The sequence below is a fragment of the Tachysurus fulvidraco genome, chromosome 24 (genome assembly GCF_022655615.1).
Source record: "Tachysurus fulvidraco isolate hzauxx_2018 chromosome 24, HZAU_PFXX_2.0, whole genome shotgun sequence".
In the NCBI taxonomy this organism is placed as follows: domain Eukaryota; kingdom Metazoa; phylum Chordata; class Actinopteri; order Siluriformes; family Bagridae; genus Tachysurus; species Tachysurus fulvidraco.
The window spans coordinates 9,032,179-9,082,763 of record NC_062541.1 but is presented as its reverse complement, the minus strand read 5'-3'; the positions used below and the strand labels follow the sequence as shown (position 1 = coordinate 9,082,763).

The window sequence follows — 50,585 nt, the reverse complement described above, 5'->3', positions numbered from 1 at the left end:
CCCTAGGAGGAGTTACTCTTGATAAAATTTTGTCTAAACTTAAAAAGGAAAACAGAATGTTGGCTTCTACAAAGCCAACATATTTAAACGGGTAAAAGGGGCGGGGCTTCCAGGAGTTGCCTGTTTATTGTGGGTCCAAACACTGGCATTAGTATTGGCATTAATAACAGGCCACTCACACAGAAGAGAAATCCAATTGTCTTACAAATAAATACAGTAACTGCTTAAAAAAAAACCCTGATGTTCGGTAGATGGTACACAAAACCATGAATACATTTCCCCAACTCTGAATAGGTCTGGAACATACATTGATTATCAGGGCTTAGTACCTCATCTCTGAACTGACTGCATGCTGCAGAAAGAATTGTTCCATAGTAGCTGCTTGAGCAGACTGAATTCCCAGTGGCTTCTTGCGTAAAAGTTTTCCAGTTCTCATATAACAACCTAATGTGTTCCTCTCCCTGTGCAGGTGCACTCCTGCAAATCAATAAAACTTACCGTAGCTTGTTCTTGCTATGCTTTGACAAAAAGCCCATAATGGTACACGGCCTGTGTTCCTTGGATCACTGACTGTGTCGAAGAATACTATGATAGCCTAACACTTTGTTCACTAAATATAAATGTACATTCACTAGAAATGTTTTGCACTGAGGCAATTTTTTTTATATCGATTATGTTTTAGTTATAGCTATATTTGCAGGCAGAAATCAATTTTAGGTTAAACGTGTATATTATAAGTTACAGTACTACTATTGTGTGTTAAACTGAGGGTCACATGATTGATTTCTCCTTCAGCGTTTAAAACCCTGGTGTAGGAGTATCCAGCTTCACCCAGCAGCAGGTTCCTTTTGGGCCTGGTTTCATTTCCAGCTTTCTTACACTGTAGATGTTCTTGACACTCAGTAGATTGTTCATTTTTCATTTTTCTGTGAAACTGCTTTGTGAAAATTGAAAGGCACAACATTGTTGGCAGCAGCATTGCTTCCCAGCTCCACAGTTTGAGTTTGAGCTCAGGTTACTGTGTGTTGAGGTTGAATGTTTGTGATTTTCTTTTAGGTTCTCAAAAACATGCGAGTAGGTGTACCGGCTACTCGAAAGTGAGTGTGTGTGTGTGTGTGTTTGTGTGTGTGCATGGCCCACTGGTGTCCCATCCAAGATTTATTTTTCCAGATTCATCAAATGACCCAGATAAAGAGGCTACTGAAGACCAAGTGAATGAATGAATGAATCCTGAACAAATGCCTCACCCAGGCTGTCTGAAACTCAAAAGTTCAGCATGCACCTCATTATGCATTGGGTGCATGTTTTCCATCAACACATAATTTTAATTGAAATCAATGACATCAGATGTTTTTCTGAAAGATAAGAATACATGCTCCTCACACACAACAGCAACACCTTTATCACCAAGTAACCTTTTTAAACTTAGCTCGAAGATGTGCAGTCGGTTTAGATGAGAATTTCAAAACACAAAGAAAGCTCTAGAAGGATTTTCAGGACTGCATAAGGCTGACTAAAGTAAAAATAAGACTGACTAAAGTAAAAAGCCTAAAAATAAGAGATCAGATCTTGTGGGGTATTTTTTTAATGAACTTGGAAAATTATGTACTGGATGAAAGTGTTCAATTCTATCAACAAAAGCCCTGAATGTTGCCAGATAGACTTCCTCCTCCTTATCCATCTCCTCCTGAACGGTTAAGTCTAACCTTTACCCCTAAGCAATAGGGGGCTTCTTAACACACTTCTCCAACCTGAAACATACAAAGCTGTCTTCAGCTTTAGCATTGGGTACTTGGGTGTGACTACTTAGGTAAGACGGACCACCCCTGCTTTAAACTGCTCTGTTTGTTGCATGATGTTGCCATCTACTGGGCTTCATAAATATAAAGTGCACAAATATTAGCACATTCATTTGGGAAGGTGAACAAATCCTGGTTTATTTAGCAAATGATTTTGCTTAAGTAAGCAGACAGAGGACAATTCTGTAAACAACATGCCAAGATTTGATTGATGTTTTTCCTTAGGCAGATTACTGTGTGTAAAAATAGATCATTATCAAAAAAAAAACAAAACAGTAAATCAATATTAATTTAATTAAGGTAGAGGATTTTTTTTTACACACCAGTTCTGTGAATATATACTTGTGAAACCCCTTAAGCATTTCTGAAATATATTACAATAATTAAAATCTATAGTTATCTTAAATCAAAGACCTATAAAAAGTATTTACATGTAATTTAGATGTTAATACCTTATCTAAGCAAAAATTAGGTGACTTTGTCACTTATTTGAAGTCAAACATTCACCATCTTTAGTTAACAAGTAGTAAATATGCTGTGTGTGGTCTGTGCTGTGTCCAGTCCTCATTAAGCCAGCGTCACTCGCTGACCTGGTGTAAACAACACAGCGTTCTGAGACTTGCCTTCTCTCAAAGCCCCAAATGACTCATAGCTGCAGTGACACAGACATGAGAAATGTAAGTGTCAGATTTCTAATATTTTTGGATATACAAACAAACCAACCAAATACTGGTATTACAAAGTTACTTACAGATCAGTATACCTCCTCCAGTCCTGTCTACTGATAGAGGCTCTAGTGTTAGCCAGTGCTGACATGAGGTGAGACTGACATATCAGGACTGCAGGTTTAACAGGTCCTGTCTGTCCCAAACTGGAGTCCTCCTATATACAAACATACACACAACAATCATAGCTTCATATGATAACAAAGAAGGATTTTATCATTATGGAATGTGGGTAGGTCTTTTACTGACTGGGCTCCTGTGATAGCTGCTTTTGATGGTGTTGAGATCAGCTCGGAGACGCTCAGATTGCTCAGAGTTCAGCTCCTGGAAGCCTTGCTGCACAGAGGACATGAGCACTGGGCCCCGGAGGAAAGTCAGGTCTCTCACTGATGCACCGGTCAGCTCGTGTGTGGTGGAGTTGGGGACAGACATGCACTGGGAATTCTGGGGAAGGGAAAATATAAACTGTAACCTAATGCAGACCATATTAGAACCCACATTTTCTTGCCTTAAGCCGGTTTTAGATTGTGTTCTTACAGTCGTCTTTTAAGATTATTATTGGTCACACTGTATGAGATTTGAAACCACTGTATGAATGAAATCTTGGCTGAATTTTATAACAGACTGCATGAGGGAATGTGACTGTGGGTTCTTCATGTCAGGTCCTCTAATGACAACTTCTCCATTGTTCTGCTTTTGTTATCCATCAGCATGATCTGGACTGCTTTAGAAAATAGCGTCTCATAAACAGACATGATCCTTCATAGTTGTAAGATGATAATACTGAAAGCCCATTCTTGGTGAGGGTGAGTTAAGGGTAATAAGGAATCAGATTTTTATTGGTACAGAATTTCTTCTTATTAGTCATAAGCAAATAACTGCCCAACCCTTTTTATAACCACAATTTCAAATACTATTCAAAATATATTCAATATTCCAGTGCCCTAGATTCATAGATTGCAGTTGGTTAGATCGCAGTTCTTTCTAATGCAGACTAAAATGAAAGAATCTGAAGTGTTTTTTTACCAGCTCAGAAGGTGAATGGTGACCGAGCTCCAATTCAAATGAGCTGCCAAAGTAGAGGCGCCATATATTGTGGTTTAAGTCTTCAGTGGGAATCTCACTGTGCTCTAGTGCCATTGCAGAAGTCTCTATACCAGCCTCAGTCTCTCCTGCAGAGTCATCAGAGCCACTGCTTTGGTTCAGGAAGATCAGCGATGATACGCTTACTTCACTGTCTGATCCTGAGCCCAACTCCTGCACCATAATGGAGAAAATAATAATAATATTCTCAACCAGAGGAGTGGTTTAATTATTTCGTGAGTGAAACATATAGGGGGAAATGGGTTCTGAGTCAAGCTTAGATATGCATTGTGCTCATGGACAGTTCCGACTGTGTAAATGCTTTAAAAATGTGTACACACCTCCTGTGTTCACACATTTTTTGAATTAAAAAGTGTATAAATGTCCAACATTACTATGTGAACTAAAGAGATTTTTCGGAATCAATCATACTCTATAATCTTACACATTTTATAGTTTATAGTCACTCTTTAAAGTATAAATAAGTATAAACAAGCCTATGCCATAATGGAGCCAGCATGAAGTTCTGAATGTGTGTGTGTGTGTGTGTGTGTGTGTGTGTGTGACTCACAGCCAACATGCTAGGTCCCAGACTGCTGTGAATGGCCTCCAGCTGAGCATTGTATAACAGGCCTTTCAGGTCAGCTCCTGTGTACAGCTCAGTGGCTACAGCGATCTGCTCCAAGTCCACATCTGCAGCCAGTGGCACATTGTGAGTCAGCGCCTTTAGGATCTCCAGTCTGGCTTCCTAAATTCAGTAACACTCATTCACACATCTGACCACTTCCACAAACACTGACAGCATTACAATCAGTGAGAAAAGTGCAAATGCCAGGCCACATGTTACTCATATTTATGCCCTCAAATAATTTAATGCATTCAGAATAATAGATTTTAAAAAAGGAGCCTGTTCTGTCTGGAGAACACTTAAATGTTACCGGACTACTTGATGAAAGCTTGTGTCTTATGTAGAAAAATGTTTGCACAACTACAGTATATCCCATATCAATAAATAATGAATGTCTCTAGTGGCTAGAGCGTGTAGTAAAATGAGAAGCTTATTCACTCATTTATGCTTTGTGGTTTAATATACCATAGAGTATAATTCCTTTAAGTGGTGTAAGACTGACCCGGTCTGGAGGAGGGCAGTACAGGGTCTTGTCCAGCCGTCCAGGCCTCAGCAGCGCTGGGTCGATCAGGTCCGGGCGACTGGTGGCTGCCAACACGTACACGCCTGAGGATAAGAAAAAATATAGATACAGTGGATACTTACTAGCATTAATAAATATTTCAAGAGGATAAATAGGGTTAGAAAGTCTGCTCATAGCTGAACAATAGTAAAATCATCACTGCTGTTATACACCTCCCTATTATACAACATTTATGCTTTGAATAGTTTAATTGCCTAACTAATCAGAATCTGTCAGTCAGAAACAGGTTTTCCTCCTGATACAATACATATAGAAAAGCTAGAACTCTTTTAATAATTGGCATAATGTGCTGACAGAATGTAAACGTAAGCTCATGTATCCAATAAGACCAGGTCGTACTGATCGTAATGTGTTTCTTTCTGAATCTTCATTTTCATTGCACATGAGAGATGCATCACAAGCTACAAATACACTTGCATGATGTGAATTCATTGTAACAGAAAATCAAGATATGTTGCTCTCCTATTCACCCTGCAGCCCCTCTACTCCATCCAGCTGTGTGAGCAGTTGGTTTACCACTCGGTCAGTGACCCCTGTGCTGTCGTGTCCTCTGCGTGGTGCAAGGGAGTCAAACTCATCAAAAAAAAGAATACAGGGCTTAGCTGCTTGTGCTCTGCAATAAACCAAAAGAAGCAAAACAAAAGAACTTAAGAGAATTTATAGCACTGCATGATCGATGGTGTGCTTCATTTTCTTGTAACAACACGGCTCGGATATTAGTTCAGGCTATCACATGAACGGTAGTTCAAAATCAACGCACTCATTCTAAGACATTGTTTCTATAGTTACAGGTCATACACAGGGCAGGAATCTCACATAATCAAAAAACAATGTTACAAATCCTGTCGATGTTTAACAAAGTAAAACTTAAAATCATTGATGTGAAGTTTTTAGGTTTAACTTTTAAGTAAGGAGACTATTGTTAGCGTTTTCTATGCGATTATGACACAGACCTCTGAAACACATCCCTCACAGCCTGCTCACTGGCACCAATGTACTTGCTGAGCAGCTCCGGTCCCTGGAAAAAGACAAAAAACAGTTTAATCAATCTGTTTTTTAACATCTATTACACACTGAACATCAGAGACCTCCTCACCAAGAAATGAGCTCATACTTCTGTTTTGTAAGAAATTACAGATTGTATGCACCCAGATTCCACTCCATGATACATGTCGGACAGAGCTCATCATTTTATTTTCTTACATTTTATTTCTTACAGTTCTCTGACACTATTTAAAATGGTTTTTACCTTTATACACAATTGCTAGAATATTAGTCATGCATTTCTGTCATTCTTCAATATCCTGTAACATATATGAGGCTTGAGTCACCTTAGTGGATGCTGGGAGTGTAAATAAAAGTGTACATTATCACCTTAATGCTGATGAAGTTCATGCCACTCTCCTTGGCAACAGCTCCAGCCAGTAGGGTTTTCCCTGTGCCAGGCGCTCCATAGAGCAGCACCCCAGAGCGATGGCGAATTGGCAGACTGGAGAAGAGCAGCGGGTACTGCAACATACCACATTAGCACTGAGAGCTAGAAGGTCCAATAATAGAAACTCTGTGAACATGTATCTTTAGATCGATGGCAAAATGTCCAGCCACCTACACAAACTGACTCTTAAAATGCTACAGAAAATGACTCACTGCTTCACCTCCAGCTCAGCTTTACCTTGGCAGGCAGTAGGATGGTGTCCATAAGAAGCTGGCGTGCTTGATGAAGCCCACCCACCTGCTTCATCCCTGCAACGCTGGGCACCTGCAGCTGTACCCCCCACAGGGACGGAGGTGTGAAATCCTGCAGAGCGTGATGCAAGTCTGCACTGCTCAAACACAACCCTGTGGGACATCACAGACCTTCACATAAACATGTCTCTAACATTCACAGTAAAGTGAAACTTGACTCAAGTGCTTGCCTTGAGTGTTGCTGTTGTCTCTATGGTGTACAGCACTGGCGTGGATGGCTCGGTCAAGTAAAAGGTTCAGATCGCGTGGAAGATAGCCCTCGGTTTTCATGGCAACGTCAGTCAGATCAAGAATGTCTGAGTCTCCGGATATGATGTTTTTACAGGACATTAGTGACCTCAAGATGTCCATTCTCTGCATCTGTACAGACAAAGTTCTAATTTATTGCATGTACAAAAAGCAAATAATTCATAAATAAGCCATGTATGTAAGGCTTTGAGGTGTCTATCAGATAATATCGTTCAAATAATATATATCAGATAATATCTATCAGGTAACTCTCTGTAGTTTGGTTGATTCCAACAAATTCTTCCAACATCTGAAAGGAGGACAGCTTCTGATTTTGATTCCTAATCAGTTTAATCACCTTCTGTGGCATTTAAACACAAGCCTCATTGTGATCACTCCACCGATCACACTAACATCGGCAGGGAAATACTTCCTGATTAACTGTATGCCTTTTGTACTATAGATATTGCTATTTTATTGCTACTGTTAACAAAGAAATATTATCTAAAATGAAATACATGCACTCTCACCATAAGTAAATTCTAGCGATAATAAACTATTAAGATCAAAAGCCTATAGTAGGCAAGTGTTTTGTTTTTTCTAACCTGAGTTGGTGTCTCGATCTTACAAAAGCTCTGAAAGAAGTGTGAACCCTGTACTTCAGTCAGCACTGGATGAAGACGGTGTTCATTTTGTGCTGTGACCAGCAGAATCACCAAACTGGAGCGTCCCACCACTTCATCTACTAAATCCTTAAGGCCTGAGCAAAACACAAAGACACACACAGAGTGTCTCCATCAGACCAAACTTTCAAACACATCCCCAAATTCTGTTTAGCTTTATTCTTCAGGTGAAGTATACTCTGTGCGATGTGGTGATGCAGCACTGCCTCCGTGCCCTGCTCCTGCTCAGGTGTGGTGGCTGCTCCGGCCATGTGATCGAGGTCATCCAACAGGATCACTGACGGCTGTCTCCACACAGCCTGCTCAAAAACCTCTTCCAGTCTCTGCCTCACAGTGTCTGCTCTTTTACCTGAGAGATGTATAACAATAGCATGAAGTATTAAACCCATTTTCAATAATAACAGATCTAACAGTATTTCCAGTTCAAAGTCTCCTTATAATATATTATTGTTTCTGTAGTAAGACAACACATGAGAATGTTTAAGGCAGGTTCTCCACAAAACCTGGTGTACCTGCTAACACTGAGATGATTTTTATCTCTAGTATCAGTAATGTGTTCTGTGATGCAGAATGTTGTCTCAGTAAAGTGACAAGCTGCATTTTTGCCTCATAAACAGCTGCTGTTTCTCAAATGTTCCACAAAATTAATTGTGACTATAGTGGATAAAACAGGTAACATGGCACATTTTAAGAAATAAAAAACTCATCACTGGTGATTTGCTGTGGCATTAGAGGAATAAAACTCTTCAGGTAGCGTTAGAGGAAACACAGAAAACATGCTTTACTCCTTAAAGAAATGTTGTATCACTAGCAAATTTCTCACACAGATACACAAACACCTCTGCGTACCTTTAAGTTTCTTGGAGTCCACTACCTCAATGTGGGCATCCAGCTCTTCCACAGCTTTCATGCAGAGAGCCTTAGCTAGAGAAGTCTTACCACTGCCCTTTACAGATGCAGAGAAATATTATAAGTTAATGGACTAAATGGTAAATTAGTAATGATTTGCTGCTCAAACTTCTAAAACTACCTTTTCTCATTTTACATGTATGAAATGGTCACCTTGGCTCCCGTGATGAGCAGAGCTCCACTCTGCAGGCCACAGCCACTGGATACTAGCTCACGTGATAGTGGACCTCCCATCAGACTGTGCGAGATGTGCTCAAAAGCACATATACTGATGTCCCCCATGCCACTGAACAAGCAGGGATCAGATAAGTAGTCAGAGATCACCAAATTTACACTGATCATTAATGAACACATTCAGGTTAAATAAGTTTGTTTTTGCAAAAAAAAAAAAAAAAAGAAGTAAATAAAAAAATTTAATTAAGAAAGAAAGAAAGAAAGAAAGAAAGAAAGAAAGAAATGTTATTTCCAGGAATTACCCAAGTGTGCTGAGGGAAGGAAAGCCAGCGAAAGGTGACCTGTCTGCAGTGTGTGCCACTGTATGGTTCGACACATGAGGCTCCTTGATAATCTAAACAAAAACATGAAATGCCTCATTTAAGATCTCAACAAAAAGCTGAGAATGAAAACTATCCAATTGTAGCTGCAAAGTTAATAATCAATGAATCACACTTTATTCCATTATTTCAGTATTGTTCTGTGATTTAAATAAACATAGACTGTGATATCGGTATGATTAGCATCCAATAGTGTGATTCACAGATGTTCTTGTTCTCTATGTTATTATTATTATTGTTGTTTACTTAATTACTTAATGTGGTGGCAATATTAAAAATGCTTGGTTTATATTTAGAATAAAATCATCTGTGCTTTGTGATTCTTTAAGTGCAGTCTGTAAAGAATAGTCAGGGGGTCTTCTTAGGTTTCAGTGTTGGAAATCAAAACCCATCATTATCAACAATATATTTATTTCAAAGCTCCACAATAGTATTGGATGTGATTGTTCACTTGAATTGAACTGTATCTTGAATAATTATGTTAGCATTTAAGCCACAATTCTTCTGCCCTATATCCATCAATTCCTGCAACAAACTACCTGAATGTCTGCTTTGTATAAAGCTCCAGGAGATAAGAGAAAAATCTCATCCACTTGCTTTGGCTCAGCTTCAGGTTTCAGTACAGTCAAGAGAAACTCAGACTTTCCTTAGAAAACAGCAGGAACCAAATGAGTGTCAATGACAAACCGTTATATAATAGTACAAACCATATGTGTCTTGTGTATACCTTCAGTGCATTGCAGGACGATGAGGTCGGCCCTTGCCGTGAGACAAGCTAAAGGCTGATGGCTCAGAGCATGAAGCCAGCTAAGGAAAGCTGACTGAACATCTTCCTCACTCTCAATCTCACCATCAGCCTGCAAAAACAGAGTTCTCTTCATAACAGAAGCACCATGTTCCGCTGTGTGACTTAGATAAAGTTCAAAGCTAATATTTGAATGATAAACGGTCAGTCAAAACATGGTGGTTAGTAGTGATAAAAAGTAGAGGAGAGACACACACTCACCAATGTACGTACAGGCTGGAGTGAAACGGCTAGTGCTACTTTAGGGGTACATGTCATAGGACAGACTTTCACAGCAGAGTGTGTGTCGATGCTCAACCTGTCTCGTAATCTGCTTGGGATCTGGAGAAAGAACAGGATAACTCTTGAGTATAATATGTTCATCATAAACCTAGCATAAACCTACTGATGTTTTTCTCTTTTCCATTCAATAACATCAGTGTTTCTCAGCCTGCACGCCCTGACACATGGACGTGCAGTGAAAACTGCAATTATTTCTTTTAGTGTTATTTAAATACAAATTTTATACTTTTTTAATACCTTTCAGTTGCAGACTTTGTCTAAAGAAATTAAGACTGCTGTAGTTCATGTTATAAATTATAATATAAACAATATAAATTTTGACCAAAGGGTACACACATTTTTACGGTCAACACTTTTTTCTACAAAACAGTTTCTTTATTTTCTAGAAATTAGTAACTAATAACTACTAAGTTACTACTGTCAGTAAAAGCAAAAATGTGGTGCTGAATAATACCCACCCAAATCCTCCCACTGTAAAGGTCTCCCAGTTTACAGGATCTCTGGTTCAACTGCAGATTCTCTCTATTGTGGCAAATCATCCTAACCACCATAGACTCTTCTGCTTGTTCCTGTGTATCTGTATCTGTCTGAGATCCACTGCTCTTTTTCTTGTCCATCGCTTGTTTGGCTTGCTCCTTCACTTCTTTAGGAGAGGGAATCTTTGAAAGTCTGCCATAGGTTAATACAGGCTGTGCTGTACTCAAACAGTCTGACTGGTGCCATGGGAAAACATGAACACCTCCATGACTTGAACTGAGATGACTGATCACTGCTGGCGGCGATCCACACACCCGAAGAACACAACCTTGGAAGACAGCAGGGATTATAGGAACTTCAGGAATATCCTTGGCAGGCTCATATTTTCCCAAAAACAAGTACTTTAACAGACTCCTCAGATCAGCCATTCCACCCCGATGACTCTGACTGCAAGCTGGCTGATCTGTAAGGGATTGGGGAAGAGAGTCAGCTCCAAGAGAGGAGGATGTGAGGTCAGTGTTCTGCTGCCTTTGCAGAAGTTGGTTCTTTGGTTCCATGTCTGGGGGAACATGAGGAAATTGTGTGCCTCCAGGTCGAAGTTTGGGGGAGACCACCAACTCAGTGAACTGCTCCAATCGGCCAAATGAGACAGAAGGAGAGAAGGATACTATAAAGACAAGAGGAGAAGTGGTTTACAAGGAGCCACTAGTACTACAGAATTATAAAAGCATTGAGATTACCAACCTATCCTAATGTAGATGACAGTGTATTGGTCCACCCACACAGGGAACACTGCATCCCTGAAAACCACTCGGATTTGGTCTAAAAGTTGCTGTTCGAGAGCCAAGCAGTGAAGTTCCTGGAAGCATTCAAATATGTGCTTAGTCATAATTGTTAACTTGAGTTCATGTGGTTAATATCTGTGTATCCTGCAGAAAACATTTTAGGAAAGTGGGTCTCATTTTCTAACTTTGTAAATTTCTTTTTTTTCCATGCAGTGTGTGTGATGGTGACATTATGCTTCAACTACAGTCTAATTCCATAATGAACTACAGTTTGCAGTGAGTGCTGACTTCTCCTCAAAGCGCCAGGGTTTCCGCTTTGATCCTGACTTTGGGTTACTGTCAATGTGAGTTTCTTCTGTATTCTAGGTTTCACTATTTACTACCAAAAACATAGCAGTAGATGCAAATATTGGTAAATGAGTGAGTGAATGTGCGTGCATGGTGTACTGTAACGGGTTGGCATCCTGTCAAAAGGTGCGTTGCACCCAGTATTCCCAGGATTGTCTCTAGATCTACCATGAGCCTTAATAGTATAAAGTGTTCACTTCAGATGAATAAATTAACATATATTAATGGTATTTGGATGGGTTAATATACATCAGTGAATATATATATAGATTTTGGATAATAGCACCAAATATGATTTGAAGGACAGCCAAAAGCTATCTATGTATAAAACTTTCAGTTGTTATATAATGTATTAAGTTAAGTTTAAATCAGGATCGAATACACTCACCAAGATTTCCCAGTCATCAGAAGAGAGAGGCTCAACAAACACCTGCTGCACTGAATGCACCTGAACACATGGCCTAAGGAAGCCCTGAAAAAATGGCAGACTGGACTTTACTCTTACCCTAGACCTTACACTTCTCACAAAACAGGCAGCATGAACATGGTATTAAACTAAGTTACCTGTGTTCCTTCAAGTAATCCGAGCTTCTCTCCCAGCTGTCTGCTGAGCTCCACCCTGTCCTCCTGCCCTGAACATAATGTGTTAGCACCTCTGATCCAGCTTAAGAACAGAGGTTTATCACCATCAGCCCAGGACAACTCCAACACCTGACTCTGTAGGAACAGGCACAACGTTTAAGCACATGCTTACAAAGAAAGAAAGCACAAATTAGAACAGTGTTATTCTTCATACACACCTCTCTGAGGCAGAGTTGAGAGACTAAGTTAGGTGACAGGTGGAGAAAGCAGTTTTTGGAGTTGTTAAATACCAGCGTAACTGGTTGAATCCCATAGCTGAATAACATTGCACGGTAAACTATTTATTCTGGACGACTGTGTCAACTATTCGAAGTCATTTAGCTAACTAGCTAACGTGAAGAGACAAGCTGCCATGCTAACCGTATCAACAGTACAAGGCAGGCATGAATAGTAGAGTTGTCGATAAACTGATTTTTCATTAGACGTCATAAAATGGAGATAACCCAAATGTGTATTTTTTTAGACGAATAGAAATGATTTTAGATGATTTTTTTTAGAAAAATAAATCCACTTTAAAGATCAAGGCAAACCTGCATACCGGTGTTGAGTACATATATGTTTCTATATTTAAAAAAACGTTCCTGTTTCAGAAAATTATATATATGTGATACTTTGTGTTTATATATATATATATATATATATATATATATATATATATATATATATATATATATATATATATATATATATATATATATATAAACACAAAGTATCACAGATTTCATATATATATGAAATCTGTCATACTTTGCGTTTTGTTTTTGTAAATACCAGACGATCAGATCGATAGATTAGTTTGGTCTTGTGCGGTGGGATGTGGATGTGTTGTTTTTTATAGTCCTCCTGAGATAGATGCTAGATAGATAATCTTTATTGCCATCGTATAAGGACAACAAATTGATTAGCTCCCAGTACTATAGAAATGTCCTAGAATATAACAAACTACCACTAAATTATAACATTTAGAATATAAATATGTAGATACACTGGCACAGCAACTTAGGTTTAATTTTGGTCACTTGGAAACTCAGGTAGTCATTTCTGATGCTCTCGCGTGTACTGTATCAGTTTTATATCGAGAACTCGAATTGATAATAATTACAGGAGCTCGTGAAGGTAACATCTTTACGGCTTTTTCGTCGTGCGCATGCGCTGAGCAGTCCGTGAGAAAACATGGCGTCGTCCTGCGGTAGCTCTGTTTGGGACGCACCACGAGTATACAAACATCATGAGCAACAGAAAGTCTGTGACACAAGACCAAAGTACAGGGAGGGAAGAAGACTGAAAGCCGTCAAGGTCAGCTCGGTTTTATTCTTGTACTTTAGAACAGAAGTCGGTTTAATTTATCAGGAGTAACTCAGGGCTTTCGAGCCACATGCAGATATGTCGTAGAATCTGGGCTCGAGTTTGTTGCTATTACTTTTATAAGCGATCCGGGTACCAGTGCTCACGGTGCCGGGTCTCAAGTGGCCGTTTTTTGGCCATAGACGCAACTTCCTCGTAGTATTCGGTATTCAGATGGCGTCACGTGACGTCACATACAGCCCCGACAAGCCAACATTAAAGTTTGCTACTACAGAGTTGAATCTAGTTATTATTACTGTTACTAAACGATATACGACATTGTCATGTCACAACCTACCCGACATTCGGAATCAGTCATGGACACAGCTGCTTCAGTGGGATTCATGATGAGTCTGTGTAATGACACAAGTATAACCAGCTAAATTACTGTTCTGTGTAGAGCAGTGATTTTCAAATGTTTTGTAGCCAGGGACCCCTTTAACTGCAAAACATTTCACACTGCCCTTCAATGCATAATTATTTTCCAATATAATCTATACTAAATAAAACTATATAAAATCTTAGACTCATAATCCAATTGTGTAGTTTAAGTTATATTGTAAAGATTTTTTGAAGAACTAGAGAACTAGTTTTATGTCAAATGGCCTTACCGATGCATTACTGGGGCAAGTCGTGGCCTAATGGTTAGAGAGTCTGACTCGTAATCCTAAGGTTGTGGGTTCGAGTCTCAGGCCGGCCACGACTGAGGTGCCCTTGAGCAAGGCACCGAACCCCCCAACTGCTCCCTGGGCGCCGCAGCATAAATGGCAGCCCACTGTTCCAGGTGTGTGTTCATGATATGTGTGTGTTCACTGCTGTGTGTGTACACTTTGGATGGGTCAAATGCAGAGAACGAATTCTGAGTATGGGTCACCATACTTAGCTGTATGTCACGTCACTTTCACTTCACTTTCACTTCCTATTTTATCCTGGTTTGGGACAAGAACTGAGAGCACACTGACTCATGCACTGGCTTGGTCGGTTCCTTGCCCGCAAATCTCCAGCTAGGGAACTTCAGACACTGAGTGCTCTTTTGTATTATTTATGTTATTTTCTGTTTTTTTAGGTGTACACTATCAATTTGGAGTCTCGGTTTCTCCTGGTTCAAGGAGTACCTGCTATCGGCGTGATGACAGAACTGGTTCAACTTTTTGCACTTTATGGAGCGATAGAGGAATATAGAGTTCTTGATGAATATCCAGCTGAACAATTCACTGAAGTATATCTCATAAAATTTCAAAAACTTACAAGTGCAAGGTGGGAGTTGGTTTGTGGAACCTACTCATGAATACCGGTTCCGTGGGATAGTTTTATTTAAGGGAAATTATATTGTTTCTTTTTTTTTTCAGGGCTGCTAAGCGGAACACTGATGAAAAAAGTTTTTATGGAGGGATACTTCATGTCTGTTATGCTCCTGAATACGAGTCTGTAGAAGACGTGAGAAAGAAGCTGCAAGACAGGAGGTGGTACATAAACAGAGCATGTAATAAATCAGGTAGCATGATGCAATACACACAGACAGCACACGTTCTACATTTCTGGCAAAATGCTAGGCATTATTCTAAATTTATCAATAGTTCATGCATAATATATTGTTACAGAAACAGAATGTAAAAAGAAACACACAGGGTCCAAAAAACCTGCGGACTCGTCAGCACCGGCACCGGCAAACGCACAGGGAGATGGAGACAGTGCTCAAACAGAGACTTCAAATCCCAACACTTATTCAGGGTTTCCACTGTTGCCCTTACCATCACAGGAAGAAGCCCCTCAGCAGTGTTTATCTTCATGGGGATTTAAATCACACAGTCTACAAACAAGTGAATCTACAGAGGATAAGATGGGATCTCTACATCATTTCATCCCAGCTAATGCAGAACTTTCTAAACAGACCTCAAATTTTCCAAACTCAGCATCTGCTAAAAAGGACGAAAGAGACAGGACTCAAAAATCCAAAAATCCTCCATCCATTGTACCAAGGTTTATACCAAGGACAACACATTTGGAAAACAGAAAGAGGAAAATGGAGGATAGTATGGATTTGTTGGGAATGTCAGACAAAAATACTCCCATGTTTGGACCAAAACTACCAGAACAAGAGATAATGGACATGAAAGATGCTTCATTAAACACAACAGCCAACTTAATCAGACAAACAATGACAAAGGTAAGCTGAAAAATAGTGTTGATAAAGTTGCAGTTAGTTGCAGGGTGTGTGATTGACCGTTTTCTCATGGCCGACGTTTTCTAAATATTGACTAAACTGCATTTCTTTGTATTTCGTTTGGGAAAGTGTAGTGATGGTAAATCCAAACAATCTCTGTGATTTTAGTCACATCTGAACTGAATCAGTCATGTGATAAGCATGACAGATTCACACAGATCATGTGCTTTCATGATCTGTGTGTATTGTCTTGACATATTTTATAATTCTATATAATAACCAGTTTTTGAAATGATACGTTCCCAAAGATTTTAATTGGATATATATTTTTAATATAGGTGTGTATAGAAATGTCCCAACCATTTTATTACTGTGTTGCTGTAACCAAGATAATACTCCTTTAAAAATATATACAAGACTTTTAAAATAAAATATGCTTAACTTGCATGGCTACACGTATAACAATCACTTATAATAAAAAAACAGATATGATACTAGCATGCGATGTATGTAGTACACGCAGAATTTTAGTATTATTTGTATGTAAGAGTCATATTGTGTCATTTTTAGCACATTCAGGGATGTGACAGAAGGAAGGTGTGCTATTTATTTCACATCTTTGAAAATATATTTTTTTCTTTTTAGGTTTCTACAGTTCCCACAGAAACAAAAACCACCAGTACCACCTCAAAGCCACGAAGAAGAATTTAACCGCATTCAAACAATTCCTACAGAGTAACACGTGTTACAGGAGCTGCACAACCTTGTTGTGACGTTGTTATTTAAGCAATTCAGGTCCTCGTTGTTTCCTGGAATGCGTGCTGCTCGAAAGCCTGTATACACTGCAAAAAAAAGGATATTTACTAAATAACATTTTGTATATTACTAACAAAATGATGGACACCTTTTAAGTGTGTGTTTTTGTTACTTTTACCTTTGTGTCAGGAAGACAAGATCCAAAAGCCTCTAATAACAGATTTTCATCCCTCACAGCCTTTTCAAAGTCTGAATAGGAAAGTCTGCTGTCGTGGTCATAATCCTGGACATGTACAGAATAAATATTAATTAAACTGTGTTATTACAGATATCTCTCTCTCGTGCGCTCTCTCTCTCTCTCTCTGTGTCTCTCTCTGTCTTTCTTTACCATTTTCTTTAGTATTATTTCCACGAGGTCCTTTATTCCTTCATCGGGGTCTTCCTCAGTCAGCTGTCTGATCAGGCTATTCTTCAGCATATGGAACATTTCCTCTCGGGATATGTAGCCGTCCCCATTCAAGTCGTATACGTCAAAACAGACTGTAGGCAAAAAGAGGACAGTAGGATAATAAGCACTGTAATTATAATTACTTTTACTGAAGAAACCACTGATTTATCTTACATTTTATTTTCTCATTTAGTGTCCCTCGGAGGAAGACCGCTAGTCCTTCTATCCACTCTTTAACAGTGATGTAGCTATCATTGTCCTTGTCAAAGGCACGGAAAACTGGGACAGATGGGGGTATAAGAACAATTTTGGTTTGTTTTCAAAAAAAACTCTTAGATCTCAGAGGCTTAGTTTCCTTGCACAAACTTGACCTTACCTCGGTCCATAATCATATCATCAGTCAGTCCGAAGGTGTTGTGCAGGATGTTGCGGAATGTTCCCCGGTCCAGTCCATGAGGCACTTTCCTCTCTGTTGTCTGTTCTCCCAGCAGTGTGTTAAACAGCCGGATCAGGCACTCTGCTTCAGTTTTATTAACTGCACAGCAAGATGACTGTTTCAGTCCAGTTTGTATAACATTAGTTAACCCTGATCATTCAATATCTCAGATTAATATACTATATGTAGGATAAGATTTATCTATAAAAGGAGTATCTAAGTAACATTATAGATTTTCAAGTCCGACAACCAAAATTTGTCATAATTGTAATACATTATGAGACTACTTTCAAGTGTTACTTGGAAAATTGGGTGAATTACCACACTGTATAACTTATTGTTCATCGTGTAGCTAAGGTATTAAATTTCTGCAGCTGAGACTGTTCATGATATTTACTAAATAAATTTATATATATATATATATATATATGGATATATATATATATATATATATATACACATATATATATATATATATATACACATATATATATATATATATATACATATATATATATATATATATATATATGGATATATATAAACTGGACTGTGATATACACACACTATATATGCTGTGTGTATATGAATATATTCATGTATATGTATATGCATATATTCATGCTTGCTGTATGTTTATCACAAATGTACATGATTATTTTTGTTTTGAAAAAAAAAAAAAAAGCAGTTTAAAATTCAATTGTATTTCACTACATTCAGTAATGGGTTTTTCTCAGACTGGACTGATTGTATAATATGTAAACATGTACACTATAAGGCCCAATGTCTGTGGACCTGTGACCATCACACCCATACTCTGTGTGTGCGATACTAGATACTGCTACTCTTTGTTATTGGGTTCTTGTGATCATAGCAGGACGTTTGTGAATCTAGTGCATGGACGCTTTTCTCCTGGGACTTCTACAGAATGTTGAAGATGGCTGCCTTGGTTTCGTTGTTCCATGGACATAAGAATCCTTAACAGCCAAAACTGTACAATTGTTTTTTCAGGTATCTTCAAACTGTTTTAGAAGCATACAATGGGTTGGAAGGGATGAACTCAAGTGTCCTGATCTCAACCCCACGGCAGGAATTGGACTTCTGACTGCACCCCAGGCCTCCTCACACAACACTTGACCTCACTAAAGTTTTTGTGGTTGAATGGTTACATTTTCACAGTGAAATCCTTCCCAGAAGAATGGAGATTATTATAACACCAAAAGGACCTGGATATTCATATCAGGTGTCCACAAACCTCTAATGCTGATACTCGTGGTGTACCAGAGTCTGTCATATCACGGGCAAACATGCAGTTATCAACATTATTTAGTTGATGAATAATGTAAATAGCTAACTAAGCCAATAATGGCTAAATATTAATTTACGTAGTGCTCACGTGCAGCTTTCGTCTTCGCTGAGTAACCCACGGATAGATATGATACACATTTCTGCCATACTTACAGTGTTTAACTTGTTTAGATAGAGTTTCAGCCAAGTTTTGAATTAACTTCCTACTCAGCGCGGACATCTCGGACATCTCGGCTAACACACACGTTCACCAACTCGAAATGTTGACACTGGGTTACCATGGACACATCAATTCGCCCACTAGGGGGCGATAAACACTTCTAACTACTTTATTTGTCCCCAACAGACCTGCTCCTCGGTGTATTTACCCTAATAATCTGGAAACACAGGGTATATACTGTTTGTGAATATACACTGAATCACAAGTTATTTATTCTGATGTAGTGTAGTTAATAACATGAACAACAAGAATACACATGATAGAAGATAATAATTATATTATTATTTTGATATTATTATTAGATTATTATATATAATTATATATAATTCATCGTATTATTATCTAATTATATACTACTAATAATAATTATTGTTATTATGATTATGTAATTATACAATAATAATTAGTAGTAGTACTGGTGATGGTTTATGTAATGTTATTCTACAGTGTCCTTATATTATTTATGGATTTATTTAATAATTTATGCTTTCATCTATTCAGTTGCTTTATTTGCTTATTTACTAAATTTAAAGCAAGATGTTACAGGTGAATAGAACGATAAAAACTAGATACGCCAATCAATATTTGCCTTCAATAGTGGATTGCTGATATAAATATTTGTGTATAGGAAAATTTTAATTAAAACTGTAATTAGAATAATGTATAACACATCAAGGGGAAAAAATACCATTTTGATTAGTTCTTTTCTTACAATTTCTTAGTTGTTGTTTTTTGTTTGTTTGTTTGTTTGTTTGTTTTTTCAATTTCCAGCATAACATTTATCATAAATCTCATAAACAAAATGAGAAATATTTCTTTAAAAACATAATGAACAGGAAGAATATTTATAAAGATCATTTAGGAAATTAAATTTGTTGCCAAAATTGCAGAAGGAATCAACTGACAGTTACATGTCTTAGGCAATTCAATCTTACAGACCAATATATTCTTGTGACTTGGAGGTGTGTTGGAGGAAAAGAGAACTTGCATCATGTGAGTACAATGCTACGAATAAATCTGGGTCCATATTCATGAAATATCTTACTTCAAAGAGTTCCTCCTATTGACTAAATTCTAAAAAAAATTCTGAGAAATGTGGGTGTTCCTTCTTAAAATGAAAGAGACGATCCTAGAAAAGAAAAGGGGTATTCATAAAGGATCTTAACCCTTAAAAGGGCTCATAAGGTCCAAAAGACTTAGGAGTAGTGAGGAGGACATTTAAGAGGACAATTTTTTAACCAGAGGATAAATTGGCCAAAAAGTGAAGAGGGAGTAGCAATGTATTATATAGAATATTTATTAATAATAGTGAGCTAATAAAATGCTACAGATTAGATCATGTAGGGATTCATTTTGTGACAAATCATATGAGATAACATCTCCGAATCAGACATATAGCTTCAAATATCTTAACACAAAGACACAGTGAAGGCTGTGTAGTCCATATTTTAAAAGCACTCTTTTTTTTTTATTGGACAACTTATCGCAATCTTTAAAAGAATGTTTCATACCTAGTAACAGGGTCAACCCCGACTCTATAAGACAGAAGTTGCTCTGAGATTGGTCCTGAATCACTCCAATGGTAAGATTCCTATTTAGAAATTTTTTTAAGCTAAACTAGGAGCACTTTGACATTATTCTTAGACTCTTTATGCACTGACTACTGATTTATATTTCCATAAACCATTTGTGACCAATAAAGAAATTTAGATTCAACAGTTCATTTAATTAGAGGTTTATGTAAAACCACAGTAAGTCTATTTGCTTTTTGATTATTGATAATTACAACAATAAATATTAATCTTCCACAACTCCAAAATATTTCATTATCCAGACACAGGAGCCTCGGGGATAATCATGAAAAATGTCTTCATTTTAACAGCAGGAATAAATAGAGAAATAAAATATCAAAAATAAAATAAAACTAAACAAAGTACTTTATAAGTAATTAGGAATGCAACCTACAATAAAGAATCATAAACTAAAAATAATGCACGTACATTTTTTGGATTTAAATGATTTTTTTAATATGGTTGGGGATTGATCTGTTTATATTTGTAACATTTCTTATTTCTTCAAAATCAAAAATTATTAATGTGCTGTGTAACTGCTCCTGTTGATTGTGGCTTTACAAAAGTCTAATCATGGACCTGAAGAAAGTTCCCTTGTTGATCAAATACATTTGTAGACTTTTTATTGCCTTTTCCTCTGAATAACCTTCTGCTCAAAGACCAATGTCACTCATGCAGGTTTTGCTCTCTTCATCACACTGAAAGCCGATGGGACAGCAGCCTGTCTCGCTCTGACAGCATGAATCCTGCAAAGATTAAATATGGTTAGTCATGCTACATGCATTATTTGGTTATTACGACCCCCCCCCCCCTTCTTTTCCCACAATATTCCATATTCTCAAAACTACATAATAAGAATTTAACTTTATGTTTTCTTAATAAATTGATATGCAAGATATGTAGCAACAAGAGCTAGGAATTGCAAAACACTACATTATAAAATGTGTTGTAATATTGGACTTCACAATATTGGCGATCACATTTAATTGTCACATGTAAGTCATAAGATTTGATGCAATAACCGATGACTGACCAAAAGCTAGTATAACTAGAAATTTATATGGATTAATTGGTTATTTTATGTTGAAATACTTTGCATCTCTGTGGTGTTCTTGTAAAAAGAGAATGAAATGTACCCATATTTTTTTCTGCAAGAAAATCTATAATTCCAAAATATTACAAATGAAATCGTATTGTATCCTGCAACGAGAAAACAATCTAACAAGCGTAACCTACCTAAGGTCATGAGTCATCTACATTCTACTCATAAGCTCTTTTTATAGCATGTAGTTTGCTAATGTTTATCACCTAGTGTGAAAATATGACCTTTTTATTTGCGTAATACTTTATTGACAAAAGAGCAAAGGTTATTGCTCAGACTTGTACCTGAATGGTGATGCTCTGCATGGCAGCAATCTGTTGGGAAGCAGGAAATCTCAGTGCTCCTCTTAAACACTGGGTGGATGTGCTGTCACAGTGATAACCAAAGGGACAGCAGTGGATGCCATCAAAGCAGCACTGACCCTAAAGGAGCAGACAAAATATTATGATCATACTCATAAACCTATAACAATCATGAATTGCTGAAAAAATACCAACCAAACTGTATGGGCAGCATGACCACTGTCCATAAGGTGTTCTGCAGCACGTAGTACCATCAGGGCAGGTGTGGACATTGTCACAGTAAACCACAGCGACAGAAGGATTGTCAGAGTTCACTGGGGTTACAGGAGCTATTTTCTTTCCCCCTCTGTGGATATCTGATGAGAATGAGGGATTTTATACCATGGAAGCCCCTTGTTTACACACAACTGTGACTGTAAGTCACATTGGTAGCCTTGTGGACAGCAGTGGGTCTTATCAGGACAACACACAGCCTTAAAAAAAAACAGAGTTTATTTTAGAGAATACTTAGAAGGTTTAGATAGATAGATATATGGATATATAAGATTCAGTCTTGATGCAACATTATTTTATCTTTATTATATAAGCTGCTATTTTCATCAGCACTTTTTGATACTAATTAAATTAATCAGCTTGAACAGAAGTTAATAGCTTTGGATTCTACATACAGTTGGATATTGGCAGCATGCATATCCCATTTTAATTTGGCAGCAGGTGTTTTTGTCTTGACATTCTGTCCCGCCTGGACAGACAATATTGGTAGAAACCAGCCCCACCATAAGCAACACTAACACAGCAATCATCTATATGAGGAGGAGAAAACAAAGCATTTTTATTTACCCATTGCCTGAAGAATATACCAAAGTCCACCAAAAAAATACACAAAAAAACAATGCACAGTTCTACTTCTTATTATTCTTATAGCTGAATAATAATGAATAATACTATTTATCTAATATCATTTAAATTAACAGCTATGTCTTAAATAATATTTTTTTAATATGTACATTAACATAAAAAGTAGAACTTCTGCACTCTCACTATACATTTAAATCTAGACTAAGATTGTTAGGTATTGTCTAATCACATCAATCTAAACCCATACTGTGTGTGTGCAATACTAGATACTGCTACTCTTTGTTATTGGGTTCTTGTGATCATAGCAGGACGTTTGTGAATCTAGTGCATGGACGCTTTTCTCCTGGGACTTCTACAGAATGTTGAAGATGGCTGCCTTGGTTTCGTTGTTCCATGGACATAAGAATCCTTAACAGCCAAAACTGTACAATTGTTTTTTCAGGTATCTTCAAACTGTTTTAGAAGCATACAATGGGTTGGAAGGGATGAACTCAAGTGTCCTGACCTCAACCCCACGGCATGAATTGGACTTCTGACTGCACCCCAGGCCTCCTCACACAACACTTGACCTCACTAAAGTTTTTGTGGTTGAATGGTTACATTTTCACAGTGAAATCCTTCCTACTCAGTGCAGACATCTCGGACATCTCGGCCAACGCACACGTTCACCAACTCGAAATGTTGACACTGGATTACCATGGACACATCAATCCGCCCACTAGGGGCCTATAAACACTTCCAACTGCTTTACTTGTCCCCCAGAAGAATGGAGATTATTATAACACCAAAAGGACCTGAATATTCATATCAGGTGTCCACAAACCTCTAATGCTGATACTCGTGGTGTACCAGAGTCTGTCATATCACGGGCAAACATGCAGTTATCAACATTATTTAGTTGATGAATAATGTAAATAGCTAACTAAGCCAATAATGGCTAAATATTAATTTACGTAGTGCTCACGTGCAGCTTTCGTCTTCGCTGAGTAACCCACGGATAGATATGATACACATTTCTGCCATACTTACAGTGTTTAACTTGTTTAGATAGAGTTTCAGCCAAGTTTTGAATTAACTTCCTACTCAGCGCGGACATCTCGGACATCTCGGCTAACACACACGTTCACCAACTCGAAATGTTGACACTGGGTTACCATGGACACATCAATTCGCCCACTAGGGGGCGATAAACACTTCTAACTACTTTATTTGTCCCCAACAGACCTGCTCCTCGGTGTATTTACCCTAATAATCTGGAAACACAGGGTATATACTGTTTGTGAATATACACTGAATCACAAGTTATTTATTCTGATGTAGTGTAGTTAATAACATGAACAACAAGAATACACATGATAGAAGATAATAATTATATTATTATTATTATGATATTATATATAAGTATATAATAATAATAATAACAATAATAATAATAATAATAATTATTATTATTATTGTTATTATTATTATTATTATTGTTGTTGTTATTATTATAATTCATCGTATAATTGTCTACTTATATACTACTACTAATAATTATTGTTATTATGATTATGTAATTATACAATAATAATTAGTAGTAGTACTGGTGATGGTTTATGTAATGTTATTCTACAGTGTCCTTATATTATTTATGGATTAATTTAATAATTTATGCATTCATCTATTCAGTTGCTTTATTTGCTTATTTACTAAATTTAACCCTCTGGGGTCCAAAGGCGCGCCGGCTCGTCTTTGGTGCATTTTTTCCTCTTCAACGTGAAATCCACTTAAAATACTCCGTCATTCATAATCATACACATACATGTAATACATCATTCGAAACTATGAAGTGTCTACTTTTATTTGACTGCCTTCATGATAACAACAAAACGCTGTGATTTTGGCAAATAAAGAAAATAACCAGGGTGTGCATTCAGACATCTGTGTCTGCTTGACCATCTTTCTGAAACACGTTACAAACATGAACTGATAACTCCGCCAATACTTATCACACGAACATGATACATATGTCTAATGAAAGCCTGAAATGTCTACTTTTAAATGAGGTAATTGAAATCGAAAGCAAATATTGTCTTTTTGTGTAATCTGTATGTAAGTAAGAGAGGTACAGTTTTTCTGGCTCGACCTCATTAGCGCTAATGTGATCCCACCTACCGCGTAGGCGCCATTCATATGGAAATTACCTGACGCGGGCTATGCAAACAAGATCAACGCCCCCAAACAATGCTATAAGAAGCACCAACTTTTAACAGATTCCATTAAAGATTATATTGTTACTTTATTATTTATTTTAAGCATCTGTCTTGTAGTATAGTGTCTGTTTGCTCGGTCTCTTGTCTGGCACACAGGACTTTATGTGGATTTTAGGATTTTTTTAGTACTTATATCTTGTCTGGCACTGTTTGCACTAGTTAAATATTCTAAATAAACTACAAACACAAAATATACACAGTTATTTTTTGTCTTCACATTCTTTCTTGTAACTCCTCTCTCAGTCACACACTTACCTGAAAGGCTCATTATGCAGCTCATTATGCGGGCCTTTGTCTTCTAAGGTGTGAATTACATTAATATGCATGATAGTTGACGCCTACTTGTATATGCCCTTTTCAAACAAAAAGTGTCTTAGAAAATTTAAATCAATATATTGTTTTCTGTGAGCGAGTAAACAAGATGATTTTCACATAATTGTGAAGCAAAAACACTAGGATACAAGATCCACTTTTCAAAAGTCCTGTGAACCAATATAATGTTTCATTTTTCACTAACAATGCATAAACATTGTTTTCTCAAAAACACAATCATGTACATACATGCTGCACATATTATTGTAGTCCAGTTTGTGCTGATTACAGTGATGTTAGACTTTAGCCATTTATATCTTCATAAGCAACTGAAAGAAGCACAAATGTCAGGGTATGACAAAACTTCTCCAGGCCCAAAAATACCCTTAGACCCCAGAGGGTGAATAGAACAATAAAAACTAGATTCGCCAATCAATATTTGCCTTCAATAATGGATTGCTGATATAAATATTTGTATATAGGAAAATCTTAATTAAAACTGTAATTAGAATAATGTATAACATCAAGGGGAAAAAAATACCATTTTGATTAGTTCTTTTCTTACCATTTCTTAGTTGTTGTTGTTGTTGTTGTTGTTGTTGTTTCAATTTCCAGCATAACATTTATCATAAATCTCATAAACAAAAATGAGAAATATTTCTTTAAAAACCTTATAAACAGGAAGAATATTTATAAAGATCATTTAGGAAATTAAATTTGTTGCCAAAATTGCAGAAGGAATCAACACGGACAGTTACATGTCTGTCAGTTCAATCATACAGACCAGTATATTCTTGTAACTTGGAGGTTTGTTGGAGGAAAAGAGGACTTGCATCATGTGAGTACAATGCTAAGAATAAATCTGGGTCCATATTCATGAAATATCTTACTTCAAAGAGTTCCTCCGATTGACTAAATTCTAAAAAAATTCTGAGAAATGTGGGTGTTCCCTCTTAAAATGAAAGTGAAGATCAAAAAGGTATTCATAAAGGATCTTAAAAGGGCTCATAAGGTCCAAAAAGCTTAGGAATAGTGAGGAGGACATTTAAGAGGACAATTTTTCCTATTTAGAAATTTTTTAAGCTAAACTAGGAGCTCTTTGACATCATTCTTAGACTCTTTATGCACTGACTACTGAGTTATATTTCCATAAACCATTTGTGACCAATAAAGAAATTTAGATTCAGCAGTTCATTTAATTAGAGGTTTCTGTAAAACCACAGTAAGTCTATTTTCTTTTTGATTATTGATAATTACAACAATAAATATTAATCTTCCACAACTCCAAAATATTTCATTATCCAGATACAGGAGCCTCGGGGATAATCATAAAAAATGTCTTCATTTTAACAGCAGGAATAAACAGAGAAATAAAATAGGAATAAAATAAAACTAAACAAAGAACTTGTTAAGTAATTAGGAACGCAACAATCATAAACTAAAAATAATGCACATACATTTTTTGGATTTAAATGATTTTTTAATAGGGTTGGGGATTGATCTGTTTATATTTGTAACATTTCTTATTTCTTCAAAATCAAAAATTATTAATGTGCTGTGTAACTGTTGATTGTGGCTTTACAAAAATCTAATCATGGACCTGAAGAAAGTTGTTGATCAAATACATTTGTGGACGTTTTATTGCCTTTTCCAATGAATAACCTTCTGCTCAAAGACCAATGTCACTCATGCAGGTTTTGCTCTCTTCATCACACTGAAAGCCGATGGGACAGCAGCCTGTCTCGCTCTGACAGCATGAATCCTGCAAAGATTAAATATGGTTAGTCATGCTACATGCATTATTTGGTTATTACGACACCCCCCCTCCTTTTCCCACAATATTCCATATTCTCAAAACTACATAATAAGAATTTAACTTTATGTTTTCTTAATAAATAGATATGCAAGATATGTAGCAACAAGAGCTAGGAATTGCAAAACACTAAATTATAAAATGTGTTGTAATATTGGACTGGTACCTGAATGGTGATGCTCTGCATGGCAGCAATCTGTTGGGAAGCAGGAAATCTCAGTGCTCCTCTTAAACACTGGGTGGATGTGCTGTCACAGTGATAACCAAAGGGACAGCAGTGGATGCCATCAAAGCAGCACTGACCCTAAAGGAGCAGACAAAATATTATGATCATACTCATAAACCTATCACATTCATGATTTGCTGAAAAAATACCAACCAAACTGTATGGGCAGCATGACCACTGTCCATAAGGTGTTCTGCAGCACGTAGTACCATCAGGGCAGGTGTAGACATTGTCACAGTAAACCACAGCGACAGAAGGATTGTCAGAGTTCACTGGGGTTACAGGAGCTATTTTCTTTTCTCCCTCTGTGGATATCTGATGGGAATGAGGGATTTTATACCATGGAAGCCCCTTGTTTACACACAACTGGGACTGTAAGTCACATTGGTAGCCTTGTGGACAGCAGTGGGTCTTGTCAGGACAACACACAGCCTTAAAAAAAAACAGAGTTTATTTTAGAGAATACTTAGAAGGTTTAGATAGATAGATATATTCATATATAAGATTCAGTCATGATGCAACATTATTTTATCTTAATTATATAAGCTGCTATTTTCATAAGCACTTTTTAATACTAATTAAATTAATCAGCTTGAACAGAAGTTAATAGCTTTGGATTCTACATACATTTGGATATTGGCAGCATGCATATCCCATTTTAATTTGGCAGCAGGTATTTTTGTCTTGACATTCTGTCCCGTCCGGACAGACAATATTGGTAGAAACCAGCCCCACCATAAGCAACACTAACACAGCAATCATCTATATGAGGAGGAGAAAACAAAGCATTTTTATTTACCCATTGCCTGAAGCATATGCAATAAAGTCCACCAAAAAAACACAAAAAAAAAACACAAAATAAATAATGCACAGTTCTACTTCTTATTATTCTTATAGCTGAATAATAATGAATAATACTATTTATCTAATAGCATTTAAATTAACAGCTATGTCTTAAATAATATTTTTTAATATGTACATTAACATAAAAAGTAGAACTTCTGCACTCTCACTATACATATAAATCTAGACTAAGATTGTTAGGTATTGTCTAATCACATCAATCTAAATGCAATTGATTATGAAAAGATTTATAAGTTTCATTTCAACACTTGCCTTGATTTTGCAGTTTTTTTAGTATGTTCAGTCCCAGCTTCTAGAATGACTTTATTGATCTGCAAACACGTTCATTAGTCAGATGTGAACTTTGTTAAAAAGGAACTGACCCTTTTATATTCCTCTTGTGACTGTTGAGAGAGATGGTGTAATGTAGGGAACTTCAAAAAAATGCGAGGAAACTTCTCATGCATGTATTGTACTCAAGTAACAATGAAAGGTTTTGAAGGCAGCTCCGAAAATCATCAGATGTAAAAAATACTTCTGCAACTGTAGTATTTGGGTTAATACAACTTTATTTGATTACCACTGTAACTGAGTAGTTGTACTGTACTCTTACTACAGTAAATAAAGTCAAACATACTTTTTAGGAGTACTTTTTTTTTTTTTTAGGAGTACTCATTTTAAATTACTAAGATCTCTTATTCTCTCATCCAGCCATTTACTGTAGGCTATGTAATCAATCAAACACACTCCCACACATCCAACATCTAGTAACATCTGTGGTCACAATGTAGTTAATGTTATACCTATCCATATTAATTTAAAGATGAATAATCTACTGGAATAATAACTTCATACTTTTATCCTGTTAGTTCATCACATGACCCATTCCGGTGCTTTGACTTTGACTTACATTTTGGTTCCCACTTCCTTTGTCATTGTTAAAACATTAGAGCTGCACCACTCTGTGTGTAGTTTGTGATGCTACACAGGAAGTTCTAGATATTGGTATTGGCTTTGTTTGTTTGCTTGTTTATTTATATGCATCAAAATGAGAAAAAAGGCAAAAACACTGTGAAGATGTCCCCACTGATAAATGCCTCCTGAAGCAATTATATTGCCAGATAAGGTGAATTTGCAGAGAAATGATTTTATTAATTTTATTAATAATTGTATTAATTATTCTACAGTAAAATTGGTTGATCTTTATTTCCTTCACAGAACATGTCATGATTAAGTGATCTTAGATGGTTTTATCAACTAACATTTTAAAACATCCATCTTATAAGGGATTAAATAGCCTCCAGATTAAATAGCACAGTTATATTGCCAGAAATGATGACTTTGTAGAGGAATTTTTTTTTTTTTTTAGAAATCCACAAAATTAATGAATATCTTTGTAATTAACTGTAAAATCAATTTATCCTTTTTTATGGCTTAATAATCTTATTTTCTCTCATTCTTAAATTAAGAAGGGCTATAAAAAATGTAGCCTTATATTGTACTATTGTGTGAATAGTCATGAGCTTTAGGTGCGTGTCCACGAGACGCACACCTGACAAACGTGACCGTCACGTGCAATACTGCAAAGCCATCAGAACTTTTATCATCACTACTTTTATTTGACTGCCTTCATGATAACAACAAAACGCTGTGATTTTGGCAAATAAAGAAAATAACCAGGGTGTGCATTCAGACATCTGTGTCTGCTTGACCATCTTTCTGAAACACGTTACAAACATGAACTGATAACTCCGCCAATACTTATCACACGAACATGATACATATGTCTAATGAAAGCCTGAAATGTCTACTTTTAAATGAGGTAATTGAAATCGAAAGCAAATATTGTCTTTTTGTGTAATCTGTATGTAAGTAAGAGAGGTACAGTTTTTCTGGCTCGACCTCATTAGCGCTAATGTGATCCCACCTACCGCGTACGCGCCATTCATATGGAAATTACCTGACGCGGGCTATGCAAACAAGATCAACGCCCCCAAACAATGCTATAAGAAGCACCAACTTTTAACAGATTCCATTAAAGATTATATTGTTACTTTATTATTTATTTTAAGCATCTGTCTTGTAGTATAGTGTCTGTTTGCTCGGTCTCTTGTCTGGCACACAGGACTTTATGTGGATTTTAGGATTTTTTTAGTACTTATATCTTGTCTGGCACTGTTTGCACTAGTTAAATATTCTAAATAAACTACAAACACAAAATATACACAGTTATTTTGTCTTCACATTCTTTCTTGTAACTCCTCTCTCAGTCACACACTTACCTGAAAGGCTCATTATGCAGCTCATTATGCGGGCCTTTGTCTTCTAAGGTGTGAATTACATTAATATGCATGATAGTTGACGCCTACTTGTATATGCCCTTTTCAAACAAAAAGTGTCTTAGAAAATTTAAATCAATATATTGTTTTCTGTGAGCGAGTAAACAAGATGATTTTCACATAATTGTGAAGCAAAAACACTAGGATACAAGATCCACTTTTCAAAAGTCCTGTGAACCAATATAATGTTTCATTTTTCACTAACAATGCATAAACATTGTTTTCTCAAAAACACAATCATGTACATACATGCTGCACATATTATTGTAGTCCAGTTTGTGCTGATTACAGTGATGTTAGACTTTAGCCATTTATATCTTCATAAGCAACTGAAAGAAGCACAAATGTCAGGGTATGACAAAACTTCTCCAGGCCCAAAAATACCCTTAGACCCCAGAGGGTGAATAGAACAATAAAAACTAGATTCGCCAATCAATATTTCCTTCAATAATGGATTGCTGATATAAATATTTGTGTATAGGAAAATTTTAATTAAAACTGTAATTAGAATAATGTATAACATCAAGGGGAAAAAAATACCATTTTGATTAGTTCTTTTCTTACCATTTCTTAGTTGTTGTTGTTGTTGTTGTTGTTGTTGTTTCAATTTCCAGCATAACATTTATCATAAATCTCATAAACAAAAATGAGAAATATTTCTTTAAAAACCTTATAAACAGGAAGAATATTTATAAAGATCATTTAGGAAATTAAATTTTTTTGCCAAAATTGCAGAAGGAATCAACATGGACAGTTACATGTCTGGTCAGTTCAATCATACAGACCAGTATATTCTTGTGACTTGGAGGTTTGTTGGAGGAAAAGAGGACTTGCATCATGTGAGTACAATGCTAAGAATAAATCTGGGTCCATATTCATGAAATATCTTACTTCAAAGAGTTCCTCCGATTGACTAAATTCTAAAAAAATTCTGAGAAATGTGGGTGTTCCCTCTTAAAATGAAAGTGAAGATCAAAAAGGTATTCATAAAGGATCTTAAAAGGGCTCATAAGGTCCAAAAAGCTTAGGAGTAGCGAGGAAGACATTTAAGAGGACAATTTTTCCTATTTAGAATTTTTTTAAGCTAAACTAGGAGCTCTTTGACATCATTCTTAGACTCTTTATGCACTGACTACTGAGTTATATTTCCATAAACCATTTGTGACCAATAAAGAAATTTAGATTCAGCAGTTCATTTAATTAGAGGTTTCTGTAAAACCACAGTAAGTCTATTTTCTTTTTGATTATTGATAATTACAACAATAAATATTAATCTTCCACAACTCCAAAATATTTCATTATCCAGATACAGGAGCCTCGGGGATAATCATAAAAAATGTCTTCATTTTAACAGCAGGAATAAACAGAGAAATAAAATAGGAATAAAATAAAACTAAACAAAGAACTTGTTAAGTAATTAGGAACGCAACAATCATAAACTAAAAATAATGCACATACATTTTTTGGATTTAAATGATTTTTTAATAGGGTTGGGGATTGATCTGTTTATATTTGTAACATTTCTTATTTCTTCAAAATCAAAAATTATTAATGTGCTGTGTAACTGTTGATTGTGGCTTTACAAAAATCTAATCATGGACCTGAAGAAAGTTGTTGATCAAATACATTTGTGGACGTTTTATTGCCTTTTCCAATGAATAACCTTCTGCTCAAAGACCAATGTCACTCATGCAGGTTTTGCTCTCTTCATCACACTGAAAGCCGATGGGACAGCAGCCTGTCTCGCTCTGACAGCATGAATCCTGCAAAGATTAAATATGGTTAGTCATGCTACATGCATTATTTGGTTATTACGACACCCCCCTCCTTTTCCCACAATATTCCATATTCTCAAAACTACATAATAAGAATTTAACTTTATGTTTTCTTAATAAATAGATATGCAAGATATGTAGCAACAAGAGCTAGGAATTGCAAAACACTAAATTATAAAATGTGTTGTAATATTGGACTGGTACCTGAATGGTGATGCTCTGCATGGCAGCAATCTGTTGGGAAGCAGGAAATCTCAGTGCTCCTCTTAAACACTGGGTGGATGTGCTGTCACAGTGATAACCAAAGGGACAGCAGTGGATGCCATCAAAGCAGCACTGACCCTAAAGGAGCAGACAAAATATTATGATCATACTCATAAACCTATCACATTCATGATTTGCTGAAAAAATACCAACCAAACTGTATAGGCAGCATGACCACTGTCCATAAGGTGTTCTGCAGCACGTAGTACCATCAGGGCAGGTGTGGACATTGTCACAGTAAACCACAGCGACAGAAGGATTGTCAGAGTTCACTGGGGTTACAGGAGCTATTTTCTTTTCCCCCTCTGTGGATATCTGATGAGAATGAGGGATTTTATACCATGGAAGCCCCTTGTTTACACACAACTGGGACTGTAAGTCACATTGGTAGCCTTGTGGACAGCAGTGGGTCTTGTCAGGACAACACACAGCCTTAAAAAAAAACAGAGTTTATTTTAGAGAATACTTAGAAGGTTTAGATAGATAGATATATTCATATATAAGATTCAGTCATGATGCAACATTATTTTATCTTTATTATATAAGCTGCTATTTTCATAAGCACTTTTTAATACTAATTAAATTAATCAGCTTGAACAGAAGTTAATAGCTTTGGATTCTACATACATTTGGATATTGGCAGCATGCATATCCCATTTTAATTTGGCAGCAGGTATTTTTGTCTTGACATTCTGTCCCGTCCGGACAGACAATATTGGTAGAAACCAGCCCCACCATAAGCAACACTAACACAGCAATCATCTATATGAGGAGGAGAAAACAAAGCATTTTTATTTACCCATTGCCTGAAGCATATACAATAAAGTCCACCAAAAAAACACAAAAAAACCCCACAAAATAAATAATGCACAGTTCTACTTCTTATTATTCTTATAGCTGAATAATAATGAATAATACTATTTATCTAATAGCATTTAAATTAACAGCTATATCTTAAATAATATTTTTTAATATGTACATTAACATAAAAAGTAGAACTTCTGCACTCTCACTATACATATAAATCTAGACTAAGATTGTTAGGTATTGTCTAATCACATCAATCTAAATGCAATTGATTATGAAAAGATTTATAAGTTTCATTTCAACACTTGCCTTGATTTTGCAGTTTTTTTAGTATGTTCAGTCCCAGCTTCTAGAATGACTTTATTGACCTGCAAACACGTTCATTAGTCAGATGTGAACTTTGTTAAAAAGGAACTGACCCTTTTATATTCCTCTTGTCAATGTTGTTTGGAGAGATGGTGTAATGTAGGGAACTTCAAAAAAATGGGAGGAAACTTCTCATGCATGTATTGTACTCAAGTAACACTGAATGGTTTTGAAGGCAGCTCCGAAAATCATCAGATGTAAAAAAATACTTTTGCAACTGTAGTATTTGGGTTAATACAACTTTATTTGATTACCAGTGTAACTGAGTAGTTGTACTGTATTCTTACTACAGTAAATAAAGTCAAACATACTTTTTAGGAGTACTTTTTTTTATTTTTATTTTTTTTAGGAGTACTCATTTTAAATGACTAAGATCTCTTATTCTCTCATCCAGCCATTTACTGTAGGCTATGTAATCAATCAAACACACTCCCACACATCCAACATCTAGTAACATCTGTGGTCACAATGTAGTTAATGTTATACCTATCCATATTAATTTAAAGATGAATAATCTACTGGAATAATAACTTCATACTTTTATCCTGTTAGTTCATCACATGACCCATTCCGGTGCTTTGACTTTGACTTACATTTTGGTTCCCACTTCCTTTGTCATTGTTAAAACATTAGAGCTGCACCACTCTGTGTGTAGTTTGTGACGCTACACAGGAAGTTCTAGATATTGGTATTGGCTTTGTTTGTTTGCTTGTTTATTTATATGCATCAAAATGAGAAAAAAGGCAAAAACACTGTGAAGACGTCCCCACTGATAAATGCCTCCTGAAGCAATTATATTGCCAGATAAGGTGAATTTGCAGAGAAATTATTTTATTAATTTTATTAATAATTTTATTAATTATTCTACAGTAAAATTGGTTGATCTTTATTTCCTTCACAGAACATGTCATGATTAAGTGATCTTAGATGGTTTTATCAACTAACATTTTAAAACATCCATCTTATAAGGGATTAAATAGCCTCCAGATTAAATAGCACAGTTATATTGCCAGAAATGATGACTTTGTAGAGTAAATTTTTTTTTTTTTTTTAGAAATCCACAAAATTAATGAATATCTTTGTAATTAACTGTAAAATCAATTTATCGTTTTTTATGGCTTAATAATCTTATTTTCTCTCATTCTTAAATTAAGAAGGGCTATAAAAAATGTAGCCTTATATTGTACTATTGTGTGAATAGTCATGAGCTTTAGGTGCGTGTCCACGAGACGCACACCTGACAAACTTTGTCAGAACTTTGTCAAAATGGCTCAGATCTTTACACTTGCCCATTTTTTCTGCTTCCGACACATCAACTGATTAATTCAATCTATGCAACATTAGCCATACGTATGAAGCAAATTTACAGAAAGAAATAACTGCAGTCTCGCCGTCAAACAGATTTCTTGGTGTCATTATCAGACCCAGAAGTGTACGTGAGTTGGAACTGTGACCATGGATAACGAAAAGGGTCACACATGTTCAAAAGGTGGTTTAAATAAAGTTATGTTGAATAGAATATTTTATGTTTTTGTGCACATGACAAAACAATTATAATGCTCAAATGGAAAGGTAACCAAGGTAAAATTTTACTAGATACTTACAGACTCGACTAAGTAATGTTTTATATATGCACATATCTGTTCCTATTCTTAAACTTGTTCTGTTAATTTTTCATCAATATCCGGGTTATTTCTGGGTGGAATGAATTATGAAATTTTACAAAAAGTTTATAGACAGTGTCATCTGAAATGTATGAGATGCTGCACTGCCATTAGAACAGCTAAATTCATTTCACTTTCATTTCACTGTCCACTTATAACAGCAGACCTTCCATTGTGACTTTGCCCTTAAATCTGCTCCACTTTCAATGTAAACATACAAGAACATCCATCTTAAACTTTGCAAATATATCTAACAAAATTATGTTTTAGTTTCCTGTAAACGATTAACTGGGGTCCACTCCAGGGTGTATTTTACATGCCATAGCAGCCATAAGACAATTATTGAGTGTCTATGCTTTAAAGGTTGATAGTAAAATTGACTCAAATTTTGTAAGGTCACACTCTGAGCGGTCTTTATGTATACACTGGTCTATTAGTTATATGCAATGCATAACCTTAGAGTTAAATTAATAAAAAAAATCTATTACAATGCACATCCACTCATCCATTTGCTTTAGCACTTATCATTCACAGTGTTGCAGGGAGCCTGAAGGCTATCCCTCTCTGGGATTAAGGCTTGGGACATCCAGGATAGGGTGCTGACGCATTACACAGGACACAATCTCTCTCTCTCTCTCTCTCTCTCTCTCTCTCTCTCTCTCTCTCTCTCTCTCTCTCTCTCTCTCTCTCTCTCTCTCTCTCTCTCTCTCTCTCGATGAGAACATGCAAACTCAACCAGCCAAGCAATATTTATTTGTCCCATTTGGCTTTCCATAGTCGGGGTTGCGGCTTATAACAGTTTTATATAAGCAACCAAGTTTATTACTTTCGGTTTCTTTTGATTTTTGTGCTTTGCTAAGCTACGGTGCTAACTTCTTTCTGCTATTTGTTATTTGTTTGTAGTGTTTGCTTGTTATTGTCTGTTTTGTTAGTGTTTGGGTCACATATCACGTGACGCAAACCTAGGTAGGGCCAGTGACTTTAAAGGTTAGACATCTAAACATATGATGCCCTCTACTGACAAGCTGAAATACTACTTTTTGTAAGTGAGCCAAAATAACATTTTACACCACCTCTATAGTCTATATCTCTGTATGCATGCCTTCTCTAAACTATTTCCATAGACTTGGAAGCCCAAACAAGGGGCTTGTTTGGGCCTCCTCACCCCAAATCTAATGGAAAGCCTTATGAGAAGAGTGAAGGATATTATAACTAAAATGGGGTGACTAAATCTGTAATGTAACTCTGCAAATTTTAACTTTGTAAAAATTAATGAAGTTTTTTCATGAAGTATGAAAATCAGGAAATACTAACAAATAGAGAAATTAATATAATAGGAGAAATTAAATATTATTTTAATAATACGGTGTGCATATGGCAGGGTGCCAAGAAAGGAGCTATGATACTGTATGAGGATGTCAGGAGTGGCAGAGAAGTATGTTAGAGTAGTTCAGGATATGTATGAGAGGAGTATGACAGCAGTGAGATGTGCTATAGGTGAGACAAAGGGGTTCATGGTAAGAGGTTTGGCTACATCAAGGATAGGCTTTGAGTCCTTTCTTGTGTGCTATGGTGATGGACAGGTTGAGAGATGAAGTCAGACAGGAAACGCTGGAACAGTGATGTTTGTGGATTAAATCGTGATATGTAGTGAGAGTAGGGAGCAGGTGGAGGAACACCTGGAAGTGTGGAGGTCTGCTTTGGAAAGAGAAATGAGTCGATTTTAGTGAGGTAACAGGGGGCTGAAGTCAAGAATGTGCAGGAGTTTAAATATTTGTGGTCAACCATCCAGTGTGACGTGGAGTGTAAAAAATCGGTGAAGAGGCGAGTGCAGGTGTGTTGGACTGGGTGGAGAAAAGTGTCAGGAGTGTTGTGTGACAGAAGAGTGTCAGCAAGAATTAAAGGAAAGGTGAACAAGTCAGTAGTGACACCAGCTATGCTGTATGGGTTAGAGACTGTAGCGGTGAGGAAAAGACATGAGGCAGAGATGGAGGTAGCAGAAATGAGGATGTTGAGGTTCTCTTTAGGAGTGATGAGGATGGACAGGATTAGGAACAAGCACATCAGAAGGACAGTTGGGGTCAGAGAGGCCAGATTGAGATGGTTTGGACATGTACAAAGGAGGGAAATGGTTATATTGGTAGAAGGATTTTTGGAGATGGAGCTGCAAGGTAAGAGGTCAAGAGGAAGGCCAAAGAGGAGATATATGGATGTGTTAAATGAGGACATGAAGGTAACTGGTGTGAGTAGACAATGCTGAGCATAGAGTTAGGTGGAAAAAGATGATTTGCTGTGGCAACCCCAACTGGAAAAGCTAAAAGTAGTAGAAGAAGATTAATAATATGATTTACAATAAAGAATCAAACTAGAAATAATGAACATAATGCAAATTTGTGATTAAAGTCATTTTTTATTAATTGGCATATACAATTAGTTATTTATGTTTGCAATTGATTTTTGTTCCTTCAAAATAAGAAAAGAATAACATGTAAATGCACCTGCATATTATAGAAAAGCAAAACTTTAAAGTTTAAAAAATGACCATTTTTGACCAAATAAAATGCTCTTTATTATGTTTGCTTTTTTTGGTGAACTTGGTTCAAGGAAGGAAAATTCAGCGAAGCAGGGCTTCCTTTGTGAGAAGAGCCGGAATGCTTGAGACGCCTTTTTTGCATTGAGTAAATGTAGAATTGCAGTCATAGCCATATTCACAACAGTGCTTTCCATCCTTACAACACTGACCCTTTAAAAGAACATACAACATAATAGAAGAATGTGTTAAAATTCCAGGAATATAGTGTGTCTCCCTCTCTCTCTATATATATATACACCAGAGATATAGATAGAGCTATAGATACCAGAGGATATGGACAGCATGCCCACTGGCCGATTAGTGACTTGCAGCAGCTGTGTCCGGCTGGACAATACACTTTGTCACTGCAGTGTATAACGCTGTCCTGATTCTGAAGATTTAACATGGACTTCAGAGGAGACAAGTGTTCAAAGTCTTTCACACAGGTTTTACTCTTCTCATCACAGTGAAACCCGATGGCACAGCAACCTGTCTCACTTTGACAGCACTGATCCTGCAGAGAATAACCATGTTTAGTCGTTTGTACAGACTTTGCTTGGATATGAAACAACACACTGACCACGAATAACCAATATTTTATATTCCTGAAAGTATCTATTTGGTTGGGTGAGAAGTACCTTTCCATTAGTCGCACTGGAGTTCAAGATTACTAACAATAATGAACTAAGACTTAGAAGGGTTATGCACTATTAAGGTCTAAGCATATTAGGGAATATGGTATGTAAGCATACGGCTAAAACACAATTTGATGAAGATGTCTTTAAATGGATAAAAAAGTCAGGGAAATGTGCTTAACTCTAAATACATCTGAATTTTATAATTGATGGGAAGTCCATTAATATATAGAGTAGAGCAACGTCTTGCCAACATCAAAACTGCTTATGGTCACTTACTGTAGCATTATGGGTTGTTGTATAATTAAATGAAACTGTGAAGCAATTATCATATTATTAGACTGACAATACTTCAAACAGTTTGTATTAGAACAAGTACTAGAAGTTGCAAAGCAAGAAAAATTCCAGTGTTTCATAAGATTTGATTTCAAAATTCCAGACAATCATGTCCAACTGTTATTTGGCAGGCATCAGAGTTGCAATGACATCTAGTATAGCTGTGGATATAAATGTTGCATACAGATGGTTTTGCAATTTACCTGAAAGAAAAACTAAAATTGCACAATGCTGCAACAAAAAAAAACAAAAAACGATCTAAAACTTTCAAAATAAGGAAATAATAAACTTTTGGTTGATAACAGAAACTATCACATAATTTTCCATAGCTGCATCTTATGTATTTGTATTTTTTTTCTCAAAACAAACCCTTTCATAGGTCACAGATTTTATTCATCTTCCTTCCCTTATGCATCCTCTCATTTTATAGCTTGCCCTTTGCAAATGTTTGACAATATTTACATAACAAAGAAATATAATAAAGGGATATGGTTATTGCACCTGAATGGTGTTGCTCTGCATCGCAGCAATCTGTGGAGATGCAGGAAAACTCAGTGCTCCAGCGAAGCAGCGGGTGGATGTGAAGTCACAGCGATAAAGAAAGGGACAGCAGTGAATGCCATCAGCACAGCACTGACCCTAAAGCAGAAGACAAAAATATTATGATTGTATTTGTGAGCCTACCTCAGTCATGATTTGCTGAAAAAATACCTACCAAAATATATACGCAGCATGTCCATTGCCTGAAAGAAAACCTACAGCATGTTGTACCACTAGGGCAATAAGAGAAGTTGTCACAGAAAACCACAGAAGGGTTGTTAGATTTCACCAGAGGAGCAGGAGCTGTATTCCCTTCATCCTCTGCAGGTATCTAAGGGGAAAGCCAACATTTACCATCATTTTATAAATTAATATAAAGAGATATCAGTTTTCATTTTAACGTATTAAGTCCCAGTATTCATTAGCTGGTTGGAGACTCAGTTATACATACTGGCAATTATACATCATTACATACATTATACATCATTAAGCAAGTGAAAAAGCATACATCTAAATACATAATTTGCTGAAATGTAGATAGTTTTTGAAAAAAAAAAAAAGCAAGTGGGTAAGGAAAATTACTTGTATCACAACAATGCCACTATTTTTTTTTAACAGTGTTGTGAAAACCATTGAGAAATAGTGGAGAGCAAAGTCTTGCCCATGTCCATATTTCTTATGGTGAACATACAGTTGTGGTGTGGCTTATTTTGTAATGCGATTTGTAATTCTGCTGGAGGTGTTACTTTAACGTTATTAAACAGTATAAAACGTTTTTTGTTTTTTTGTTTTTTTGCCAAGGCAGTTTGATGTTGGTGAAATCTGAAATCTTGACCTTCTGACCTGTAGCTTAGAAACCTTAACCACAGAACAAACACTACCCTCCAGTAGTTTACAGCGATTCAACCAAGTCTCCCAACAAAGTAATTCACACTAAAGAAGAAATCCCAGTGCTTTACTAAACTGAAGTTTTTACCAGCATATACACTTACATCAAACAGGGTTTGCATTCAACTGACTGATACTAAAAAGGCACAAAGGTATACACTAATTTGCAGACATTAACTTAAAATGACTCTTCATATTTCTCATAATATCCCACAATACATAGTGCTTTTATTATTTTACTGTACAGCTTGGCACTGCTCTCATTATACAGTAATTTATGGTACTATGTGAAGTAATTAGCCAGGATTGTGCTGTAAATAAGTTAGGGTAAATGATGACATGGTCTTATTGATAGTCATTGTGTTCAGAGTTTGTCATATTATCTGTACTTTCACAAATTTTTAAGCAGGTTTTTTCATCCCTGGGTAACTGCTAAGTCAAATGGACATTCATAGAGAAATGTCTGTATAGTTTAACAGTTAAAATTGTTATTCAAGTAAATACATGTGTATATTCACTGATATGGTAAAGCTTTTCTAAAGGAACTGTTTATTTTATTGTCCCACCAAAGGAAAGTTGCATTTTTTGTCATATTATTATGTTGAGTAAAAACTTTAAGATATGCTAAAGAACCAGACAAAAATCTATGGAGATTCCTTAAAAGATTTTTGCAATAACAACAAAACAAACAAAAAATCATTAATATAGAAAATTGTCTTGTGTTCATGCAGAAATCTGTTATTTTCACAGGATTTTTTAAAAAAAAAACAAGAATGAATGAAACTGAATATTATTTTGAATGTAAGTGGTTTGTTATTTTCCTATATCACTATGTCCCTATGTGTTTTATTCATTCATTCATTCATTCATTCATTCATTCATTTTCTACCGCTTTATCCGAACTTCTCGGGTCACGGGGAGCCTGTGCCTGCCCCCCTATGTGTTTTATTCCTTTCATAAAACAAACATACACTATCCTTGTGCACATATTTGATTAATGAAACATCTTACTTCCCCAATCCACCAATTTTCATTTCTTGTCGTTTTGCTAACGTTTTATTTGTTTAACACTTTATTGACAAAAGAGCAAAGGTTATTGCTCAGACTTGTACCTGAATGGCGATGCTCTGCATGGCAGCAATCTGTTGGGAAGCAGGAAATCTCAGTGCTCCTCTTAAACACTGGGTGGATGTGCTGTCACAGTGATGACCAAAGGGACAGCAGTGGATGCCATCAAAGCAGCACTGACCCTAAAGGTGCAAGCAAAATATTATGATCATACAAACCTATCACATTCATAATTTGCTGAAAAAATACCAACCACAGTGTATGGGCAGCATGACCACTGTCCATAAGGTGTTCTGCAGCACGTAGTACCATCAGTGCAGAAGGAGAAGTTGTCACAGTAAACCACAGAAGGATTGTTAGATTTCACCAGAGGAGCAGGAGCCTTGTTCTCTTCCCCCACTGCAGGTATCTGCGAGGAAAAAGGTATTTTATACCATGGAAGCCCCCTTTTCTCACAGAGCTGAGTCTCTGCATTACACTGGTAGTCTGGTGGACAGCAGTGAGCCTTATCTGGACAACACACAGCCTTACAAATACACAATGTTTAATTCATAGGATTCTTATACAGTTCCACAGAAAGTTTTATACATGTTATATATACTTTAACTGGATGCAGCATTAAATTAGCATTATAAATAATCATTTGCCACAAACGTCAAATGTTAAAGAAGTAAATAGCATTGATTTCTGCTTACAGTTGGATATTGGCAGCATGCATATCCTGTTTTAATTGGGCAGCAGCTATTTTTGTCTTGACATTCTGTCCCGTCTGGACAGATAATTCTGGCAGAAACCAGCCCCACCATAAGCAACACTAACACAGCAATCATCTATATGAGGAGGAAAAAACAAAGCATTTTTATTTACCCATTGCCTGAAGCATATACAATAAAGTCCCCAAAGAATTCTAAGTAATATATATTAATCTACAATCATTTATCAACATGTAGAAAGCAGCTGAGTTATTTAAAATCGCATCAACATAAATTAAGTAAATTATTTTTTCTATTAATTAAGTTTTCTTTGTGTAAAAAAAAAAGTGTAAAAATTCAATTGCAACACTTGCCTTGCATGGGATGTGGATTGGTTGTTAGCGATATACGTCTGTACGTTTCAGTGCCAGCTTCTCAAATGAATGCGTTAATCCAAAACCACACTCACCAAACAGATGTGAGCTTCCACATGCAAAAGAAAGAGGAACTGACCCTTTCATTTCCCTCTTGTCAGTGTTATACAGACGAACATTTTAATGTATGACAGTTCTGAAATAAGACTCAAAGAACAATTCGCATTTAACATAAACTAAATGATTTCCACAGTCGTTCTGGTACGGAAATGGTTGAGAAATTGTACTAAAGTATTGGTTTTTTGGGGTATTTCCTTGAGTATTATTGAAATTGAATATGTGTACTGTACATCACTTGAACATGAAACCCATCATTTACATTACAGCGATCTGTGTGTGTTTGACACGTATAAGCCTGCAGCGGTGTGCATAAGGATGAACTTGGAGGATCCTGCACTAGGAGGATCTTGCACTACCTCAGTAAAATGTTACAATATGCTGAAGTAAACACTAAAGTACATTTGAAGATCAATTTGTTCTTCCTTGCAAGAATTTACAAGTTTTACAATATGTACACAATTTTTTACAACAGTGTGTAAGTTTTCATAGTTAAACATTTTATTTGATAATGCCATGTCAGTCTAGCTTCAATTCCAGAATCTAATGTATTGTTACTAGCTTGGCAGGAAGTTTTCAGGCAAATTCAATGCAAATAGTTGCACAATGAAATGTGGCATACATTTCTACATTTTATCACTCAAAAACAATGTTTTTAATTCCATTTTATTTCCTAAGTACATTTACAAGGAGAAGGCCTTTGAGTGCATTTACTGACTGGAAACCCCTGTTTTTCATTAAGTACATTTTTGAAATGTTATAGCACTGTATATATCATAGTATCAAATCACATTATTTTCTGCACCACTCCGATGATAGTGTTAGAAACATCACAATACTTCACTCAGTTTTAGGTGATCAAACACAGTACCCATTTTAACATGTCTGTCCATGTTATTCTTACTGTTATTGACATATTATCTACAGTCTCACTATCTTATGACTCATTTCCCTTTTTTATTTTGGTCAATAAAATTAACATACCCTAGTGGTTAAATTGTATATTTAACACTGTGAAGAAAACAACTAAAAACAAAAAGTGCCTGTGCTTTTAGGACCGTTGCATTAGAGAATAATTTTGAACGTTTAAGGCTTTAGACTTAAGGGCAGTAACACTCCATAATACACATATCTGAAAATATTAAAAAATGTTTTATATTGCTCTAAAATTTGACTTGTTTTAAAAGGGGGACTCAGTAACCTCCTTTCTGATTTTGACACTGAGGTATGTTCTGAATTATGTTCTGAGGTATGTTCAGAATATTGATCAATTACACTGTTCATGTTACAAATCTCATGAATTATTTTGTTTGAAGAATTCAAGTTAAGCAAATGTAGTTATATTTACTTAATAATGAGCATATAATACGAAAATTATATGAAGAAAACGTAAAGAATGATATACAAACAGCTCTGATGAACATATAGAAGTAATTTGTTGCTCTGTACATGAAAGTAAAGAAAAGATGCCTCAGCATCGACAAAATTAAACTGAAAGTGTTAAAAAAAAAAGTTGGTTCCTCAAATACTGTGTTGGAGAGAAAATGTTTCAGCAGAGCTAAATTCAGAGCCACTGTGGTTACTTTTTATAATAGGGTGTGGCAACAAATTAATGTAGTCTAATATGAGACTAATAAACATTTCCAGGCCACACACAAGTATCACTTTGTCACAATTTAAAGGTGAATTAAGAAGGACTAGTCAAAGTTTGTCAAAATTAGGTCTTTAATGCTTAAGTAGGTGGATTTATATCCTTTGGATTTAGTATGTGTATTTATACCCTTAAAAAAGAGATAAATACCTGGCTAGCATTGTGCTAATGTTGCTTGTTAGAAAACCCAAATTTAAAAAAAGAGGTATGTGTGGTATGTAATTAATTTTTGTAATTTTTTTACATTGACTGCTGTCTTTCATAGATAAAACAACAATTCATAAGTTCCTATCATCAGTGAATAGTGAGATTGTATGCTTTTGGTACATGGCTTAGATTAGCATCCCCCTCAGCAGGCGATGAAACAGAAAATGGGGGAATTGCATATTCTATAAGGTCTGTTAACATTCTGAAAAGACTGTTTATGTATTTTTTTAGTTTTAGCTCCCCCCCCCCCTGATGGACTACCCCTACCGTTTGTACCTATAGGTGCTAATGGACAGAGGAGAGAGGAGATATTCCAGAGAAATCAACAACTGTCTAGAGTTAGGTGGAAACAGATGGAAACAGATAGGTTCGCTGTGGATACCCTAAAGGGAAAAGCCGAAAGTAGAAGAAGATGAGTTGTGCTCAAAAGTTTGTATACCCTGAAAGGATGAAATTGTTAAACATTGCCATTTATTTGTAAATAATTACTGATAATACAAAATAATTTTTCCTTATTTAAGGATAGTGGTCATGGCCAGTCATCCAGTCTTTCTGCAGGAGAGACTGCATCTACTGTGCCCAGTTTGGGTTTTCAGCACTTATGTCTGCTTAGGTGGCCGTAACAATACACAATCCAGGCCACAAACAGTGCCTTGTGCTGGGTAGTGGTGGCTATCTTCCAGGCCCATGAGGCACGCTGTGTGGCTCACTCCACTAAGGGTATCCCTTAGTCCAGCACTCTGGCTAGGGGTGTTCCTGTTCAGGATATTTGTATTGCAGTGGGTAGGTCCACTCTGCACATCCATATCAGATTCTATAACCTAAACATTTCCATTTCCATTTTACATTTACAGCACTTGGCAGACACCCTTATCCAGAGCGACGTACAAAAGTGCTTTTAAGTCTCTATCATTGAATACATTAACACTGGTTCACTAGGTTACAGACTTCAGATACCATGAGCCTAAAGCACTGTTCAAAGTTTTATTTATTTATTTATTTTAAATATACACACATACAATAAACAGGGGAGAAAGTGCTAGTTCAAGTATTGCATGAAGAAGTGGGTCTTCAACCGTCATTTGAAAGTAGCCAGTAACTCAGTTGTCCGGACCCCTAGGGGAAGTTCATTCCACCACCTCAAAAACCACCAACAGAAAAGAGTGTTGTTGTATACCTACCTCTTACCCTGAGAGATGGTGGGACCAGTTGAGCAATGCTGGTAGCTCTGAGGTTGCAAGGTGTGTTGCGAGGAGTGACGAGGGCTTTGCGGTAAGAGGGAGCTGGTCCGTTTTTGGCTTTGCAGGCAAGCATCAGTGTTTTGAACCTAATGCATGCAGCTACCAGAAGCCAGTGTAGGAGGCCCAGCATCTGGGTGGTATCTGAGAACTTAGGCAGGTTGAAATAAAGTCGTGCAGCTGCATTTTGGATAATTTGCAGAGGACGAATTGTGTTCATAGACTTGCCAGCATTGAGTCGCAATAGCCCAGTCTTGAAATGACAAATAGACTGAACAAGTACCTGAGCAGCCTGTGTGGACAAAAATGGCAGAATCCTAATGTTGTAGAGAAGGAACCGGCATTAGTGTGTCACATTAGCAAGGAATGTTGATTGTTCATGATTACCCCAAGGTTGCAAGCTGTGACTGAAGGGGAGATCAGATTATGTTATGCAGGGATATTGCAAGATCATGACCTGGGTACAAATCACCTGGGATGGTCAGCAGTTCAGTTTTACTAGGATTGAGCTTCAAATTATGAGTCATCATCCATGATGATATGTCCGCCAGACATGCTGATATCCAAACAAAAGATGTATCTGAGGGTGGGAAGGAAGAGATAAGTTGAGTATCATCAGCATAGCAGTGGTAAGAGAACCCATGTAACACATAACTTTACCAAGAGAGGGGGTATACAGAGAGAAAAGGAGAGGACCAGCAGATAGTCTGTGCGGAGCAGATGCCACTCCCCTCAATATTGTCTGATATGAGCGACCTGGACTCCACGTCTGGGTCCTGTGTCTTACAGGGCTAGTGACCTGATTTCACATATAACTTCAGACACCGCTTCCCCAGGGTGAGTTTCCATAACTTTAGCCATGACACAGTGTCTTGTTCACTTCTCAGGGAACCGGGTTGCGAACGTAACTGTGTGTAATGTTGTCATGTTGTTGATGCTGAGTTTGTATGTAGCTCTGTTTGCCATAGTCTAGTTCATACCCTGAATGTTGTTCCTGTTTTGTTTCTGCTCACAGTTTTAGTCTGTAACCTGGTGAACCAGTGTTAATGTATTCAGTGGTAGAGACTTAAGAGCACTTTTGTACGTCACTCTGAATAAGTGTGTCTGGCAAATGCAGTAAATGTAAATGTAAATGTAAATGTAAAGGTAGTTTTTTCACAATAAAGAAAATTTCACTGTTCACAATAAAAGTCTGCACCTGCTTCTGTCTTCTCCTCCTATCCACAATAAGACACAATACTAATCAACAAAAATTGTGACAAGCTGCATGAAGCTAAAATGAAATGATGCACAACTGTATTATCATTTGTATCCTACATAATCTTTTACATTAACTGCGAATGTTTTAAGAAAGAAAGAATACATTTCATTACATTATTATTATTATTATTATTATTATTATTATTATTATTATTATTATTATTATTTACAATAAAGTGAGTTTTGCATTAAAATGTTGAAATTATTATCTATGGTGATTATACAGATCATAAAGATATTCTATATCTAATCTCTACTACATTCACATTTTCTGATTATACAAGTGAATGCTTTATTGAATGCTAAAATGATGAATGCTAAAATTCTTTATTTAAAACTGACATATATTATGCCGTTTATGCTAAACAGATTTCCAGAATAGGTTTAAACATTTTATTGTCAGCCAACAAGCATTTACACTATTATCCTCTAGATGGCAGCATTGTAACATATAAGTAGTGAATGCCTTAAGCAGTGGGGTTCTGTTTGCATTTATAAAAGTGAAGAAACAAAAAAAACTAGGCACAAGATGGACACATACTCGGCATATAATCAAACAATGTTAGCCTTGAATATGCATTAAGTGGAATAAGTAACAAGTCAGAATTTATATTATTCTGCAATGTCAGTGAAACTTGTTACAGGAGTGAAAAATGTACATAATCCACTGAACCCAAAACACTGGGAGTTTGAAGGGTTAATTTAAGGTTGTGGAGTTGGTGAGTTTGACAGGCCAAATGCATTAGGTTTACTCAGGAGTATTTTATTCAGTGGTTTGAACTGCATGACACTCGCTGTGCCATTTGTGTGGAGCTCAGCTCCTCCACACTGACACTGTGCAGGATGGAAAGATGTGGCCTGAGCCAGGAGAGGCTGGAAAGAGGCCACTGTGACTCTGCAACAGTCAGTCTCTGAGGCAGATCTTCAGGCCTGACTACACACACACACACACACACACACACACACACACACACACACACACACACACACACACACACACAGACACACACACACAGACACACAGACACACACACACACACACACACACACACACACACACACACACACACACACACACACACACACACACACACACACACACACACACACACACACACACGTGAAAAATGAAGATGGCATGGAAACTCATATAAATTGTAGACATGGATTTCTGAGTGTCTGAGGGACAAATTAAAAATATTTCCTCATGTCATTTTATTAAAATGTTTAGATTTTTCTAGTTTATGTTCCATTAGTCACTTCCAGTAAATTTGTCAAAACTCTGCACACAGTTAGGCCATCAGTGCTATTTGCAAGCAAAACTATTAATTAATTTTATTATATTTGAACAAAATATGTTCAGCAAAAATAAGAAAATCTTTATTTATGAAATATCCTAAACTTACATGGCCAAAACCATGGTTTCTTTCTCCCTTTGTTTTTGTTTTCTTTCTTTCTTTTTTAACTTTCACTTTTCTTATTAACTATTCCACTATGTCCTTCAGAAACACTGGAAAATCCTTTGGGGAAAAACCTAAAGGTAGAAATGCCAGTATTCTGACAGTTCCACAACCTCAGAATTTGAACTTAATATGTATGGGACCATTTTTAAATCCAATTTCTACAATTATTTTGTTTCTACTTTCCTATGATATTTTTAACCAATTATTTACTACAGTATAAAATCTCTCTCTCTCTCTCTCTCTCTCTCTCTCTCTCTCTCTCTCTCTCTCTCTCTCTCTCTCTCTCTCTCTCTCTCTCTCTCTCTCTCTCTCTCTCTATCTCTCTCTCTCTCTCTTGCCTAATTTAAACAATTGTGACCCTGACAGGGAAGATACTAAGGATAAATTAATATATACTGTTTGTTCATATTAATGAACCTGGTAATTGTTTATCTTTTGAGCTTCATACCTGCTTGCTCACTCTTGCCCAAATGGGAGCCCTAAAACTTTTCTGGCAAGCAAAATCATTCTATTTATTTATTTTTTTATTTTAGTTTATGCTTTACTTTTGCTGCTGCTGTAAAAAAAACAATCACTATCACTTGGCTTGCTGGTGTTTCTTCTGCAGTAGTACCACTTCCTCTATGAACTTTAACTCTTCCTCCTCTAGCTCTAGCTCTGAATCCTCCTCCTGTTGCTCTAGTCCAAATATTTCCTTCACTCTTGCTCTAACTCTTCCTCCTGTCACTCTAGCTCTAGATCTCCCTCCTGTAGACCTAGCTGTAACACTTTGGTCCTGTCACTCTAGGTCGCTCTCTTCCTTCTGTAGCTCTAGCTCTAATATTTCCTCCTGTCACTCAAGCTTTAATTCTGCCTCCTGTAGATTTCCTCTAATTCTTCCTCCTGTAGCTCTAACTCTTCACCTAGTATCTTTAACTCTTCCTCATCTGCTCAATTTTTTCATAAAGTAGCTCTTCCTCTTCCTCTTCCTCTCTCCAGTAACACTTACTGAAAAAGTTGCATTCCCCTTATCATATTGAACTTAGAAATTTGAATATTGGTGAGCCATCTGTGTCTGGGACCCCACAATATCACTAGCTATTCATGGGAGTATGTGAGCTCATGCATGCAGAAGTGGGTGGATAGCACTTTCCTCCGAGGGTGTTAGGTAGCCCCCAGAGAACACATAAGCAGCAGTTTTAAAATTTGCGGTTGGTTGATAGCTGTTGTGAGATAGAGCTGCCTGATGGGTGGGAACTGTCTATAACTAAATTATAGAGAAGACAGAGGAAATAAATATTCTGACACATACCAAGTACTGGTATATATTTTAAAAATATATTTTAAAAAATGAGCTTCTAAAAATTTAAAAACCTCACTCATTTACTTATATATTCTAAATTATGTATGGTTTATTTACATAATTAAAATTGCAAATTCAAATAATATTGTGTTGATCTATACACTGGAAGTATGTTGTCTAAAATTTTCTGAGAAGAACAAGCCTTTTAACCTCTCTGAAAAATTCATTCTGTCGTCAGAGGAATGCCATTTAGTCTGTAAATTCTAAATTAATTTTTTTATGTTGTTGTAATTCTAACAATTATATTTGCCTCATATTGTTCTATTTTTGATTACCTTCTTTTTCCATTTTCTTTTTCTCATTGATGATAAACTATATACAATTGTAGTATCACATTAAATTTAAATATAGGCAGTAATTTGGGAATATTGCAGGATGAAAGATTCTCAATCACAATGTTTTTTGTATATTTTGTGATTTTGGTGTGCTAAGACTCATTGAAGTAACAATTACAATTTTTAAATTAAATTTAGATGAGTAAATGGCAGATAAAAAAAATTCTACCAACTCCAGCTGTTGGGCTGATATAATGATGATGCTGATAATGAGACTATGGAAATGATTTACTTTGCATTCTGGACCAGCTGAAGCTTTCTTAATAAGGCAGCAGGGAGCAACGTGTTACAACAGACACATCTAATGGTTATGATACCATGCACTAGTTTCCCCATTTCTTTAATCATTTTTACTTTATATGTTTCTCAAATACACTTGTGTTGTGGCAGCTCTTGCCTGAACACTGACTGTTGGTC

At 36.3% G+C, this 50,585-nt stretch overlaps 7 protein-coding genes across 9 annotated transcripts; 1 reads left to right on the top strand and 6 right to left on the bottom strand.

The window, feature by feature from the left end:
- Nucleotides 1-1,911: 1,911 nt before the first annotated feature.
- On the bottom strand, nt 1,912-12,668 carry pex1 (peroxisomal biogenesis factor 1). Of its 2 annotated transcripts, XM_027175601.2 has the most exons (24): nt 12,436-12,668; nt 12,200-12,352; nt 12,024-12,107; nt 11,247-11,361; nt 10,484-11,169; nt 9,945-10,064; nt 9,666-9,795; nt 9,478-9,584; nt 8,861-8,952; nt 8,538-8,670; nt 8,325-8,421; nt 7,654-7,824; nt 7,398-7,552; nt 6,735-6,924; nt 6,491-6,657; nt 6,193-6,327; nt 5,772-5,836; nt 5,289-5,431; nt 4,738-4,841; nt 4,179-4,355; nt 3,551-3,781; nt 2,774-2,968; nt 2,551-2,681; nt 1,912-2,451 (listed from the first exon to the last, which is right to left on the bottom strand). In XM_027175601.2, exons 1-24 carry the CDS (start codon nt 12,541-12,543, stop codon nt 2,367-2,369), a joined length of 3,774 nt encoding a protein of 1,257 aa, XP_027031402.2. In that variant the 5' UTR covers nt 12,544-12,668; the 3' UTR covers nt 1,912-2,366. The 2 variants fall into 2 exon arrangements, with proteins under 2 accessions (XP_027031402.2, XP_047663914.1); XM_047807958.1 differs by lacking the exon at nt 3,551-3,781.
- Nucleotides 12,669-13,093: 425 nt separating this feature from the next.
- Nucleotides 13,094-16,868, top strand: rbm48 (RNA binding motif protein 48). Its single transcript, XM_027175641.2, has 5 exons — nt 13,094-13,573; nt 14,688-14,878; nt 14,971-15,116; nt 15,223-15,788; nt 16,431-16,868. The coding sequence occupies exons 1-5, from the start codon at nt 13,451-13,453 to the stop codon at nt 16,494-16,496; spliced, it is 1,092 nt and encodes a 363-aa protein (XP_027031442.1). The 5' UTR covers nt 13,094-13,450; the 3' UTR covers nt 16,497-16,868.
- efcab1 (EF-hand calcium binding domain 1) lies at nt 15,163-19,176 on the bottom strand. The gene is made up of 6 exons (XM_027175661.2): nt 18,887-19,176; nt 17,366-17,524; nt 17,164-17,268; nt 16,930-17,081; nt 16,720-16,824; nt 15,163-16,627 (listed from the first exon to the last, which is right to left on the bottom strand). The coding sequence occupies exons 1-6, from the start codon at nt 18,960-18,962 to the stop codon at nt 16,577-16,579; spliced, it is 648 nt and encodes a 215-aa protein (XP_027031462.1). The 5' UTR covers nt 18,963-19,176; the 3' UTR covers nt 15,163-16,576.
- Nucleotides 19,177-21,154: 1,978 nt separating this feature from the next.
- On the bottom strand, nt 21,155-22,303 carry LOC113661615 (progranulin-like; the record flags this gene model as incomplete). The annotated part of the gene is made up of 3 exons (XM_027175969.2): nt 21,155-21,270; nt 21,911-22,048; nt 22,124-22,303. Coding segments are annotated over 3 exons (411 nt in total), but the record flags the coding sequence as incomplete, so codon positions are not given.
- Nucleotides 22,304-26,811: 4,508 nt separating this feature from the next.
- Nucleotides 26,812-28,660, bottom strand: LOC113661444 (progranulin-like). The gene is made up of 5 exons (XM_027175662.2): nt 28,509-28,660; nt 28,020-28,154; nt 27,546-27,824; nt 27,333-27,470; nt 26,812-27,115 (listed from the first exon to the last, which is right to left on the bottom strand). The coding sequence occupies exons 2-5, from the start codon at nt 28,152-28,154 to the stop codon at nt 27,023-27,025; spliced, it is 645 nt and encodes a 214-aa protein (XP_027031463.1). The 5' UTR covers nt 28,509-28,660; the 3' UTR covers nt 26,812-27,022.
- Nucleotides 28,661-32,033: 3,373 nt separating this feature from the next.
- LOC125140146 (progranulin-like) lies at nt 32,034-33,882 on the bottom strand. Its single transcript, XM_047807975.1, has 5 exons — nt 33,730-33,882; nt 33,241-33,375; nt 32,767-33,045; nt 32,554-32,691; nt 32,034-32,337 (listed from the first exon to the last, which is right to left on the bottom strand). Exons 2-5 carry the CDS (start codon nt 33,373-33,375, stop codon nt 32,245-32,247), a joined length of 645 nt encoding a protein of 214 aa, XP_047663931.1. The 5' UTR covers nt 33,730-33,882; the 3' UTR covers nt 32,034-32,244.
- Nucleotides 33,883-37,840: 3,958 nt separating this feature from the next.
- Nucleotides 37,841-42,709, bottom strand: LOC113661429 (progranulin-like). Of its 2 annotated transcripts, none has more exons than XM_027175637.2 (8): nt 42,556-42,709; nt 42,185-42,319; nt 41,743-42,015; nt 41,534-41,671; nt 39,709-39,864; nt 39,495-39,632; nt 38,309-38,536; nt 37,841-38,193 (listed from the first exon to the last, which is right to left on the bottom strand). In XM_027175637.2, exons 2-8 carry the CDS (start codon nt 42,317-42,319, stop codon nt 38,065-38,067), a joined length of 1,197 nt encoding a protein of 398 aa, XP_027031438.1. In that variant the 5' UTR covers nt 42,556-42,709; the 3' UTR covers nt 37,841-38,064. The 2 variants fall into 2 exon arrangements, with proteins under 2 accessions (XP_027031438.1, XP_027031439.1); XM_027175638.1 differs by having other exon boundaries at nt 41,743-41,898; nt 42,556-42,708.
- Nucleotides 42,710-50,585: the final 7,876 nt, after the last annotated feature.

What these genes read in the sequence shown, in the direction of transcription:
- rbm48 (XM_027175641.2), top strand. Translation starts at nt 13,451, where the DNA reads ATGGCGTCGTCCTGCGGTAGCTCTGTTTGGGACGCACCACGAGTATAC. An exon ending in CAGAGCATGTAATAAATCAG is followed by an intron (nt 15,117 to 15,222) that starts GTAGCATGATGC and finishes ATATTGTTACAG; the next exon opens with AAACAGAATGTAAAAAGAAA. An exon ending in TCAGACAAACAATGACAAAG is followed by an intron (nt 15,789 to 16,430) that starts GTAAGCTGAAAA and finishes TTTTCTTTTTAG; the next exon opens with GTTTCTACAGTTCCCACAGA.
- LOC113661444 (XM_027175662.2), bottom strand. Translation starts at nt 28,154, where the DNA reads ATGATTGCTGTGTTAGTGTTGCTTATGGTGGGGCTGGTTTCTACCAAT. An exon ending in CATGCTGCCAATATCCAAAT is followed by an intron (nt 27,825 to 28,019) that starts GTATGTAGAATC and finishes TTTTTTTTTAAG; the next exon opens with GCTGTGTGTTGTCCTGACAA. An exon ending in TGCAGAGCATCACCATTCAG is followed by an intron (nt 27,116 to 27,332) that starts GTACCAGTCCAA and finishes TAATCTTTGCAG; the next exon opens with GATTCATGCTGTCAGAGCGA.
- pex1 (XM_027175601.2), bottom strand. Translation starts at nt 12,543, where the DNA reads ATGTTATTCAGCTATGGGATTCAACCAGTTACGCTGGTATTTAACAAC. An exon ending in TATACAAAGCAGACATTCAG is followed by an intron (nt 8,953 to 9,477) that starts GTAGTTTGTTGC and finishes GTTTTTGTTTAG; the next exon opens with ATTATCAAGGAGCCTCATGT. An exon ending in TGCTCATCACGGGAGCCAAG is followed by an intron (nt 8,422 to 8,537) that starts GTGACCATTTCA and finishes GCATCTGTAAAG; the next exon opens with GGCAGTGGTAAGACTTCTCT.
- efcab1 (XM_027175661.2), bottom strand. Translation starts at nt 18,962, where the DNA reads ATGTCCGAGATGTCCGCGCTGAGTAGGAAGTTAATTCAAAACTTGGCT. An exon ending in ATCTAAACAAGTTAAACACT is followed by an intron (nt 17,525 to 18,886) that starts GTAAGTATGGCA and finishes CTTGCTGTGCAG; the next exon opens with TTAATAAAACTGAAGCAGAG. An exon ending in AAATAATACTAAAGAAAATG is followed by an intron (nt 16,825 to 16,929) that starts GTAAAGAAAGAC and finishes GTACATGTCCAG; the next exon opens with GATTATGACCACGACAGCAG.
- LOC113661429 (XM_027175637.2), bottom strand. Translation starts at nt 42,319, where the DNA reads ATGATTGCTGTGTTAGTGTTGCTTATGGTGGGGCTGGTTTCTGCCAGA. An exon ending in TGCAGAGCAACACCATTCAG is followed by an intron (nt 38,537 to 39,494) that starts GTGCAATAACCA and finishes TATTCTCTGCAG; the next exon opens with GATCAGTGCTGTCAAAGTGA. An exon ending in CATGCTGTCCATATCCTCTG is followed by an intron (nt 38,194 to 38,308) that starts GTATCTATAGCT and finishes GTTCTTTTAAAG; the next exon opens with GGTCAGTGTTGTAAGGATGG.
- LOC125140146 (XM_047807975.1), bottom strand. Translation starts at nt 33,375, where the DNA reads ATGATTGCTGTGTTAGTGTTGCTTATGGTGGGGCTGGTTTCTACCAAT. An exon ending in CATGCTGCCTATACAGTTTG is followed by an intron (nt 32,692 to 32,766) that starts GTTGGTATTTTT and finishes CTGCTCCTTTAG; the next exon opens with GGTCAGTGCTGCTTTGATGG. An exon ending in TGCAGAGCATCACCATTCAG is followed by an intron (nt 32,338 to 32,553) that starts GTACCAGTCCAA and finishes TAATCTTTGCAG; the next exon opens with GATTCATGCTGTCAGAGCGA.